The sequence below is a fragment of the Lacerta agilis genome, chromosome 9 (genome assembly GCF_009819535.1).
Source record: "Lacerta agilis isolate rLacAgi1 chromosome 9, rLacAgi1.pri, whole genome shotgun sequence".
Taxonomy (NCBI): Eukaryota; Metazoa; Chordata; class Lepidosauria; order Squamata; family Lacertidae; genus Lacerta; species Lacerta agilis.
In genome coordinates this window covers 70837610-70909698 of record NC_046320.1, presented here as the reverse complement: position 1 = coordinate 70909698, position 72089 = coordinate 70837610, and the positions used below count along the sequence as shown (strand labels likewise).

The 72089-nt window shown below is 45.9% G+C and overlaps 1 protein-coding gene across 1 annotated transcript; it reads left to right on the top strand.

Annotated features, from left to right (window-relative positions):
• The first annotated feature begins 37728 nt into the window (after positions 1-37728).
• On the top strand, positions 37729-43869 carry LOC117053367 (tigger transposable element-derived protein 1-like). Its single transcript, XM_033161049.1, has 2 exons — positions 37729-38067; positions 42401-43869. The coding sequence occupies exons 1-2, from the start codon at positions 37773-37775 to the stop codon at positions 43804-43806; spliced, it is 1701 nt and encodes a 566-aa protein (XP_033016940.1). The 5' UTR covers positions 37729-37772; the 3' UTR covers positions 43807-43869.
• The last annotated feature ends 28220 nt before the right edge of the window (positions 43870-72089 follow it).

Below are 72089 nucleotides of genomic sequence, written 5' to 3'. Positions count from 1 at the left end.
ATTACAGCCGCCATTTCCCCCTGATCAGATTGCAAAAATTCTTCATTTTATAATCCACAGTCACTCAGAAAAAATACTTCAACATTCCCAATTCTACCCCTAACAGGGGTTTCTTAGTAGATCCATAAAGTCAATAAATACCTTGTATCAGCTGAAAGTAGCAACAGCCAGAGCCAATGTTACTGTTGTTTTGTCGCAAGGGAGAGAAGCAGACTTCCTTTTTAGAGCTTCTCCCCTAAAGCCAATCAAACTAATTTGTAGATCCAATTAAGCCCGTGCTTGCAGCCTACGGGTTTCTTCTTATTTTAATCCCAATAAGGAAGAACGGGGCGCTCGAGTACCGCCACCGGCCGCCGCTTGGTTTTCCCGGTTGGGGACAACCTCCACAGCCCCGCGCCGTTACCCATTCACCCGAGCCTCCCTTTTACAAGAGAAGCCCGAGAATGGGGCGACGCAAAGGGGCCCGCCGGAGTGCCCAGACTGCGGGACGCCCCTCCCGCGGCTTACCGGAGCCCGCTGCGCGGTTGCGGGTTTCCTGGCCCCCGGGAAAACCGGAGCTGTCTCGGAACGAAGACAGCTCCCAGCCGCCGGCAATGGCGCCCTCGCCGGAAGTCGAGAAGGACCCCTTTTAACTCTTATAAAAGTGGGTTCCTAAGGGGAGAGGCAATCCTTAAGGTATTGGATCCTGAGCCATGTAAAGCTTTATAGGTCAACACCAGCACTTTGATTTGGGCCCGGAAACTAATCGGCAGCCAATGCAGTTGTGCCATTGCATTTTTCACCAGCTGAAGTTTCCTGCTCCTCAATGAGACCAAGACCTAGGCATTTTTGCTCCTTTGTTTCCCCCTTATCTAGACTTTCTTTCTTTTTCTTTGTTGTAGGCCTTTGCTGTAGCCACAGTGAAGCCCAGACCAACTGATTATCATATTGGAGTTTCCATGGTAGGCTCAGAATGGCACTGCTATCAAAAGGGGTTTAAGTTGAGCAAACTGTAAGTCCAGACTCCTCATCATCTGGGAACTTTCATAACCAATAAGTATTTGAAGAGAGCCAAGATATTTGTGTGTTTATATTGTTCTTTCTTACGATGATGATTTAATTTATAGACCTATTGGTTTCCAGAGAGCTTCAAAGTGGTTTACAAAACATCAAAACAATTGCACATGGTTAAAATAGAAAAGTAAAAAACGCACAGGCAGGAAAGGTGTGATCAAATGAGCCTCTCACACCACCTTTTTTGCAACACAACCACCCTGGAGGGCAACCCGTGGGATTTACTCTCTGGCCGTTGCTGCCACCACCCTTCCACTTCCTCCAGCAGTCCAGAGGGAAGGGACCTGGGGTGCACCAAAGCAATTACTTTTCACATATTCATTATTAACTTATTGACAAAACGTGCCAAAAGTACAAATAAAGTATAAATATTTAATTATCTGTGGTCTTGATTCTTACTACCAACTACTACAGATGTTATTCGAATGCTACAACAGTTTAGACTGCGACAATTGTTTCTCAAATATATTTTAACTACTTCCCACTTAGAAATGAATTCAGGTTCTGGTTCATTTTTCATTTTTTTCCAATAAATTAAGATAAGATAAACAATTCATTCAAAGATTTCTTTAAAGAACTATATAAGAAAGAAATGGAAGATGAGGATAAAATTAATATGTACATTAAAACCAATAAATTAAAAGCCGCCCTTAAAGAAAAATTACAAAAATTGAATCTACCTGTTACCGCAATGGAATTACTATTTAGCTATCAAAAAACTAAAACAAGGCAAATCCCCAGGACCGGACGGCTTTTCCTCACTATATTATAAAAAGCTTGAGGAAATCTTATTTATCCCATTGAAGGATACTATAAATGAGGTACTTTCTAGTGGTGAGCTTCCAAAATCATGGGAAGAGAGTTATATTACACTAATTCCAAAAGGTGATGCTGATTTAACATTAATGTGTAACTATAGACCAATAGCACTGCTCAATACAGATTATAAAATCTTTGCCGACATTTTAGCACAAAGACTTAAAGTTATTCTCCAAGAAATAATTAACAAAGACCAGGTGGGGTTTTTACCCAGAAGACATTTGCACCAAAACGTACGACATATTATTAATATTATTGAGTATCTAGATTTTAGGATTGATAAACCAGTTGTTCTCATGCTCCTTGACGCTGAGAAAGCATTTGATAAGATATCCTGGACCTTTATGAAGGAGCTAATTAAACAAATGGACTTTGGTGGCACATTTTGTAACGCAGTAAATGCCATATACAAAAGACAAAGAGCCCGTTTAATAATTAACGGAACAATTACGGACAGTTTCCCAATCAGTAATGGCACTCGACAGGGATGCCCCCTTTCCCCATTAATTTTTATTTTGATCATGGAAGTGTTAAATGAGCAGCTCAGAGAGGACCCTGAAATCAGAGGAATTAAAATAGGAGAAAGAAGCTACAAGATAAAAGCCTATGCGGACGACCTGATTTTGACTACCGAAAACCCAAATGTCAGTATCCCTAGAGCTATTGAAATAACAAATGAATATGGGAGTCTGGCGGGCTTTAAAATAAATAAAACTAAGACAAAGCTGTTAGGTAAGAATTTAACAGAAAAATATATTGAGGTATTAGAAAGATCTACGGGGCTTAAGATCTGTCAAAAAGCGAAATATCTAGGGATTTGGATCAGCCCCAAAAATATAAACCTATACCAAGACAATTATCTTTCAACTTGGAATAATATTAAAAAAGTATAATGAAACGGGATAATCTTAAATTAACATTCCTAGGTAGAGTAGCAACCATAAAGATGATGGTGATCCCTAAGCTTTTATTTTTGTTTCAAACAGTGCCAATACTGGCAGGGGATGTAAGATTAAAAGAATGGCAGAGATGTATCTCAAAATATCTGTGGCAGGGTAAGCGACCTCAAATTAAACACTTACACATGATTGACATAAGGGCAAGAGGTGGGCTTGCCCTCCCAGACTTAACCTTATATTATGAGGCAGCATGCCTCACATGGCTCAAGGAGTGGTGCTGTTTAGATAATCCAGAATTGCTTGATTTAGAAGGATTTAATTTAAGATTCGGGTGGCACGCCTACATGAATTATGAAAAATACAAAGTACACAAAGAATTTTCAAATCACATCATTAGAGGCTCTTTATTAAAGGTCTGGACAAATCATAAACATATGTTGGAGCAGTGGACTCCGTGGTGGAACTCTCTGTTGGAAGCGCTGGCGGTTAGGCGAGTAAACACAGAGGCAAATTGACCGATATATAGGTCTCTGCTGGAGGAAAAGGAAAATAAATTACAGTTAAAACCTTATGAACAAATAAAGGACCAATTAAAAGGTTGGCTACAATACCACCAGATCTTTGAAAGATTTAAAATGGATAGAAAGAAGGATTTTGAAAAAGATCACTCTAGATTTGAAGTAGAAGTTATACAATCCAATAATAAAACCCTCTCGAAAGCCTACCGTATGTTATTAGACTGGTTAACTATGGAAGAGGTGGTGAAGCCGTCGATGATCCGCTGGGCTCAGGATGTGGGGCATAACATTCTATTAGTAAGCTGGGAGAAGCTGTGGAAAGAATGCTGGAACTTTACCTGTAGTAATGCCATCCGGGAGAACATGATCAAAATGTTTTACAGATGGCACTACACCCCACAAAGAATCTCTAAGATGTATAAGGCTATATCCAATGCTTGTTGGAGATGCCAGGAGGTTGGAGACCATTACCATATTTGGTGGAAATGCAAAAAATAGACCAATTTTGGAGGGAAATACATATTGAGTTAGAAATTATTGTGAGGAGTGAGCTGAAAGGGTTACACTCAGCTCCAAGTTGCGTCCAGCCCACAAGGGGAAATGACGTTGTGTTTTCTGTGTATGTTTTATTACTGGTGTAATTCCCAGTTGTGTCCGTTGCTGTTTCACGGCTGGTCAGAGAATGTCTGCTCTCTCTTCCGGTATATGTGATTTATGATCTGCTGTAATAAAGAATGCTTTGCTGAAAGAAGCAAGAGTCATTCTGAGTTCGTGACAGACTGTTTTCCTTTAGATGCTTTGCAGCAGGTTTTGCTTCCGAAGAAGAGCTGCGTATTCAACTCTGCTGAAATCGAAAGGAATTTAAGCTGCGCAACAGAAGCCTGCTGGACGCCATAACATCCGAGATTTATGGCTTCTGGACGTGGGGGGTTTTCTGCTGCGATCCCCCCGCAACATCAAAATTATGCTATCAATAAAATTCACGAAATCCCCTGAAGCTTACCTTCTGGGTATAATCGGCCCGGATATTCCGATTAAATTCAGAAATTTCTTTTTGTACTCCTCCGCTGCTGCGAGGATTCTGGTGGCGACATATTGGAAACAAGAGGTAGCCCCCAATAAAGAAGAATGGCTCGTGAAAACAATTGAATTTTTAGAACTGGCAGCCTTATCAGAAAAGATAAAAGAAAATCCTAGGAACAAAGTGGTGGATGAATGGGAAGGGTTGTTGAGATATCTAAAAATGAGGTGTGATCCGAATATGGGTTTTGCTCTGTAACAGCTCTTGCGGGTATGAATAATCTAATGGAAAAGGGAATGATGTAAGAGAAGTTGATATAAAGCAAAAGATATATGTTGAAGTTTCAGAGTTTAATGGAATTTATTTTAATGATATAATTTGAAGAAATGGGGTATAGGAAGAGGCAAGTCAAGATAAGAAAAGAAGTTGCACAAGTCTTGGAACAAAACAAAGGAAAGAAGAGGGTGAAGGGATAATGGAATTGAAGGAAGAGAGGGAGGAAGGGGAAAAATAAGAAGAATAGATGTAGGAGAGGAAAATTCTTGGTGTAAATATTCCCTGTTCCTAAGACATTAAGAAATTATAAAGTCTTGTGCGATAGGACAATTATTAGGTTTTTCTTTTAAAAAAATTGTTTTTTGAATGTATGATGAATGTAAAGCTTGCTGATCCGTGTGTAAAATATGCTTGTGGTAATTGTAGTGTTTTTTATCTGTTTTGTTATCTTATGGTTGTGTGTGTAGGTGATTTTTCTTTGGTATAATGGAAAATGAAATTAAAAAAAATTAAAAAATTTTTTTATTCCACACCGCATATTCAACCAGTTTATGGGAATATCCGGATCTATGATTCCCAGTAGGAAGACTTCCGGGGATATATATATATACACACTAGCTGACCTGGCCACGTGTTGCTGTGTTGTTGTTGTTTTTTTGAGATTATGGAATTATTATTTTTTAACTTAATATTTTTGATTTTTCTTACCTTTGTTTGTTGAATTGTATGGTGTATGCTGTTTGTTATGACGTTTCGACGTTGACCTTGTATTTATTTTTTATTTTTTGTTATTTTTTATTTTTAAGTATTCACAGAGTTTGGTTAAGTATAGAAATAAGAAGTAAAAGAATTAAGAATTGTTTTATTTTTACCTCATGAAATGGTAAAATATTATAAGTGGAGTGAGTGGTACTATCGGTTTGTTTATGAGGGTTTGTTGTTAGCTGAGATGTATGTCTGGTTGGATGTTCTGGAGGACAATAGAAAAGTTGCTATGGGTGGTTGTGTTTGTATATATTAAGATTTTTATGATTGAATTTTGTTAATGATTGCCTTTGTCCCTGATATATTGGTAACTTGCTTGAAAAATGAAGCGGAAACTTTTTAAATTTTTCAGCTTCCGTGGCTGGGGAGCCAGGCGAAATGATTGTTAAAATGGCGGGTGTGGCTTTCTATCAACAGACAGTGGTGGGGTCGCCAAAAAATGTTGAAGTAATTTTATTTATTTATTTTGTTCCCAGTACTTTGGCCACCTCATGAGAAGAGAAGACTCCCTAGAAAAGACCCTGATGTTGGGAAAGATGGAGGGCACAAGGAGAAGGGGACGACAGAGGATGAGGTGGTTGGACAGTGTTCTCGAAGCTACTAACATGAGTTTGGCCAAACTGCGGGAGGCAGTGAAGGATAGGCGTGCCTGGCGTGCTCTGGTCCATGGGGTCACGAAGAGTCGGACACGACTGAACGACTGAACAACAACAACAACATTTTGTTCCCATGGCTGTGGAGACGTGCGAGGTGAGTGAGGAATTTTTTTTTAGCCCTGGATCTCTGTAGGCATTAAAAAAAAAATTCTGGGCTTCCGGTTTTGGGCCCCATTCCAGCCGGTCGGGAGCTGAAGAGCTCTGGCTCCCTCGGGAATTTCGGGGTTACCGTACCCGCGCTACGGGCCCCTTAAAGCCGCGGGAAGAGCGGACCGGCATTCTAGCGGGCTCCACAACGTGTCGTCCCCACTCTCGATCAACCCTCGTAAGGGGGAAAATCGAGCGAGCGAGGCTCCGGCACGGAGCTGAAGAAGCCATTGCACCCGAGGAGCGAAGCAGCGATTTCGGCGGATCTGAGCGCCCGGCTCTTTCTTGATTGGATTACAAAAATAGAAGCTCTGTAAGTAACAACTTCAAATTGATTTTAAACTTCTGAGAAATTCGGACTTGCAGAGAGAACGTTAAAAAGGAAGCCCGTTCTCTCGGACTGCTTTACAGATCAAGGTAATAATAAAGAGGCTGAGCCGCAGACTAGCGGTAAAAAGTTGCTGGATCTGCAGAACTTTTTTAAAGTTGTATAAAGTTGCTTGGACTGGTATTTAAGACTTAAAATAAGGAATTTGGCAGAAGAAGACACCGCTCACCCTCTGGATAGGATTCTGGGTCAGTTAGCTGGCTGCGATACTTTGTCGCCATTCCTTTTTGCTGCTGTTTACCAGCGGAGACATTTTAACTTGTTTGCTTGCTACAGTTACTTTATGGGACTTTGTGGTTGCACTGCAAGGAGATAATAGAGAACTGCCTTGGACTGTTTTAAAGATTAACTTTTCTTGACTTTTGATGAACTTTTAAAACTTTCTGGAAACTTTTAAAAGCCTAAAAGTTGAACTGTTGGTTGGGACTGCTTGGGACTCTTGGCTCTGACTTCTCTTTGTTCTCTGGACTGCATGTTTGCCACCTGGTGTTTACTTCAGGGAATGTTTGGATTTTGACTTCCTGTGAATGTCTGAGACAGTAACGGTTAAGGAGGTGACCTTGAAATACCAGCTGCAGTGTACACAAGAGATGCAAGATAGTACAAGGTCCAAAGGGAAAAAAGAAGAAGAAAAACGCAAAACTTCTTTATCAGTAAATTTCCAGGACCAAATGACGGCGGCTATTGACAAACTGAATGCTAGTATTTTGGAACTGACAGAAAGGCTAGGGAAAGTGGGAGAAGATGTAAAAGGAACACAGGCTTCTGTGAATACATCAACAGAAAAATTACAAGCAGAAATAAAGGACTCCACTCAGAGATTGGAAAAATCCATAAGTACAATTGAGGAAGGTGTAAGGCAAAACAGAGAGGAAATTGATAAGATTGGCAAAGAGGTCAAAGTCTTAAAAAAGGAAGCAGAAGAACTTAAAGAAGTTAAATAGAAAATTAAAGTGGTGGAGACCAAATTGGACAATATTGATGCAGAAAAAATTGAACAAATTGGATTACAACAAAGAAGCGTGGAAGAATCTCTCGCCTTTCTGCAGCTCCGGGAGAGAGAGGTGAACCTCCGTCTAAGAGGCCTTCCAGAATTGGAGAAGGACAGTTTGAAGGATTTCATAGTTAATGAATTTTCAACATTCTGGGAGCTGGAGGAAATAGAAGTATCAGCATCCATAGTGAAGGTCTTTAGATTCGGAACTAAAGGAAAGAAAAGCTCCAAAGTGGTCAACGATTGCCTAATAGTGTTTCAGAACAGACACCAGAGAGACCACATTTTGGATTTACACTACAAGAACAACCTGGTGGTACAACGAAAGAAAGTTATCATCTACAAAGACATCCCCAAATATTTCCTCTCCAAGAGAGCAAATTACAACGATTTGGCATCAGAATTAAGAGCAAGAAAAATCCCCTACAGTTGGGAGTTTCCAGAAGGCCTAACTTTTTGGTTTAAAGAGAAAAAGATAAGGATTAAATCTCCGGTGGAAAAGCAAAAATTTTTGGATAAACATTTTGAAGATTTTAAAGGCTCTTCATTAGACCCAACATTTCTATATCGAGTACCAGGGCTCCCAGGACCAGGGGGACGAAGACCAGAAGACTCTGAAGAAGACAAGAAAGGAGAGGCCACAGGTGGAGAAGATGTCAGGTTTTCTGGGCATCTTAGAGTTAATGATGCAAGAGGCGTTCTGATCCTGGGAGTTTAGCCTTGCCCACTGTAATACGGGCACTTTTCCTTTGTCTAGAAAAGGGGAGGTTTGGTTTCACTTTCCCCTTCTCTGCATTCTTCTGCCTTATTGCTTTGTGTTACTGCGGTATGTTAGTTTGCTGCAAGCATGCAGCTCAAGTCTGGAGGACTTGTGTGTGTGTGCTACTAAATAAAGTCTAGTTTAGTTTAGTAGCACTGGCGTCTGTCAAGTTATTTCACGACGCCACGGAGAAGCAGACCTAAAAAGCCATCCCGACGCTGTGCTTAACTCTGCAATTGGAGAACGCTCAGGGCGAAGCAGAAGTGTGCCTGGGCGCCATTGATGTCGGAGACGATCGTAAAGGTGATTGATTGCAGTGCCGGCCAGCAGCACTACTTGGGTCAAAGTTTTTATGACCCAATATCAACACTATTCAAAACAGGTTATGGCTTAATGGCTTAATTGCTTTATTGCCAAGAAGCTACGCTTTGATGGCGAGGCGTCCTGAGGAGATTGATTGCCAGGACGGGAGGTCTGCATGTCTGCGGGGCCGGCAGCCGATAGCCCAGCTGGAGGACTGTTTTGTGCCATGCTTTTGAGGCACAAAGCAGGGAAACCTCGCTGGTGAAGAGAAGCCGTTTTCCGGAGCTGGGAGCTGAGAGGCGAGTGCTGAGTTTGCAGCCACGTGAGTTACCTCAAGCCCCAGGGGGGAGATGGCGCAGTCCCATGAGAGTTTCGTGCCACCCTTTCCAAGGTTGGATGGGAGAAATTGGCAAGATTGGGCCAAGAAAATGGAGATATTTCTGATTGCTAAAGATCTTTGGACTTGTACTCAGAGCCCACCAGTTCAAGCCCCTGCTGCTGAAGCTGCTGCAGCACTTAAGAAAGACCAGAGGGCTACTGCTCACATAGTCATGGGCATAGAGGAAGAGCTGATGGTGCACATAGACGCTGCCACTAATGCCCACCAAATTTGGGAGTGTCTTAAGCGTGTGTTTCAAAGAACGTCAGCTGGTGCCAAACTTCATACAACTAGACAGCTGTTTGAGTTACGTTTGCAAGAAGGAGGCTGTGTGCGTCAACATGTGGCCAAAATGCTGGCACTCTTCAACAAATTGAGACAGCTGAATGTTCCTTTTTCAGAGGAACAAAAGGTCTATATCCTTCTGAGCTCACTAGACCCCAGTTATGAGACTCTTTCCCTAACGCTGGAGTCCATGCCTGCAAGCCAGTTGAATCTGGACTATGTTACTGGGAGGCTGCAGGACGAACAGGACCGGAGGCAGAGAGAGAAAGGGAAAGCTGTTAAGGGGGGTTGCTTTTTGCCTAAGCCCAGGAGTGGAGAAAACGCTGAGAGCTCTGTTAAAGCTTTTGCAGCTAAGCGCTGTTATCTATGCAATTCTGATAACCATCTTCAGGCAGACTGCGATCAGGCTGACTTCAAAGATGGTTTCCATGGCAACCGGGAGATGAAAGGAAGACCACGTCGTGGGAGAAGAGGACCTTCCAGAGCAAGCAGAGGAGGGGCTGGAGCCCACTGCAAAGCAGCTGCATATGCCTTGGTTGGAAAGACAGTTGCTACCCCCAAGCTGCGTTGGTTAATAGACAGTGGTGCGGGGAGACATCTAGCGCCACCTAGCAGCCAGTTGCGGAACTGCAGGCCGATCCAAGATGCAACTGCAGTCACTCTGGCTGATTCAACCACAAGACCTGTTACCAAAACTGGTGTTATGTTCATGCCTTGTCTTAATGATGACATTGATGTGTATGTTTTAGATGGTATGAAATTTGGTTTACTTTCTGTTTCAGCTTTAGACAATGCAGGTTATCTGGTCAGCTTTGGGAACCAGGTATGCACCATCTCCAAAGATGGGAAACAATTGGTCCAGGTGAAAGGCCATGATGGGGTGTATATGCTGGAAACTGACAACAGCGCCACAGAGAGGGCGCAGGGTGCTGAAACAAGTAATGGCATCTCTGAGGAGACTCAAGCTCAGTATGCCAACTTACCCACGCATGATCAGTGTTTGCATTTATGGCATCGCAGATTCTCGCACGTGAATTGGAAATACGTGCGCAAGCAGGTAGAGTGCACTGATGGTTGTAAAATGAAGGAGTGCTCCAAGTTTCTAGACTGTAGAGCTTGTAAAAGAGCCAAAGTGCATTCTTGCAGCTACCCATCATCTGATAGGGTGACCAAACAAGCTTTTGAGCTTGTGCATGCGGATCTCTGTGGTCCGATGGGGGTGCCAAGCATGGGGAATTCTCGTTATGTTCTTTGTCTCACTGATGATTTTAGTCGAGCAGGATGGATTTTCACGCTCAAAGACAAGGGGCAAACAGCGAAGGAGATTATAGAATGGGTGAAAGCAGTAGAGGTGGAGTTTGGAACCCGCGTGAAAGCGTTTCAGACAGACCGAGGCACAGAATTTACTGCATCTAAGCTGCAGGATTTCTTTCGTGCCAAAGGTATCAAGCATAGAAAAACTGCTCCTTATTCTCCTCAAGAGAATGGTGTTTCTGAGAGGCGGAATAGAACAATGCAGGAGGCAGTAGATGCTCTCTTGTTTGATTCAGGCTTGCCAAGATGCTATTGTGCTGAAGCCTGGAGAACTGTCTGCCACACTCTTAACAGGACATATAGTTCCGTGATAGGGACCACGCCCTACTTTCTACTCTATGGAAAGAAGCCCAAGGTCCACTATTTTCGGACCTTCGGGGCAGAAGCTTGGGTTCTTATCCCCAGACATTTACGTAGAAAGGGCAGTCCAAGATCACAAAAGTTGATTTTCTGTGGCTACGAGACAGGTTCGAAAGCCTGGAGATTTGCTTTCCCAGATGGCGATCGTTCACGAGTCATAATCAGCAGGAGCGCTGAGTTTTGTGAGCAGCAAGGCTGGAAAAGGATTCATGGAAATCCTGAGGTGCTCACAGATCCGTTCAGCGATCTTGATTATGAAGATCAACCAGTTACACCTGCCAGTGGTGCAGAAGGTGGTCAACCTGCTGGTGTTTCGGGCCGCATTCCCGAACACGACCAGGGTGCAGTGTCAGAGGGGGCAATCCCAAAGAGACAGGTGAAGACAGAAACAAGGAGTGCACCCACATCTCCAGAAGTAGCTAGGAGAGGCAAGCGAGGTAGGTCTCCAAGGTCCCCAACTGGGAAGCCCAGTCCAGGGGGACATAGCAAGCGCAGTAGGTCGCTTGGTGGTTCACCAGATGCCAGGGACTTCCAGGCTGAGTCCAGCACGTCTGGGTCAGGTGGCGAGTCACCGGTGGTGCCACGGCGTTCCAAGCGCACTACCAAGGGGAAACCTCCTGACAAGTTCCAAGCCACTAATGTTTGGGCTGGTTTTGCTCACTGCGAACCGGAAAGCTTCGCTGAGGTGCAGAGATTACCTCAGGCAGAATCCCGCAAGTGGCAACAAGCAATGGAGAAAGAACTTAGTGCCATGAAATCTCTTGGAGTTTTCACGCTGACCACTTTGCCAGCTGGACAGCAAGCTGTGAGCTGTCGCTGGGTCTATAGATTGAAACCCACTGCAAGTGGAGAGCCACAATATAAGGCTAGATTGGTGGCAAGAGGTTTCAGTCAGAGGCCAGGAGTGCATTACTCACAAGTCTATGCACCCACGTCCCGTAGTGAAACAATGAGGTTGCTTCTTGCTGTAGCAGCGCAGAGAGGCGCAGAAGCTGCTCATTTTGATATTGATGTCGCCTACTTAAATGCACCGCTGCAGGAGGAAATTTATATGCTACCTCCTCCGGGTTTTGAGGGCGACAGGCCAGGTCTGGTATGGAGGCTACACCGCTCCATTTATGGTCTCAAACAGTCCGCGAGAAACTGGAATCAGTGTCTCGACCAAGCGCTGGAGAAGCTAGGCTTTAGGAAAAGCCATGCGGACAACTGTTTGTACATAAAAGGGACAGGTCAGCAACAAGAATTGGCCCTGATCTTTGTCGACGACATTGTTCTAGTGGCCAACACAAACAAACAGGTGCAGGAGTTTGCAAGTAAGCTGAGGCAGCACTTCAAACTCAAGGAGTTGGGTCCTGTGAACATGTATCTAGGGGTTCAGATTCACAGAGACCAAAATGGCAGTTTTGTGTTGAACCAGAGCGCAAAGATTGATCAGTTGCTCAGGAAATTCAATATGGCAGACTGCAAAGGTGCAAGGACACCAATGGAAACGAGTTTTGTAACTGATAACCAGTCTGTTGAAAAAAGAGAGTTTGAGAACCAAGAGGTATATCAATCTGCTCTGGGAAGCCTGCTCTATCTCTCGCAGTGGAGCAGGCCCGATATTGCATTTGCAGTTAATCTGCTGAGCCAAGAGGCAGCAAAGCCCAGTGTGATGGCATGGAATGGGGTCAAAAGAGTCCTTAGATATTTGCAAGAGACCAAAGAGTTTAGCCTCACACTGACAGCCCAAGGTGATGAACAGCTTCAATGTTGGGTAGATGCTGATTGGGCTTGCGGCTCAGACAGAAAGTCAATTTCTGGAATAGTGGTAAAATTTGGAGGTTCTGTAATTGGCTGGAGGTCAAAAAAGCAGAGTTTAATTGCTCTATCGTCAACTGAGGCAGAGTTCAGTGCTCTTTCAGAAATGTGTCGAGAGCTTGAATTCTACAAATGCCTAGTGCAGGAAGTGTGTGAGAAGTGTTACCTACCCATCACCATATGGGAGGATAACCAGCCATGCCTGAAGTTGGCTGAATCCGGTCAATTCAACGCACGAACCAAACACCTGGATATTCGGTTCAAAAATGTGCATGAGAGCGTTAGGACAAATGTGGTCAAGCTGAAATATTGTCCTAGCGAAATGAATCTTGCCGATGGATTCACAAAGCCCTTGAGTTTCCAGAAACACGAAGTTTTCTGTGATGGGTTAAATGTTGGATGAAATGTATATATGCATATTCCCAGGATTGCGAACGAGAGGGGGTGTCAGGTTTTCTGGGCATCTTAGAGTTAATGATGCAAGAGGCGTTCTGATCCTGGGAGTTTAGCCTTGCCCACTGTAATACGGGCACTTTTCCTTTGTCTAGAAAAGGGGAGGTTTGGTTTCACTTTCCCCTTCTCTGCATTCTTCTGCCTTATTGCTTTGTGTTACTGCGGTATGTTAGTTTGCTGCAAGCATGCAGCTCAAGTCTGGAGGACTTGTGTGTGTGTGCTACTAAATAAAGTCTAGTTTAGTTTAGTAGCACTGGCGTCTGTCAAGTTATTTCACGACGCCACGGAGAAGCAGACCTAAAAAGCCATCCCGACGCTGTGCTTAACTCTGCAATTGGAGAACGCTCAGGGCGAAGCAGAAGTGTGCCTGGGCGCCATTGATGTCGGAGACGATCGTAAAGGTGATTGATTGCAGTGCCGGCCAGCAGCACTACTTGGGTCAAAGTTTTTATGACCCAATATCAACACTATTCAAAACAGAAGAATAGAAGATGTCTTTGAAATTGATGACTTGGAATGTTCGGGGATTAAACCAGAGGCCGGAGAGACACAGAGTATTTCATAGTTTGGAAAAGAAGAAATTGGATATAATTTGCTTACAGGAGACCCATGTAGTCCGACAACACAGGAGGATTTTACAAAACAAAAAATTAGGCCAGGAATTTATTTCGTCTGATAAAGTCAAGAAGAGAGGAGTAGTAATTTATGTAAGAGAAAAATACAGTCCAAGACAGCTTTTTAAAGATGAAGAAGGGAGATACATCGCTATTGAAATTAAAGTACAAGGCGAAAAATTTTTAATTCTGGGACTTTATGCACCGAATTATGGAAAGTCAATTTTTTATAAAAAGATTCATGACTTGCTATTGGACTATTTGGATTATAAAATAGTGTGCCTCAGTGATTTTAATGGAGCAGTCTCCACACTAATGGATAGATCCCAAAGGACAAAAATTACAAATGATGGGAAACTGCCCAAAACATTTTTTGAAATGGTGGACAATCTGAATTTGGTGGATGCTTGGAGATTGGGAAATCCAACCGAAACAGAGGCAACTTATTTTTCAGAATCTCAAAAGTCATGGTCGAGAATAGATTACATCTGGATTTCAAATGAATTGACACCAAAAATACAAAAAGCAGAAATTGGTCCTAAGACTTGTTCTGATCACAATCCTGTACAATTGAATTTGAAAGTTATTTCCAAAGATTCTTTTAGATGGAGAATGGATGATGCACTGATGAGAGATGCCAAGTTGATAGAAAGAGCTGCAAAAAAGATGAAGGAATATTTTCAAATTAATCTGAATAATGAAGTGGAAAAAAGAACAGTATGGGACGCAAGCAAAGCAGTGATGAGGAGGTTCCTCATAAGTGAAAAAAGAAAAAAGAAAAAGCAGCAAAATGCAGAAATAGAAAGACTTTTGAGATTAATTAAAGAAAAAGAAAAAGAATTAAGAGGACACCCCAAAAGGCAAAAAATACAGAAAGAAATTAAATTCTTGCAGTCCCAATATGCAAAAAATTTGAATCAAGAAATAGAATGGAAAATAAAATTTATGAAACAGAGAACTTTTGACTCTGCAAATAAATGTGGAAGGTTGTTAGCTTGGCAACTGAAAAAAAGGCAAAAAGCAAATATCATTAATAGTTTGGTAGTTAATGGAAGAAGTGTGGAGAATCCAGAGGAAATCAGATGGTGTTTTCAAAAATTTTATAAACAATTGTACAAGGAAAATAAAATAGAGGACTCGGAGATAGACCAATTTCTGGAAAAAAATGGATTACATAAAGTCCCAGAAGATAAAATAAAGATGCTCAACCACCCAATATCAATTCAAGAGATAGAAGAAGCGATTAATAATATGCAGACGGGAAAGGCCCCAGGACCGGATGGACTAACTGCAAAGTATTATAAATCCTTAAAAGACTGGCTATCGCAGCCTTTGAAAGAAGTTTGCAATGAACTGCTGGAGGGAGGGAGGGCACCGGAGACATGGAAAGAGGCCTACATCACGCTGATTTTGAAACCAGATGCAGACAAGACTTTGATGAAAAATTACCGACCAATCTCGCTTTTAAATGTGGATTATAAAATATTTGCTAATGTCGTGGCCATGAGATTAAGAAGAGTATTGAAGGACTATATCCACAAAGACCAAGCAGGTTTTCTAACTGGAAGACAGATAAGTAATAACACAAGGATTATTGTGGACATTTTAGAGAAGCTGGAAAAAAATATAAATACAGATGCAGTATTCATGTTCATTGACGCAGAAAAGGCCTTTGACAATATTTCTTGGACATTTATGAAGAAAAATTTGGAAAAAATGGGCATCGGTCAAAGATTTCTTAATGGCATTAATGCCATTTATACCGAACAAAAAGCAAAAATTATAATAAACAGTGTGATATCGGAGGAAATTAGAGTTGAGAAAGGAACAAGGCAAGGGTGCCCTATCTCCCCTTTACTATTTATCACGGTCCTGGAGGTCCTCCTAAACATGATAAGGTCGGAGAAACAAATCAAAGGAATAAGGGTGGGAGAGAAGAAATATAAATTGCGTGCCTATGCGGACAATTTGCAAATATGTTTTTATTTTCCATCAACAAACAAAATACAAATACGTTCATCAAATAAAGTTTCACAATATTACACAAACTCCGCCGAGTTTTCCTGACTTCCCTCCTTCTCTTCTCTGGTTTTCTAATATTCCAACTATTCCCTCGCTTTCTCTTCTTTCCCACATGTTTTGTTGTCATATTGTTATCATTTTTTACTATACATTTCTGTCCTGTTACAAGAAATCTGTCAAGCCTGTAAGTGCTTACATATCTTTACAATCTCTTATGTAATCTGAAAATTTACCCCATTCCAATTGAAACCTTTGATCTCTTTGCTCTCTTATTTTCCCTGTCAATTTCGCCAATTCAGAATATTCCATTAATTTCCTTTTCCACTCATTTACCGTTGGTACCTCTTTTAATTTCCAATTTTGCGCTATTAATATCCTTGCTGCTGTGGTGGCATATAAGAAGAATCTTTGATCTTTCTTTTCAATTTCCTCTCCAACTAAACCAATCAGGAAGGCTTCTGGTTTTTTCAGGAATGTATATTTAAAGATTTTCTTTAATTCATTATAAATTGCTTCCCAATAGGGTTTAATTTTGTCACATATCCACCACATATGGTAAAACTCACCATCTTTCACTTCACACCTCCAACATTTCTTATCATATTTCTTATATATTTTTGCTAGTTTTACTGGGGTTAGGTACCATCGGTACATCATTTTCATGATGTTTTCCTTTAAGATTGTACAAGCAGTAAATTTCATATGTTCCTTCCATAGTTTTCCCCACATTTCGATTTGGATATTGTGCCCGACATCTATCGCCCATTTTACCATAACATCTTTAATCTCTTCATCCTTTGTGTGCCATTCTAATAAGTAATTATACATCTTAGATAATATTTTCTCTTTGCCTTCTAGAATTTCCACTTGAAATTTCGATTTCTTATTGTCAAAGTTACATTTTCTTTTGTCCTCATTAAATAAACCACACACCTGGTGATACTGGATCCACCCTGTCAGTTTTCCCGCCACCTGATCATAAGCTTTGATTTTCCAACCTTTTTCTGATTCAATCAACAAATCCTCGTATGTTACCCAATTTTCTTCTTCTGTATTGATTTTTTTTATTGTTAATATCTCCGTGGGTGATAGCCATCTAGGTGTCCTTCTCTCTACCAATTCTTTGTGTCTTTGCCACACCTCATACAAGGGCTTCCTAAATACATGTGTCAAAAATTCCCTGTGTACTTTCACCTTGTCCTGCCAGAGATATGCATGCCATCCGTACCTGTTGTTAAAGCCTTCCAAGTCCAGTATCTCCCTATCCTTTAAAACCATCCACTCTTTCAACCAAGTCATGCAAGATGCTTCATAATAAATTTTTAGATATGGCAATCCAAAACCTCCTCTCTCTTTTTTATCTATTAACAATTTGTGTTTAATTCTTGGACGTTTGCCTTGCCAGATGAATTTTGACAGATTTCTCTGCCATTCTTTTAGCTGACTTGTTCCTTTTATCACAGGTAACATTTGAAAGAGGAATAAAATTTTTGGCAGGACATTCATTTTCACACTTGCAATCCTTCCCCACAGAGATAAATTTAGTTTATTCCAGATTTCTAAATCTCTTTTAATTTCTTTCCATGTGGGATCATAGTTATCACTAAACAAATTTATATTTTTAGGTGACAGCCAAATTCCTAGGTATTTAACCTTTTTTACCACCATAATACCGTACTTTTTTTGTAATTCCTCAATTTCATTCTTATTTAGATTTTTAACCAACATTTTTGTTTTTTCTTTATTTAGCTTAAAACCTGCTAGTTTCCCAAACTCCTCTGTTACTTTCAGCATTTCTCCCAAACTGTGCAATGGTTCCTCTAATGTCATAACCAAATCATCCGCGAAAGCCTTTATTTTGAATTCTCTTTTGCCAATCCAAACTCCTTTAATGTCTTTTGTATCTCTTAACTTATTTGCCAAAACTTCTAGCACAACGATGAAAAGGAGCGGCGATATCGGGCATCCCTGTCTTGTTCCTTTTGTAATTGTGAATTCGTCTGTTAATGTACTTTTGACCACTAATTTTGCTAATTGTTCCTTGTAAATAGCCATAATCCCATTTATAAATTTTGTTCCCACCTCCATCTTTTTTAAAACCTTCGTCATAAATTGCCACGATACGTTGTCGAATGCCTTTTCGGCATCTATGAAAATTAGGGCTGCTTTTTTCTCTATTTTCAAATCCAAATACTCAATCAGATCCACAATTGTTCTTATATTATTTTTCATCTGCCGTCCTGGGAGGAACCCTGCTTGATCTTTATGAATTATTTTATTTAAAACTTTTTTCAGTCTGTCCGCCAATATGTTTGTAAACAATTTATAATCTAAATTCAATAATGAAATCGGCCGATAATTTCTTACGTTTAATAAATCTGTGCCTTGTTTGGGGATTAATGAAATAAAGGCCTCCTTCCATGAGTCTGGAACTTTCCCATTGGTCAAAATCCCATTCATCACCTCCAGCATCCTTGGTATTAACTGAGGTGCCAATTCCTTATAATATCTTGTCGATAAGCCATCGGGGCCTGGGGCTTTCCCTCCTTTTAATTTTTGTATTGCACATTTAAGTTCTTCCTCTGTTATCAATGCATTTAATTGTTCTTGATCCTCTTTTGGAATTTTTTTTTGTTTATTTTCCTCTAAGTAATGATCCATCTCTTCTTCCTTCTCTTGTTCTTTCTGGTATAGATTCTTATAAAATTCCTGAAATATGTTTTTAATTTCCTTTGGGTTCTCAATTATTTCTTCATTCCTTTTAATTTTGTTTATTATACTCTGTTCTTGTCTTTTTTTCAATTGCCATGCCAGTACTTTCCCCGTCTTATTGGCATGCTCAAAATTCTTTTGTCTTAACCATTTTAATTTCCACTCAATTTCCTGATTAATTAATATTTCAAATTGGTTTTTTAGCCCCTTAATACTTTGCTTCAGATCTTGATTTCCTGGTTTTAAAATTAATTGCCTTTCTTTATCTTCCAATTCTTTTGAGATTTCTTCTTTCTTCTTCTCTCTTTCTTTCCTTTTACCAATATCTTGAGAGATCATAAAGCCTCTTATCACAGCCTTGCTGGCATCCCAAACCGTGTTCAAGTCTGTTCCTTTATTTATATTCAATTCAAAATAATCATTTAATACCTTCTTTGCTTTTTCTACTACTTTACCATCATTAAATAAACTCTCGTTCATTCTCCACCTGGTTTTGGCACCTTCTCCTTTTAATTCCATGTATACAGCATTATGGTCTGATAAAGTTCTCGGCTGAATCTCTATTTTGTTCACCTTAGATAGCACTCCCTTAGTAACCCAGATGTAATCTATTCTCCCTGAACTTTTGTTAGGCTCCGAGAAATGAGTATATTGTTTTGTTATAGGGTGTTTAGCTCTCCATGCGTCTGTCAGGTTTAGGTCCTCTGTTAATGTAAAAAAAGTCTTTGGCAATTTACCTTCTGAACCCGAGCTTCTTGAAGATCTATCCAATGCCGGGTTTACAACCCCATTCAAGTCACCCATTAAAATTTGTTTTTGATCCGCAAATTCGAGCAATATTTCCTCCAACTTTTTATAAAATTTGGCTTTTTTATTATTCGGGGCATATATTCCCACCAATTGTATTTTCTCACCTTGCCATGTTATTTGTACAATTACCACTCTCCCTTCTTCATCTTTATACATCAGCTTAGGTTCTAACTTCTGTTTTATATAAAAAACCACCCCTCGCTTTTTCTTTTTATCCGCCGACACAAAATCCAAACCCAATCTTTTATTTATTAATATTCTTCTATGTTTTTTGGCAATGTGGGTTTCTTGCAAACATATGACATCTAGTTTTTGTTTGTTCAAAACATGCTCAACTTTATTTCTCTTACATTTATTGTTTAAACCATTTATATTGCAGGATTGAAGTTTTAAAATCATATTTCGTTTCCGATTCTGATGTCTTGTAAGATCTTTCTATTAAATCTTTCTACAAATTAGTGCTCTCGCTGTCTTCTTTTTCCTGTTCCTCTTCCTCTTCTCCCTCTTCACTTTCCTGTTCACTTCTTTCTCTTCCTTCTTCTTCTTCCTCTTCCTCTTCTTCCTCCTCTACACCTCCTACTGCTCCTTCCTCCTTCTTTCTTTCTGCTATTTCTCTTACTTTCTTTCCCTTCTTCTCCTCTTCCAATCCCAGCTCCTTCGGGTATCTCCTGGTGAACTTCTTTAATTCTCGTACATTCTTGATCTTATATCTTTTACTTTTAAAATAGAACATTAATCCCTCGGGGAATTCCCATCGAAAACTTATCCCTTTCTTCCTTAGGGTTCCTGCCAACGCATGATAAGGCCCTCTCTTCTGTAAAAATCTTACTGGGATTTCTTTGTATATGGTAATTTCTCTGCCTCCTATTATCAATTTTTGGGAGTGGCTTAATTTCAGGATCTCATTTCTAATATCTAATGAGTTAAACATTACCAAGCAATCTCCTGGTAACTTTTTCACTCTGGCCTTTGTAGACTTTACCCCTATTCTGAAAGCATTCAGAATAGAGTATTCCACCATTTCTTGTTTTGTATCCAGCCATTTAGCTAATTCAGCCACTAATTTTTGTCTTATATTCTCGTTGGCTTCCACCGGAATCCCGCGGAATTTGAGATTTAATTGTTTTTGCCTAAGTTCTAACATGGCTAAATTGTCCAGCATCTCTTCTTGGACCCTGTTTAGATCCCCAATTTCTTCTTTTACTTTTTCTGTGTCCTTCTTCGTTTGTTTGACTTCCTTCTGTACTTTCTTTACTGAGTTTTCTATTGTTTTAGATTTAGTGGTCAAATCTTTTAATTGTTCTGTCAGCTCTCCTACTACTTTCTCAAATTTCTCATCCATTGATTCCTTCAGATCTGTAATTTTTTTCCTCAATGTTCTGTTCACTTTGTCTTATTTCTTTCTTTATTTCTGATAATAGACCTTCCCATTCTTTTCCTTCCTCTTGCTTTGATGCCCTTCTGTCCCCTGGTGTTGCACTCCCTTTATTCCCCTTCATCTCTAATTCGAAATTTAATTTCTATTATATTTTTCCAACCACTAGGGGGCCCAGATCTCTAGGTTATGATCTTTTACCCTGCAATCCAATTCCTGCCTATATGTGGCGCCTAATAGTCTGTGGAGAGCGTCTATCTTTTACTCAGTTCAATAGTCCTGTCTTCTTACTTTCGCTTTCTTTGTTCACCAGAGTCCCGGAGTTACTTTCATTTTCTTTGTAACAGCTCCATTTCTTCTCGTGTTACTTTGTAGACTAAATGTAAGCAGCAGTTCACTTAATTACTCTGTCAGTCAGCAGTATCGGAAAGAGTCTAAAAAAGAACGACTAAAAGTCCAACCTGAAAAGCAAGCCCCTTCCCTCCCTTCCAGTACACCCCCGAAAGCCAAAAGCTCAGTCCGGCGGCTGTAACAATTGTCTGATTTTCCCGCGACGAAAGTTTTGACCCTCAGTCTCTGTTCAATCGATGTTTGTATTCCGAGGGGTCGTTACCCCTTAACTTTAAGCCAGGAAACCAAAGGAAAATTTGTAATCCACGGGGTCGATACCCCTTGCTTCGTTCTGCTGCTTCGTTCCGCTGCCTGCCGATCTGATCTTCTTGCGCTCGGAGGGGGGGCTTCAAAGGTTTCAATGTAACAGCTTTATGAAACTCTCCAAACTCCAAAACCTTCCGAGCTCTCAAAAGCAACCTTTTCCCCACCGTGTCATGCAATACCCCTTTCTCCTTTCTCCTCACCTTTCGCTTTCTCTGTCCTGAGTTTGCCGACACGATAGTGAGTTGATCTTAAAGTCTCTTAAAGGATTCTCAAAAGTCACTTTTTCCTTTTATTCTGCCCCCGCAAGATCCCTTTGGTTTCAGATATACTCTAGTCCTTCTTCTTATATTAATAAGATCCTTTAAACCACCCGTAGATTATTTTCCCGGGTAGTCAGTCAAAACGAATTTTACTCACTTTACAGGAACGCTGATTTTTTGTTCGTCTTGCACAGTCATGCCCAGCGCCATATTTTCGCCAGAGTAGAGACGGACTCCCTTTTTGCGTCTCTTACTCCCGTCCAGATCTGTACCGTTGCCAATTCTTAAATTATGGGCAGCTTGGTCTTTCTCGCTGTCCCCGTCTTTTTTGTCTTCTTTTCCCTTTTGTCTTGGAAGCGGGCTGCTTTTATCCGGATCTCGAGGCTTTGCGCCGCTGGGGGGGTACGATGTCCCCGACTTGCGTCCGCTTTTTACCCCTTTTTCCCGAAGCTCATGCTCAAACCTCAGGTCAGGGGTACAGCAAATGACGCTGCTGGGTACACTGGACTTCAAGGTAACCCCCCTTGAAGCGACGGGTCCGCTTAGCCTTTGCGCGACCCCTTTTTCCCCCAGGTACGCCTGGAACTCCCAAGAGGGATATTCCACGATCCTGCGATGGCCGCAGCTCCACCGGAAGTTGCCTATGCGGACGATTTGATGTTATCCCTACAAGAACCTGAAAGCAGTGTCCCCAAAGCTTTAGAGACAATTGAACTTTTTGGCCGTGTAGCAGGCTTTAAATTAAATAAAGTGAAAACCAAAGTATTGACTAAAAATTTGAACCCTTCGCAGATACAGAAATTGCAGGATTGTACAGGCCTGAATTTTGTTTAAAAAGTGAAATATCTGGGAGTCAATTTAACTCCAAAGAATATAAACCTGTTTAGGGACAATTATGAAAAAGTGTGGGCAGAGATAAAAAGAGACATGGAGACATGGTCAAGGCTGAAACTTTCTTTGTTGGGCAGAATAGCTGCTGTAAAGATGAACGTGCTACCAAGGATGTTGTTTCTCTTCCAAGTGATTCCAATTATTGATAAACTAGAGTGTTTCAAGATATGGCAAAAGGATTTGACAAAATTTATCTGGCAAGGGAGGAAACCTAGAATTAAATTTAAGATTTTAACGGACTCTAAGGAGAGAGGAGGCTTCGGCTTGCCAGATTTAAGAATTTATTTTGAAGCAGCGGCCTTTTGCTGGTTGAAGGACTGGTTTAAGCTAGAGAACACTGATGTGCTAGATTTGGAAGGTTTTGACAATATATTTGGATGGCATGCATATCTTTGGTACGACAAGGTAAAGGCCCACAAATCTTTTAAGAACCATATAGTTAGAAAAGCCCTATATCAGGTTTGGATGCGAAATAAAGATTTATTGGAGACAAAGACCCCTAGATGGGTATCACCGGTAGAGGCCAAAGCGTATAAAAGACCTAATATGCCTGCGAGATGGCCAAGATATGTGGATATACTGCAGCAAGAAGGTGAGATTTTTAAGCTGAAAAGCTATGAACAAATGAAAGAAGAGGTCACTGACTGGCTGCAGTATCATCAAATCTACGAAACTTTTAGATTGGACAAAAAAATTGGTTTTCAAATAGAAAAATCAAAGCTGGAAACAGAATTGATCGAACCGAACTCAAAAAACCTTTCCAGGATGTATAATTTGTTGCTAGAGTGGCATACAAAAGATGAAATGGTTAAATCTGCAATGATAGACTGGGCAAAAGATGTTGGACATAACATTATGATGGTTGACTGGGAGAGGCTGTGGAAGGAAGGTATAAAATTTACAGCATGTAATGTATTGAGAGAAAACATTATGAAAATGATATATAGATGGTACTTGACACCAGTGAAGTTAGCTAAGATATATCATGTTACAAGTAATATGTGTTGGAAATGCAAAAAAGTGGAGGGTACCTTCTATCATATGTGGTGGACATGCCCAAAGGTTAAGGTTTTCTGGGAGAAGATTTATAATGAACTTAAGAAAGTAATGAAAATTACATTTTGTAAGAAACCGGAGGCCTTCCTTTTGAGCATGATCAACCATGAGATACCCAGTCAGGATAGAGTGTTTTTTATGTATGCCACAACAGCTGCTAGAATCTTACTGGCAAGAAACTGGAAAGGTGAAGAGCTCCCGACAGTGGAAGAATGGCAGATGAAGTTGATGGACTTTATGGAACTCGCTGAACTGACCGCAAGACTCCGAGACCAGAGGGAGGAGAAGGTGCAACGGGATTGGAAGAAATTTAAGGATTATTTGAAAAATCGTGAAAAGTTAGATATTTGAAGCAGAACCGGTTTGTTTAATTGGCTTTAGCTAGTTGATTTTAGATGAAAATAGTACACAAGAAGTAAGGTTATGAAAGGTTTTGAATATTTAGAAATGCTTAAGGGTATGCTGTTTAAGTAAAGAGTTATACAGTGGTACCCCGCAAGACGAATGCCTCGCAAGACGAAAAACTCGCAAGACGAAAGAGTTTTTCGTTTTTCGAGCTGCTTCGCAAGACGAATTTCCCTATGGGCTTGCTTCGCAAGACGAAATCGTCTTGCAAGTTTGTTTCTTTGTTGTAAAACCGTTAATACCCAGGGTGCATTGCTTGAAGAGGTGCAGTTGCGACTTGACTTCAAGGAGCAACTCATAGCACGAGGTCTGGGAGCCTTTTTGGAGGTTTTTGAGGACTTTGGCGATTTTTCAAGCTTTTTGAGAACTTCTTTTGCAGCCATTTGGTAAGTTAAACTTTTAAAACTTTTTTTGTGGTTTTTGGATTTTGGATTGGGGTGTTTGGGATTCTAGGACTTGGTGTTGGGGAGGGGTTTGCAAGGATCTGGAAGCTTGGGTGTTTTTTTTTGAATTTTTCTGCTTTTTTGCAACCTTTTTTTAAGTTAAACTTTTAAAACTTTTTTTGTGGTTTTTGGATTTTGGATTGGGGTGTTTGGGATTCTAGGAATTGGTGTTGGGGAGGGGTTTGCAAGGATCTGGAAGCTTGGGTGTTTTTTTTGAATTTTTCTGCTTTTTTGCAACCATTTTTTAAGTTAAACTTTTAAAACTTTTTTGTGGTTTTTGGATTTTGGATTGGGGTGTTTGGGATTCTAGGACTTGGTGTTGCGGAGGGGTTTGCAAGGATCTGGAAGCTTGGTTTTGTTTTTCTGCATTTTTTTGGTTTTTCTTGTGACCATTGGGGCACTCTGCTGTTGTTAAAAAAAATGGTTTTTGGCTTTGGATTTCTGTGTGGTGGGTGGCTGGGGGGTCAGGGAAATGTGGGGAAGGGGTGTGCAAGGATCTGGAAGCTTGGTTTTGTTTTTCTGCATTTTTTTGGTTTTTCCTGTGACCATTGGGGCACTCTGCTGTTGTTAAAAAAATGGTTTTTGGCTTTGGATTTCTGTGTGGTGGGTGGCTGGGGGGTCAGGGAAATGTGGGGAAGGGGTGTGCAAGGATCTGGAAGCTTGGTTTTGTTTTTCTGCATTTTTTTGGTTTTTCTTGTGACCATTGGGGCACTCTGCTGTTGTTAAAAAAATGGTTTTTGGCTTTGGATTTCTGTGTGGTGGGTGGCTGGGGGGTCAGGGAAATGTGGGGAAGGGGTGTGCAAGGATCTGGAAGCTTGGTTTTGTTTTTCTGCATTTTTTTGGTTTTTCCTGTGTTGCAGAATTTTCCCCCTCACGAGTCGCACAAGCACCTACACAAGCCCTCGCGATAAAGGGTTTCCCCAAAAGTCCCGATCCGCGCCCCGAAATTAGCCCCGAGAAGCGCTGCTGTCAAATCGCTTCCCCTACACGCCATTTTCTTCAATGAACGTCCAATCCACCAATCAGGAGCGTGCATTCAGCTCAGCCTGCAAAATGGAACGTTCAGCTCAGCTACTATGATTCAATCATCACCTTCACGCTTGAGTGCACGCTAAGTGGGTATTGACAGGCTCCCTGCTGCGGGAACAATGGAATCGAAACCAAAATGTATCCAGTTTGGGAAACTATTAATTATAACTTGCAACAATGTAACAAATAGACAATTCAGAGTCTGGGTGGCCCGTTCTGACAGCTAAAAAAATGTTTTATTATTGTAAAATCCATAACTCCTGAACGCAGTGTCCAATCTGCTCAGTTCGAGTGTCTATCTTCTCCTCAGGAGATGGACTCTCCATCCCCTCGGTTCCCGCCATCCTCCGACCATCAGAAGTATACTTTCTTGAACATACATAATTTTTGGACTTTGTGTCGGTGACCTTCATATTCCTTTCAGCAGGCAGTCACGTCCTCATCCAGGTGTAAGAGGAAATGCACCCCTCCCAATAATCCTTTCAAGCACCCTTCGATCAGTTACCATGGTAGCAGACATCCTCCCGGGAGTCTGCTATTGTCCTCTCCTCAAGGAAAACTTCCAATGTATATTGCACCCACCCTAATTCTTTTCATCGATTCCTGCCACCCTTCCGGGCATGCAAACCTGTTTACCTGTATGCAGAATCTTGCCATGTGCCCCCTCTCAACCCCTCCCGTCTTGTGAATATTAAAATTACGTTTCTAGGGGCGTACCTTGGTGATGGGGTAGGTAATATAAGGAAAGTGCCCCCCCTGCTCGGGGCCTTTCCATCTTGCTTCTCTTGGGTGGGTGGAGGACCGGTCGCGACCGTATTTTCTTTCAATAAAGGCCAAGCCTACTGGCTGCTGTTTTGCTCCATCTCCTAGCCTGTGCCTCGTTGTTTGTCCAAGTGGACCCCATATTGGACCTTTTTCCTTTATCAGATGGCGACCACGAAGGGACACTTGGTTCTCCTGTGAAGAGGTGAGGGGGTGCTGAGGGAGATCGGGCGCCACTGGGCAAATTGCCCGGGATCTTCCCTTTTCCTCCCTTCCCTTTTTCCGGGCGGTAATCAACTGTTACCTGAGGCCCAGGACAGGGGAGCAAAGGCAAGGTCTAGCCGGCTGACAAGGATCCCGGGATCGACAGGGGACGTTCTTCGGACGTGAGTATGGTGAAAGACCAGACACAGAGGGTGGTGGGTTGACTGGGATAAGCCACGACAGTTGCTTTTTCCTCCTTTCCTGCTCCCAGGACGTTCCGTCGGAGGATGCCCAGGACGGTCCTGGGGGGCTCTTTATCTATGTCTTTCTCTATATTCTATTCCAAATGAAGCCGCCCCTCCTACACGGCGACTTTTTGTTAAAGGATGACCCGTGTATGTGAGAACGCAAGGTCGTTTGTTCTGTTTCCCGCGTTTTTCTTCCTGGGTTTTTGATCTGGCATCGCACTGCGCGAGCGTCCAGTAGGAAACCCTTAGCTGTGACACGCTAGGTAGGACTGTCGTGGCTGTAGAATGGGAGGTAAATATGCATGAAAAGGGCCCCACACTAGGAAAAGAGCTCATGGCAAGAAAAAGGGGTTGACTAAGTGTTTGTGGGTGGTAGACCCAGGTCTTGTTGATTGTGCGGACGGTGGTTGCTGTACATAAGAAATTGGAAATCCAGAGTTAGAGGTTCCCCTTCGCAGTGTTTTCCTCAGTACGTTCCGTCGGAGGATGCCCAGTTCGGACTGAGGAAACGCTGCGACTCAGATAGAACCGTTGTACTGAAAGGTTTTTTTCTTTCTTTTCTCCCCTTCCCCCTCTTTTGTCTCCCTTCACTTCCTTCAGTGTGAGGATTAGTCAGTAGCTTTCTTCTCAAAAGAAAGATGGGATCCCAATCGTCCAAAGAGACAGGGTGGATTCCCCCTGACAACCAGGCTTCCCTGAAGCTTGCTTGTGCTAAGGTGGACTCAGACACCCCACTTAAGTTTGTTTTGTCCCAATGGAAGAGACTGAAAGGCAAGGAGGGCTTGTCCAAGTCCAAATTGCGTGATCTATGCAACCTTTCCTGGGTTGCCTACACCCAACATTTGGAACCAGGATCCCGATGGCCACCCCAGGGCTCCTTTAATGAAGCGAAGATACAAGCACTCAAGCTCTTCTTAGCTGATGAAAAACCCAGGCAATTGTACTACCTGAACGCATTCTTAGAGGCCCGAGAGATTTTTAAGGCACAACAATTGCATGTGGCCCGACAGATGGCTGTATTAAGCCCCACCAGGCCACCCCTATATGATGAGATCCGGACTGAAGAAGAACAATTGGACCGGTCACTTATTTCGTTTTATTACCCTGAACCTACTCGACCCCCTAGACCGGAGAACCTTAACGCTCTTGCAGGGGAGGTAAATAGGCAACCTGCCACAGCCAGTCCAGTCGTTAACCCTCCGAGTCCTATACCACTGCCTCGTGAGGCTGCAACCGGAGCGGAAGGGGGTCTAGCAAGCGCCCCTGATGAAGAGGAGGATACATCCCCCGCATCGCCCCCCGTTTCCAGCAGGCTGCGCAGTAAAACCGAAGGTGAAGTGGATACTGTGCTCCCTTTGCGCGCCTTGCCTATTCCCCCAGCTAGAGCAGGAGATCCACCCCGCATGGTGTTTACACATCAGCCATTCCTTACCTCCGATTTAATGAATTGGTCGGATAAAATGCCTTCCTTAAGGGACGACCCTGATAAATGCTACCGACAGGTCGCCACTATATTCTCAACCCATAACCCAACCTGGGCCGACGTGCACATGCTGCTTGGTGCCCTTTTTAACGATGCAGAAAAGAAGGAGATCATAACCAAGGCGGGAGAAATCTTAATTAAGGACAATTACCAGACTGATAGACCCGAAGGTACTAGCCCTTTGACTCCCCAAAACCTTACTGTCGACCCCACCTGGGATTATAACACCGCTGCAGGGATATGGTACCTGAAGACGTTTAAAAGGGCCATTTTGGACGGCCTCCAAGCAGCAGGACAAAGAACTGTTAACTGGACGAAAGTCCAATCCGTCCTTCAAGGGCCAGAGGAACACCCCTCTGATTATTACACCCGTCTGGTTTCAGCCATAAAAACCTGGGGTGGCATAGACCCGGAAAGCCCGCAAAACGAAGTAATCGTTAAAGGCTTCTTCAAGGATCAGGCCACCCATGATATACGAAAGGCTTTAAATGCCCATCTAGGCTACGATGGGAAATCCGTAAATGAGATCCTGTCGATAGCGAAATCTGTTTTTAACTCCCGAGACGATAGGAAGCGTAAGGATCCAAAAATGGATAACCCCAGAGTGCTAGCATACTCGGCTGCGGTCCCTGCCCAACGGGAACCACGGAGGGGGCCATGGTACGATCAGTCGGACCCCCGCCAGATGGACACGCGTACCTGCTTCAACTGCTTACAAAAGGGCCATCTACGCAGAAATTGCCCGCTTCTAATGCAACGGACTTCAGGAATGGATGTCACAGAACACCGACCTACCCAGCCTAGCCTCCCTCCACACATTAGGCAGGACTACAAGGATTACAGGCACAGGGGATCTGGACCCGTTCATGAGCATAATCCAGCCAGAGTCCAGAACCTCGGACACTCCTCAATACCCCCTTCGCCCCTCCCTAGAAACTCCGGTGGAAACGCTACCCATAACTCCAACCCATTCAGCCAACCACCAGCTCGCGGTCCTAACATTCAACGCGAAATGGTAATGGAAGAATATCCAGAATATTGACAATCAGCCGCAGATCCCTATCCCGGTGCACTATTATGTCCGGTTCTACCGTTGTCAGCTACGGACCCAATCTGCACTATAGAAATTGACGGCCATTTGTACGACTGCCTTCTAGACACTGGAGCGACTTACTCCACTTTAACAAATAGCCATCTAACTGCAGGAGACGAGTCCAAAACTGTTATGGGGCTGGACGGTATCCCCAGAGTTTGTCCCCTTTCTAAACTAGCTACAGTGACAGTCGGACATTTGACGGTCCACCATGCCTTTCTGTTAACATCTAGCCCGGTAAACCTTTTGGGACGGGATCTGCTGTGCAAACTAAACACCACTATTCAATGCGGCCAAGATAAGATCTATTTGCACATGCCTGAGGAATCCGTGCTCAACTTTCAAGGAGTACTCCTGCATGATGACGGAATAAACACTCTAAATATTGACCTACCCAAAGAGCTACTGGATGCGGTTCCCCCTTGGTTATGGGGCATGGAGTCTACCTCAGTGGGTTTATTAAAATCTGCTACCCCAGTACAAATTAATTACCGGAAAGATCGCCCTTTTCCTTGCACCAAGCAGTATACATTACCCAAAGAGGCCATAGATGGACTAACCCCCATGATTGACGAATTTCTGCGGATGGGAGTTCTAGTGCCCTGTGCTTCACCGTGCAATACCCCTTTGCTCCCTATCCGCAAACCAAACACCAACCCAGTAAAGTGGCGCTTAGTCCAAGACCTCCGATTAATTAACTCCTTTGTGATACCTAGACATGCGGTAGTGGCAAACCCCCACCACCTGCTCAGCTCTATACCTGGGGGAACTATAGTTTACACGGTCGTGGACCTATGCTCTGCTTTTTTTAGCATCCCTATACATGTCAACAGCCAGTTTCTTTTCGCGTTTACCTGGCAAACTGGTCAACTCACGTGGACTAGACTGCCTCAGGGATACGTGGAATCTCCTGCTATCTTCTCCACTATCCTCTACCAAGACCTACTGGACATCACTTTGCCGGGGGGGTCCACGCTCTTGCTTTATGTAGATGATCTTTTGTTATGCGCTAAGGACCACGGGTCATGCAAATTAGACACCATAACACTGCTCACGAATCTGGCTTATAAGGGGCACAAGGTATCACCAAAGAAGATCCAATATTGTCAAAGGGAAGTAAAATACCTTGGCCACATCCTAGGAGAGGGAACCCGAGCCCTAACCACGGACAGGATCGACGCCATCATTAAGCTACCCTTGCCCAAGACAAAGAAGCAATTGCGATCTTTTATAGGCATGAGCGGATTTTGCCGTGCGTGGGTCCCCCGATATGGCGAACTCACCCGCCCACTCACTGCCATGACCCATGAGAAAGCTCCAGACCACCTTGACTGGTCAGCAGAGGCTTTGGAATCCTTTGAATGTATAAAGAGGGAACTGAGGTCCTCCCCAGCCCTGGGTCTCCCAGACTACCGTCTGCCGTTCTCCCTGTTTGTCCACGAGCACAAGGGAGTCGCTTCTGGTGTCCTTACCCAACCCTTCCAGGGGAGGAACCGGCCAGTCGCGTATTATAGTCTCCAACTGGACACTACCGCTTTGGGAAATGTCGGATGTCTCAGGGCAGTAGCAGCAGCAGCATTACTCCTGGAGAAGGCTCAGGAAACAGTGTTAGGACATGACCTGACCATAAATGTCCCGCACGCCATGGCTACCCTACTTAATCTGAAAGGGTGCCAACGCTTTACCATTCAGAGGCTTAATAGGTATGAAGCAATACTCCTTAGCCCCTCAAACGTCACCATTAAGAGGGTAAACACTTTGAACCCTGCCACCTTGCTACCTCTCCCTGAGGATGGGACCCCTCACCACGACTGTTCCAAAGTCGTCCGCCACGCCGATAAACCGCGGGAAGACCTCGACTACCTCCCGCTACCGGAGTCTGACTTAATCCTTTATACAGACGGTAGCTCCAAGATGATAGGGGGGGAGCGGAAGAGTGGGTACGCAGTGGTGACACAGGACGACGTCTTAGAGGCTAACCCAATTAGTCCTAAATACAGTGCCCAAGCCGCGGAATTAATTGCATTAATACGGGCTTGCGAACTAGCCGCTGGGAAGAAAGTCACCATTCATACGGACTCAAAATACTGTTTCGGCCTGGTGCATGCAACGGGACAGATATGGCTGCAAAGGGGCTTCCTAACTTCATCAGGCACCCAAATCGCCCATGCACCTCTGGTGGAACGTCTTATGACTGCCATCCACCTCCCTGAAGCCATTGCCGTGGTCCACTGCAAGGCCCACACTAAAGGGAGGGATCCCATATCTGTGGGAAATCGGCGCGCTGACCATACGGCACAGGAAGCTGCATTACTCAGTCTACTACCCACCCATGACTTCCTAGGACCCCACATCCCTGCAGACGTAGACTTTGGACAAATGTACCGAACCGCTACACCTGAAGAAATAGAGGGATGGAAAGAGCATGGGGCTGTCTACAAGAACGGGGTTTGGCACCTCCCTGACAACAGGCTCATTATGCCAAAGCTCTGGGTACCTAAACACCTACGGGTCCTCCACCACTGCACTCACTGGGGACGTGACAAGTTGGTAGAATGCATGCAACGTCACTGGTATGCACCGGGGTTGGCACTAGCGGCAAAAGCAGCAGTAAAGAACTGTCACACCTGCCAGAGCTTTAATCCAAAGCATACAGCTAGATGCCCACCGGGAGCACGACCATGGGCTTTTGTGCCATTTGAGAGCTTACAAATAGACTTCATTGATCTACCCCCGTGCCAGGGCTATAAGCATGCTGTTGTGATAATTGACAAACTAACCGGTTGGGTAGAATGCTTTCCATCTCGACGTGTGACTGCCCAGGTGGTAGCTAAAATCCTGCTACACGAAATCATCCCTCGCTTTGGGGTACCTCGACAAATAGACTCTGATAGGGGCACACATTTTACCTCCGACATTGTACAACAGACAGCGAAAGCCCTGGGTATAAAGTGGAAACTACATACCCCTTACCATCCACCTTCCTCTGGCCAGGTAGAAAGGGCTAACCAACAACTAAAACTGCAATTGGGTAAGCTCTGTAAAACCGCAGGCATCAAGTGGATCAACGCATTACCCCTGGTACTACATAACATCCGTGGTTGCCCTGCCGGGAGACTAAATCTTTCCCCTTATGAACTACTCTTCGGGAGACCTTCCCCTGTCTACACCACCCAATTTCCCCCTTCTGAGCTTGAAGTAGGGGAGTCCGAACTAACGCAATATGTCATTCAACTTCAACAGCAACTAACCTCTCTCCATAAATATGCAGCTGCCAGCCAGAACCTTCCTCTGGATGAGACCGTTCATTCCTTCCACCCGGGAGACTGGATCCTCACCAAAACCTACCTCAAGACACCTCTGGAACCGACTTGGGAAGGTCCGTACCAGGTACTTCTAACGACTCTCACCTCTCTTAAGGTTGCAGAGAAATCCTCTTGGCTACACCATACGCGCTGCAAGGCCATGCCCCCCCTGCGGAACCTGCAGAACCCGAGGACTCGACCGACCCGACCTTCTCCCGGCCGCCCATCCCCTGCACTGACAGCGACGACGAGGAATCGGCACCCTCCGGACCAGGATCGGGGCCAAAGGATCGGGCCCAACAGGCAGGACCAGCCTCTGACCAGTCACCGGCCGACACAGCACAGACCGGACCAGAATCGGGGCCGAGGGATCGGGCCCAACAGACCGGACCAGAATCGGGGCCGAGGGATCGGGCCCAACAGACCGGACCAGAATCGGGGCCGAGGGATCGGGCCCAACAGACCGGACCAGCTTCCGCCTCGCTACCAGACGCCCCGACGTCCCGTTGGACTTCCGAGCTGCTACCGCATTCAGGCAACACTGCGAGACCACCCATCCGCATGCGCATCCGTAAAAACTGACAGCTCAACTGACAGCTCTCAACTGACAGCTCAACTGACAGCTCATCTGACAGCTCTCTTCTGACAGCTCAACTGACAGCTCATCTGACAGCCCATCTGACAGCTCAACTGACAGCTCTCAACTGACAGCTCAACTGACAGCTCATCTGACAGCCCATCTGACAGCTCAACTGACAGCTCTCAACTGACAGCTCAACTGACAGCTCATCTGACAGCTCTCTTCTGACAGCTCAACTGACAGCTCATCTGACAGCCCGTCTGACAGGTCAACTGACGGCTCAGCTAGAGAATGGGACCGCTCCTATTGTCACTTCTTTTTGCCTCTTTGACCTCCGCTACCTTTGCCCCCACCTCACCAGCCGTCAATTGGTGCCCTGGACTAAATGTTACCCAACAATACCTGGATTATGGGACTGTCGATATGGTCCGGAAAGGCACATTGGACCGCTTGGGAGATTTTGATTTTTGCCTTCCCGAAACCCGTGTCCTCCTTCGACACTCTGTTTTTCCCAACCTCACACCACTGCAAAGCTGGGAACTCTTTATACGCTCCTCTTCTTTTGTTCCCCTGGGTAAATTTACACTTACCCTGGACGACTCCTGGTTCCGAGCACGTTGCCAAAATGGATCTTACAACCGCTTCCAGGATGGGGAAACCCTGCAATCCCTGAACTGGACTTTGTTGGACATTGGGGGTGGGAAGGTCACATACACCGACAAACATCACCCTTCGTCTCGGCTATTGTATGGCTTCTACTGTCAGAGAGTCGATACCGCGCCCCGAAAGACCACTCTACAAGGGGTATGCCTCCGCCGCTTTTGTTGTGTCTGGGACATTGGTGTCGCTCAATATTGGGACGGAAAGGCATACCTAGAAGGGTGGCACCATTCCACCTCACCTGACTTGCAGGTCTGGGACAACACCGGACCCCAACGTTGTGGCGGACTGGCTTCCTCCCTGCCCTTACTCCACCGTCAAGACCCCCTTCACCCCATGGGAACTGCCCCTCGCCAAAGGGGGGAACTGTTGTCAAATATCAATAGAGACCTCCTGTCCACTTGGCATTCAAATTCTTATGTCAAGTTACTTGCCAAGGTAGCCGAACAAGCCAAAATGGATAATTGCTGGGTTTGCGCTAACACACCTGCCCACATCCAGAGCGGAATTCCCTTCCTCGGGATTCCCCTGACGTTACAACAATACCTCACCGCCAACGTGACAGCATGGAACCTGACAGCAGTAAACTTGACCAACCAGTACATATACCTAACTGGACCTACCTATGGAGACTTATGCCGCAAATTCACTGGCGACGATCGTATGATAGGGGACAGCTCCTGTGAGTACACTATTGATATTTCTCTATCGGGGAGGGTAACCCTTTGGCACAATAATGCTCCCAAGCCCCAGACAGACCTCACCTCTGCCTGGAGGACGGTAATGAATCTCCCTGACTCCTGGGTCCCTAACCCCACGGCCAGATGTTTCCTCCGCACATTCACCACTGGCCATATTGGTACATGCCTGCAAGGACTGTTCTGGCTATGTGGGCACAGGGGTTATGTCTGGGCCAGCCCCCATTCTCGCGGCACCTGCTACTTAGGACTTATACTACCTGGCATACGTGTTACCCCTGAACTACCTACCGGGAGACGGCGAAACAAAAGAGATAAATCTCTGTCTGACCACTCCCAAGTGGAGGCCAATGGGGAAACCTACGGTAGAGCCCTTTTTCCTCCATATGGGGCAGGTGCCAACCATGTAGATATTCTCAAGCTGACAGACATCCTACTGACTTTTATGGAAGAATCGAATGCTGCCACCCAATCTATGCTCACTGAACTATCGGAAGTCCGCCAGGTGGCGCTACAGAATAAATTGGCTCTCGACTATGTTCTGGCATCGACGGGCGGGGTTTGTGCACTGGTGGGGGCAGAATGTTGTACGTTTGTCTCTGATCAAACCCTAAATATCACTGGCCACCTAAACAACATCCATGAACTGACCAAGGACTTGAAGGGTATTCAGCATGAGGGTCTATCTGATGTCTCTCTGTGGGACTGGTTGCCAGGGACGGGGTGGTTGAAGCAACTGGTGGGCAATATCCTCCTTGTCTTGTGTGCCGTTACTCTATGTATCACTCTATTTTGCTGCGCCATGCATTGTTTCCCTATGTGCTGCCGTACGGGTAGAGCATGTTTCCCCTCACCTTTGTCCCCTTCCACAACTATCAGGGAATGCGACCTGCGGTATGACCAATCCGAATACGTTGAGATGAGACCCGTAATTGCCCTGCGCAATAAGGAATTCGCCCTTTAAAGAAGCCCTCAACTTGTGCGGAGAAAAGGATCGCAAAGACCCCGTTTGCGATCTTATCTCCGAGGGGGGGAACTGTTGCAGAATTTTCCCCCTCACGAGTCGCACAAGCACCTACACAAGCCCTCGCGATAAAGGGTTTCCCCAAAAGTCCCGATCCGCGCCCCGAAATTAGCCCCGAGAAGCGCTGCTGTCAAATCGCTTCCCCTACACGCCATTTTCTTCAATGAACGTCCAATCCACCAATCAGGAGCGTGCATTCAGCTCAGCCTGCAAAATGGAACGTTCAGCTCAGCTACTATGATTCAATCATCACCTTCACGCTTGAGTGCACGCTAAGTGGGTATTGACAGGCTCCCTGCTGCGGGAACAATGGAATCGAAACCAAAATGTATCCAGTTTGGGAAACTATTAATTATAACTTGCAACAATGTAACAAATAGACAATTCAGAGTCTGGGTGGCCCGTTCTGACAGCTAAAAAAATGTTTTATTATTGTAAAATCCATAACTCCTGAACGCAGTGTCCAATCTGCTCAGTTCGAGTGTCTATCTTCTCCTCAGGAGATGGACTCTCCATCCCCTCAGTTCCCGCCATCCTCCGACCATCAGAAGTATACTTTCTTGAACATACATAATTTTTGGACTTTGTGTCGGTGACCTTCATAATCCTTTCAGCAGGCAGTCACGTCCTCATCCAGGTGTAAGTGGAAATGCACCCCTCCCAATAATCCTTTCAAGCACCCTTCGATCAGTTACCATGGTAGCAGACATCCTCCCGGGAGTCTGCTATTGTCCTCTCCTCAAGGAAAACTTCCAATGTATATTGCACCCACCCTAATTCTTTTCATCGATTCCTGCCACCCTTCCGGGCATGCAAACCTGTTTACCTGTATGCAGAATCTTGCCATGTGCCCCCTCTCAACCCCTCCCGTCTTGTGAATATTAAAATTACGTTTCTAGGGGCGTACCTTGGTGATGGGGTAGGTAATATAAGGAAAGTGCCCCCCCTGCTCGGGGCCTTTCCATCTTGCTTCTCTTGGGTGGGTGGAGGACCGGTCGCGACCGTATTTTCTTTCAATAAAGGCCAAGCCTACTGGCTGCTGTTTTGCTCCATCTCCTAGCCTGTGCCTCGTTGTTTGTCCAAGTGGACCCCATATTGGACCTTTTTCCTTTATCACCTGTGACCATTGGGGCACTCTGCTGTTGTTAAAAAATGGTTTTTGGCTTTGGATTTCTGTGTGGTGGGTGGCTGGGGGGTCAGGGAAATGTGGGGAAGGGGTGTGCAAGGATCTGGAAGCTTGGTTTTGTTTTTCTGCATTTTTTTGGTTTTTCCTGTGACCATTGGGGCACTCTGCTGTTGTTAAAAAAATGTTTTTGGCTTTGGATTTCTGTGTGGTGGGTGGCTGGGGAGTCATGGAAATGTTTTTGAAGGTTTGGTGTGTTTTCTTGGATTTCTTTGCAGTTGGTCTGCAGACATTGGGGGACGGTGCTGTTTATAAAAACTGCAGCCTTTTGGTAAGTTAGACTTTAAAGCATTTTTTGGGTTTTCTTTTGGGGTGGGTGGTTGGGTTTGGAGTGTAGCAGTAGGGGGTGGAAGGTTCTGGGAGGTGAGGTTTGGTGCTTTCTTTTGAATTTTTTGGCAGTTGGTGTTGCTCTGCAACCATTGGTTGACTCTGCAACATTTTTTGGGTTTTCTTGTGGGGGGGTTGGGATTGTAGCAGTAGGGGGTGGAAGGTTCTGGGAGGTGAGGTTTGGTGCTTTCTTTTGAATTTTTTGGCAGTTGGTGTTGCTCTGCAACCATTGGTTGACTCTGCAACATTTTTTGGGTTTTCTTTTGGGGGGGTGGGGGGGTTGGGATTGTAGCAGTAGGGGGTAGTAAGGGGTTTGCAAAGTTTTGGAAGGTTTGGTGTGTTCTTTTGAATGTTTTGGCAGTTGGGGTCAGCATTCATTGGGGGACTGAGCTGTTTTTTAAAGCTGCAACCATTGGGTAAGTTAAACTTTTAGAACTTTTTTTTTGTTTTTTTTTGGGGGGGTGGGTGGGTTGGGATTGTAGCAGTAGGGGGTGGAAGGTTCTGGGAGGTTTTGTGCTTTCTTTTGAATTTTTTGGCAGTTGGAATTGCTCTGCAACCATTGGGTGACACTGCTGTTTTTACCAAAAAAAAATTGTTTTTCTTTTGGGGAGGGGGGTGGTGGATTGTGAGTCTAGGAGTAGGGGGTGGGAAGGTTCTGGGAGGTTTGGTGCTTTCTTTTGAATCTGAAGCACTGATTTTTTTTTGGGGGGGGGGGTTTGCGAAGGTAGGAGCTGTGCTGCCATGGGGCCCAAGAAGACTGCTGCTGCAGAGTCCGGCGAGAGGAAGAAGGAGAAGGTGACGCTGGAAATGAAGAAGGAGATCATCCGGAAGCACGACGGTGGAATGCGTGTGACAGACCTCGCCAGGGAGTACGGGAGGAATCCATCGACCATTGGGACCATCCTGAAGATGAGGGAGAAGATCCTTGCGACTGATGTAGCCAAGGGAGTCACCAGGATTGTGAAGAACCGCCCAGCTGTTCTGGAGGAGGTCGAGAAGTTGCTGCTCATCTGGTTAGAAGAGAAGCAGCGTGCAGGGGATGTAGGGAAACTGGCCGCGTTTGGGCGTATATGACACAGACCACTAACTGCCCTTATCAGAAAGACCATGCACCAACGTATACCACACCTAACTGGGTGCAGTGAGAATCACAAACACACAGGCCCATTTACTTACGTAGACATGGCATGTTGTAAGAATGTAGTCCCACGCTACCCATATATGGGACTTCCATATCTTATGGCTGATGAAATGTAGTCCAAATATGATGAAATGTTCCTGTATGCTTTTGTATAAATAAGGCTCTTGCAGCCCAAATAATCATCAGACTCTTTCAAACCACACTGCTGTGAGACTGATCATTTTCGCCCATTGACGAGCTGGCTCCCGTCAGATGGTGCCCCGTGTGTGTGACTTCGGACAGTCACGACGCCTTCGCTTAGGCTCCAGCGCTCACCTCGCCCGGCAAAAGGGTTTCAAGGCGCCTTATCATCCTTCGTGGATCTCCGGTGAGTTGCTCCCCCCCCATACCTTTAAAAATGGGGCTATCTCTCTCTGCACCACAGAAGAAATTTTTTGATGCATTGAAATTTCTCCTGGCTACTGACAGCCTTGTGGTGTTGGACGAAGACTTAAAACTTCTTATTAAAGCTTTGTCTACCCATTGCCCCTGGTATTGCCAAGACGGCTCCTGGGATTTAAAAGAATGGGACAAAATTGGACATTTCTTCTACACTCATTCCCAAGTAGATCTTTGCGTCCTCAACGCTTGGTGCAAAGTTTACAAGGCTATGTCTACCCTCAGCCCGGCCAATATTCTTTTGGCTGCTGCCCCCCCGACAATTTCTCCTTTACCAACTGCTCAAGTGTCCATATCTCCAGCCCTGCCCTCACCTCCTCTGCAGGCTGATGTGCTTCCCAAGGCCCCGGAGGTGTCCAATTCATCTGCTGCAGCACCCCTCCTGCCTTTTGATGTCTCTATGCCCGCAGCAATCCTCAATAATGCAGCCCAGGCTGCCCATCAGGCTGCTGTTGGCACGCTTGCTGCAGGTGCTGCACCCCCCCCTGCTCCCGTCCTTTTGACACAACAGGACGTAGTCAATGGACTTACTGGGGAGGGCAATTTTCTAACCATTCAGCAACAATTGGGGCTTGATCCTTCCTATTGGGAAACTACCACTGCCACAGCCCAGATAGCTCTGACTGTTGTTCCTGATGCAAAAACAGAAAAGGGAGGGCGCTGGGGCAGTGCGCTCCAAGGACTCTCAAAACCTTATGGGACATTTGTGGATCGTTTGTATACCACCCCTAAACGCCAAGTGCAGGATGAGGCAGCACAAGAAGTCATTGTCCGCCAGTTAGCGTTTGACAATGCCAATGAGGACTGCAAGCAAGTGTTGCGCCCTCTGTTGACTACCCCCAACGTTGCAAAAGAAAAAATTCAGGAGGACTTAAATGTTACCATGATGCAAGAAGAGCTGACTGTTGCAAAGGAAAAAATTCAGCGTACCTTGCCAATCACCTATTTGGGAATGGACTTAGTGGCAAAAGGCAGACGCCGTGCTTTGGCTCTTACTGGCATGGACTTACAAACAGTGTATTTGCCATTTTCCCAGGAAGAGGTTAACCATCTGATGATGACTGCTACCCATGCCCAAATTGCCTTTGCTGACTTTGTGGGTCACATTTCTCATAATCCACCTAAAGACCCTAGATTGTCCTTTCTGACTGGCCTTCGCTATGTATTGGATTCTTCCTTTTCCCCTCTCCCCTTACCATCTGCCCTAACTGTTTTCACAGGATGGTACCAAGATTCGGGGGGTGGTGGTGTGGGAGGAGGGGGGTGTCTGGCATAGCTTTCACACCATGGATTAGACCTCAGCGCAACGCTCTGAGCTCACAGCGATCATTCTGGCTTTCCAAACCTTTGATTCTAAACCTTTCAACCTTGTGGTAGATTTTCAATATGTGTACAATTTGTTGACAATTTTGCCCTATATCACGCCTGCTATAAGATGATAATTTGTTTGCATTGTTTTCTGTTCTACAGAATTTGATTAAGCAGCACAGTCATAAGTTTTATATAGCTCACCTTCGGTCGCATACACCATCCAGGGTATTTGGCTGAAGGTAATGCTCATGCTGATAAGGCCTTGAGGCCTGATGTTTTCTCTCTGTTCACTGACCCTTTGTCTAGCCATTGGATTTTTCACCAGAATGCAAAGGTTTTAGCGAAATCTTTTGCTATACCCATTTCTCAAGCTTGAGACATTGTGTCACAATGCACTGTGTGTTCTAAATCACCCACGGTTATACCTTTTGATGCAGTCAACCCTAGGGGCTCACACCCCCTAGCGGTTTGGCAAATGGATGTTACCCACACCCCTGATTTGGCTCCCTTTTCAAAGGTGCATCTCACTGTTGACACTGCCTATGGCTTTATTTGAGCGACCCCTCTGAAAGGGAAAAACATTCGCCACGCTATACAGCATCTTCTGCATTGCTTTTCTGTTATGGGCAAAACCCCAGTCCCTGAAAACAGATAATGGTTGTGTTTATATCTCTTGTTCCTTTTCTAATTTTTTGCTCTCTTAAGACCCTCCTTCACAAACAGTTGGGAGGCCGCTTCTGTGATCTCAGAAATACCTAATATTGTTCACTAAGTGCTGTTTACCTTAAATCATCTGTTGTACCCTCATAATAGGAATCATACACCTGCGGAAGTTCATTTTCAGAAGGAAAAGGTGTTGCAGTGCTCTTTAGTGTCTTACAGGTCGCTCCCTGATCCTCAGTGGAAAGGCCCAAACTTCCTGGTGTCCTGGGGACGTGATTTGCTAGCAGCAGCAGATACCACCATTTCTATAAAATTAATGCTGATGGCCGCCCCTGCCTTGCCCTGGACTGCGCTTTCTCTCTGCTGGACCACAGGCACCCCTGTGTGGGTGGATCAGTGGCCCTTGCCTAAGGAGAAGCTTGCAGTGGCAGAACAACTCATTGCAGAACAACTCATTGCAGAACAACTTGCCCTGGGGCACATTGAACCTACTATCATTCTCACCCTTATTGCCCTCTGCGAACATTGTGAAACATCGCCCTCGCCATACTGCCCTCTTGAAGAAAAACCGACGGCCGAAACCCTATCATAATATTTGGAGTAATAATATATTTGTTAAAGACATCACTCATTTTGCTGATATGTTAAATTCCTCTGATTATTGGCTATGTATGCATATTTCTCCTCAGTCGAGATGATCTGGCATTTTATTGCATGATATTCCCATTAATGAGTCTAATTTTGAGTCCTATTGTTTTTGGTTTAATCACAATGCCAGTAGATTCTTGGGACACTATCCTTATTGTAATCCTTATTGTTAATGGCTCCTTTTGCTTTCTTAATGTCACCACCATGAGCGGTAGGCCTAAGGTAGCAATGAATTTACAGGGATCTCCACCGCCTCGCCAACTGGACAGAGGCTTTGTTTAATTCCCCCATTTTAGTTTTGAAATTGATTAATAATGAAATGTTAGAAATTAGGGAGATCGCTTTATATATTCGTTATGCTTTAAATATTATATTAGCTTCTAAGGAAGGAGTTTGCGTTTTAATACATTCTCATTATATGTATGTATGTATGTATGTATGTATGTATATTTCCAATCAAAACACCTAATATTTCAGCCACCATTAATCACATGGAAGAAATGATTGCCCATAATCCACTGAATCCTCCCGATGGTTTTGATCCTTGGGAGTGGCTAACATCTTGGCTCCCCAATGGTGTCTGGTTTTGGAAATTGCTTATGATTATTGTATTGATTATTGTTTTATTGATTGTGATTTGCTGTTGTATTCAATGCCTCCCCTCCCTGCTTAACCAATGCATGCTTTGATGGAACAGACCTCGTCCCTCCTCCAGGCTCACTAGAGGGGTCTACGTAGCATGGTATAAACGCCTAGGAAGTACTGTGTATAACTCTGATTGAAGCACTCTCATATAAAACCAAGTAAGAGGGAATGTAGGGAAACTGGCCGCGTTTGGGCGTATATGACACAGACCACTAACTGCCCTTATCAGAAAGACCATGCACCAACGTATACCACACCTAACTGGGTGCAGTGAGAATCACAAACACACAGGCCCATTTACTTACGTAGACATGGCATGTTGTAAGAATGTAGTCCCACCCTACCCATATATGGGACATCCATATCTTATGGCTGATGAAATGTAGTCCAAATATGATGAAATGTTCCTGTATGCTTTTGTATAAATAAGGCTCTTGCAGCCCAAATAATCATCAGACTCTTTCAAACCACACTGCTGTGAGACTGATCATTTTCGCCCATTGACGAGCTGGCTCCCGTCAAGGGGACACAGTGACTGAGGCCGTCATTTGTGAGAAGGCCAAGGCCTTGCACGCAGACCTCGTCCGGCAACAGCCAGGAACCTCAGGCGAGCCAGAAGTCTTCAAGGCAAGCAGAGGCTGGTTTGACCGGTTCAAGACAAGATCTGGAATCCACAGCGTGGTCAGACATGGAGAGGCTGCCAGTTCCGATGTTCCTGCGGCTGAAGACTTTGCAGCGGAGTTCCTGGAGGTTGTGACGACGGAGGGCTACCTTCCACAGCAGGTCTTCAACTGCGACGAGACCGGGCTGTTTTGGAAGAGGATGCCCAAAAGGACTTTCATCACTCAGGAGGAGGCCAAGTTGCCTGGCCACAAGCCCATGAAGGACCGTCTGACCCTGCTCTTCTGTGCCAACGCAAGCGGTGACCTGAAGATCAAGCCCCTGCTGGTGTACCACTCGGAGAACCCACGGGCCTTCAAGAAACACAAAGTCGACAAGGAGCAGCTGAGTGTCATGTGGCGATCCAACAGTAAGGCTTGGGTCACACGTGTGCTGTTTGTGGAGTGGGTCAATTTTGCTTTTGGCCCTGCTGTCAAACAGTACCTGCTGGACAACGACCTGCCACTGAAGGCTTTGCTTCTGATGGACAATGCTCCTGCTCATCCTAAAGGCCTTGAGGAGGACTTGTTGGAGGAGTTCAGCTTCATAAACATCATGTTCCTGCCGCCTAACACCACGCCACTGCTCCAGCCGATGGATCAGCAGCTCATCGCCAATTTCAAAAAACTCTACACCAAGGAGCTTTTCAGGCGATGCTTCGAAGTGACTGATTGCACCAACATCACCCTGCGGGAATTCTGGAAGGACCACTTTGACATCGTCACCTGCTTGAAGATGATCACCACGGCCTGGGACGGGATCACCCAGAGAAATTTGAATTGCGCTTGGCGCAGCCTGTGGCCAGACTGTGTGGCACCAAGTGACTCTGATGCACCAGAGTCAACAGTGGTGCAGGACATTGTTTCCTTGGGGAGGACCATGGGCCTGGAGGTCACCGAGGAGGACGTCAGCGAGCTGGTGGAGGAGCACGACCACGAGCTGACCACCCAGGAGCTGGTTGAACTGCAGGCACAGGCTGCGCAGGAGCAGGCCTCGCTGGAAGAGGAGGAAGCAACTGAGGAACGGCTGTCCTCCAAAGAACTGAGGGACATCTGCCAGAAGTGGAAAGATGTGCAGGCTTTTGCACAGCGGCACCACCCTGACAAGGACCTGACACGTGACCTTGCGAACACTTTTGACACAAGGGTCATGTCGTCTTTCAGGGAAGTGCTGAAAAGGCGGATGAAGCAGCAGACCATGGACAAGTTCTTCAGCAAGAAGCAAAGAGTAGAAGAGGAACCTTCTTCGAGTTGTCCCCCAGAGTCTTAGAAAATGTATGTACTGTACAGTGTATACTTTGGTGATTTTTAAATGCTTTTCTGTCATGTTTAGAAACTTAATTTATTGTTCCTTCAATTTTTGAAATGCTCCTTAAAGTATGTGTGACTTTAAAGAGCACTTAATAAACTCTTTTTGTACCAAATTTGGCGTTGTTTGGACTTTTTTTGACCATAGGAACGCATTAATTGATTTTCAATGCATTCCTATGGGAAACCGTGCTTCGCAAGACGAAAAATTCGCAAGACGAAAAAACTCGCAGAACGAATTAATTTCGTCTTGCGGGGCACCACTGTATATGATTAGTTAGCGTTTTAAATTGTATTAAGAATAGTGGTGAATGTAAGGAAACAAGTTACAAAATTACCAAAGTATATTAATATTGAATGCAGCTGAGAGTTCGGGGGAAGCCCCCCACCTAAAGAAGATTTGATACTAGAATTAAACAATATTCTTTTTTTCAATGTTCCTGTTTTAGGTATGTATAAGTTTTATTTTGTCATTTCTTATGTTGTTTTTATTGTGTTTGATGTGTTTCGCTATTTATGTTTTGTCAATTGTTCTTTGCCTATTTGTTTGATGTTTTATTGTTTATTGTAGAAAATAAAAATTCTTTAAAATAAATAAATAAATAAATAAAATAATTCTGTTCTCCCTGGCTGTTGAGCCGGGCGAGGTGAGGCAGAAAATGGCAGGCGTGGTTCCCAGGCAATATCAACGTTTGTGGTTGATCTGCCTTTTCACTGGATGGTGGCAGTGACGTCCAAAGAAGAGCTGCAGTACCAGTATAGCCGACACTGGAGGGCGATGTTTCGTTACCTTTCCTGTTGGTTCTTTTCCCAGCATGCCCGGCAGGGTCTGCTGGCTGAGTTTTGAGGTCCAAAAACGGGGTTTTTACCTTGCACAGGTGTGACATTTGTATACCCCATGTAGCTAAGAACACTCCCATATAGGAATGTGGCATTGTGTCCAAATTTGATATGAATCGGGCAAGCAGTTACAGAGCAAGGCTCTCGCCAACAAACACCCAGCTTGAACATTTATATATATATAGATAAAGCTATATTTAGCATTCTTTTAAGCTCTGAATAAACGTCCTCCCAGAACACCTCTATTTTCCTGCACTACCACACATGAAACATTGTGCTATTTCCTCTTTACATCTCCAGCAGGTGCTGGAGACATTTTTGTACATTTTAGAGAGCTTCCAGGGTGTCAGATACCACCCATGAAACATTTTCCAGGGTGTCAGATACCACCCATGAAACTTCTCTCTTAGGGTTCTTCCTCTTTACCACTCTGGCCTCAATTGAGGAAATCCACCAGGGTACTTTTGGTTCTAACAAGTCTTTGTATTTCTCCCAGACCACCAATAAACAATTCTTGACAATGTGATTTACAAATTCTTATGTACTTTGGCTTTCCCACATACCAAGTTTGCATGCCACCTGAACCTGTTGTCATACCCCTCCAAATCCAACAGGTCCGGGTCTTGCAGTGTACACCATGGGCGTACCCAAGAGGGGGCAGCAGGGGGCAGCTGCCCCCCTAGAAGCCAGCTGCCCCCCCGAAGCAAAAATGATCAGCGTCATGCTGAGGAAGAAGCGGGGCGGGAGGAGAGGAGCGGAGAAGAAGGGGAGGCAGTGGAGGAGGAGGCTGCTGTCCCCGCCGCCCGAGTTCCTCCCTTTGCCCCCCCCTTGCCCAAGGCAGCTCCTGTCCCGGAGGCGAAGGAGGAGCGCCTGTCGCACGCTCACAGCGGCGGGCTGCGGTGGGGGCTGCAGAGCCGCTCACAGTGCTGCCGGTGCTGCGTCAGGCTTCGCTCTTCCCTCTCGCGCCTCCCTCCCTCCCGGCCGTGTCTCTCTCCCCCCCCCTCTCTCTGTTGCCCCTCTATCGGGTGCCTGCGTGCCTTCGCCCCTTCCCCTTCTCGCCCTTTTTCTCTCCCCTCGCTCCTCATATTCCCTTCCTTTTGCGCTGCCGGTCTCCTTCAGCCTCATCCTGATTCTCGTTCGCTTTCTGTCCCTTTCCCTTCCTCCTTTCCTGCTCCTCTTTGTGTCCTTTCCATTTCTTCCACCCCAGCCCCAGATATATTTCCTTCAGCCTTCTCCACTCCACCCTTCATATGTTATCTCCTTTCTTGTGCCATTGCCATTTTCCTCACTCAACTTTACTTTTCTTTTCTTTTCTTTTCTTTTCTTTTCTTTTCTTTTCTTTTCTTTTCTCCCCTCCCCTCATTCCTTCGTTGCTTTCTCGCCTTTTATTGTCTTCAGCCTGTCGTCTGCTGCCCCTTCATTCCCTTTTCCCTTCCCCTTGGCCCCCAGGCAGAGACCCAGAGAGGGGACACAGTCAATGACACTTCCCTTGGCTACTGCTTTCTGAAAGCAGTAAGGAAGCTTTCTTTGGCGAAAACTGGGGTGGTGGTGACAATCAATGGGGCTTGTGCATTTCATGGAATTGTAGAGTTGGTCCAAGTACCCCCCTGCAACGAAGAAATCTTTTATCCAGCATGGGGCTCAAACCCACAAGCCTGAGATTGAAAGTCTCCTACTCTACCAGCTGAGCAGTTCCTCTGAGGGCTAGTGAAGGACATTTTGCTGCCTGAGGCCAAGGATGAGAGTTCACCCTTCCCATCCTATGCATTTAGTAATTTGTTAGGTTTCTATCTCATCTTTCCCTCCCCATACATTTCTCTTTCCCCCATTATTTGTGCAACAGGCCTATAGAAGAGGTTTGGCCATGGGTAGGCAAACTAAGGCCCAGGGGCTGGATCTGGCCCAATCGCCTTCTAAATCTGGCCCACGGACGGTCCGGGAATCAGCGTGTTTTTACATGAGTAGAATGTGTCCTTAAAATGCATCTCTATGTTATTTGGGGGGCCGCCTGGTGTTTTTACATGAGTAGAATGTGTGCTTTTATTTAAAATGCATCTCTGGGTTATTTGTGGGGCATAGGAATTAGTTGATTTTTTTTTATTTTCAAAATATAGTCTGGCCCCCCACAAGGTCTGAGGGACAGTTTGCTGCTGAAAAGGTTTGCTGACCCCTGGGTTAGGCTAAGAGACTGGGTCTATGAGTGGCTTTGAACACTGCTCATCTTGATCCTCTAACCACTAGACCACACTACAGAGGCCCACCAGACTGGCAGATGAAACTTCACTGCTAACAAAACAGAGTCCATCGCCTAGTGGGCACAGGGCAGGCTGCATGGCACTCACAGCTCTGTGGAGCAGGCAGGGAAGGAGCATCACTGCTTATTTCACAGTTGAGTATGGCAATGCTCTCTGTGCCAAATAAATAAGCTTTTACTCATTCATCCTTTTCCTTCTAAAGACCTATTTATCTCCCCAGGCTTTATTAACCTCTGCCTAACCCCCTGCACATACATCGTTTTCAGTACTGCCTATTACTGTTTTTAAAGTAATTTGTATTAGTTCTTATAAACGGTCTTGGGAATTTTGAATGTAAGGGCAGGTGCATAAATATTTTAAATACAGTGGTACCTCTACTTACGGACGCAATCCATTCCGGGGTGCTGTTTGCACCCCGAAAAGTCTGTAAGTAGAGTGCTGCTTCTGTGCGCCACGGGAGGTGACAGAAACCGAGGCTCCGGCGCCTCTGAACCAAGTGCAGAGCGCTTCTTCCTCCCAACCGCCAGCAACCCCCACAGCAAAACCATCTGGGATCGGCGGCGGGGGGGTATTCTTAGACGTCGGCTGGGTCCCCGTCTGTTGGCTGCTTCTCCATTGGGAGTCAAGAAGAGAAACCGGGGCGCCTCTGAGCATGTGCAGAGTGCATTTCTGTTCCCGCTGGGCAGTAAGTTCACAGCAAGACCCAAATGATGATGGTGGTGGTGGTGGTGGTGGTGCGAGTGTAAACCTCACGGGCAGGGCCTCAGAATGACGAGAAGATGTCCACTCTACCGTCCGAGCAGAAACGCGGCCCATTTTTTTCCCGGGGGGGGGGGGGTTCAGCATCTCTCCTGCACATGTCAAGGTTCACGGGGTAGCTAAAGGCAGTTTGGATATGTATGAAGCCTCTTTGGAAAGGGGCAGTTTCAGGTACTGCTGGGGACAGAGGGAAAGTGGGGCATCTGGCCAGCTCTGTTGGAAACGGGGGATGGGGTGCCATCAGGGCAGGACTTTGGGGGCAGAAGTCCATGACCCCATTCATAGGAACAAGCAGGACCCACACTATACAAAGCAGGGCTATCCAAGCATTCCCCCCCCCATTTTTTTTCCAGAAGCATTTTTTTTCCAGCTCAGCACCATTTCCCCCCCTCTCCCTCACTGCATACTCCCTCCCCCCGGTGCAGCCATTGGCTAATATCGCTGAGGCACAGGCCAATGGGCGGGCAGCTCTGCATGGCTGAGAGCAGGAAGAGGGCTAGGCTGAGCTGGCTCAGCGCCATTTGCAGCAGCCAACCATGCCCAAGCCTGCTGCCAGCTGTTTCAGGTAATCTGTGTGTTTTTCCTTTATTTTTTTAATAATGGATGTGGATGGGGCCTGGATTGAAACTAAAGTTTTGAGCAAGTTTTCTTCAAACCCAAGAAAAATGATATTAGTATAAGACATGTAACTAGAATAAAAATTAAATTTTTTTCAAGCAAATCATTGTAATAACTACCGTAATAAAGCACTGTTATAATTATATATAATTTTCTTAAAATTTTGGTTTCATTCACCTTTTCCGTGCTGAAATGTCACAACCTGAATGACCATGGCTTGCCCCCCCCCCCAGTTTTGATCTTGGGTACGCCCCTGGTGTACACCACTCTTTCATCCAGGTGCAGGACCTGGACCTGTTGTATTTGGAGTACATTTCAATAGACTGTATGTATCTACCTACGAATGTTACGGACCCAGGTGGCGCTGTGTGTTAAACCACAGAGTCTAGGGCTTGCTGATCAGAAGGTCGGTGGTTCGAATCCCTGCGACGGGGTGAGCTCCCGTTGCTCGGTCCCAGCTCCTGCCAACCTAGCAGTTCGAAAGCACGTCAAAGTGCAAGTAGGTAAATAGGGACCACTCCGGCGGGAAGGTAAACGGCGTTTCCGTGTGCTGCTCTGGTTCGCCAGAAGTAGTTTTGTCATGCTGGCCACATGACCCCGGAGCTGTCTGCAGACAAACGCCGGCTCCCTTGGCCTATAGAGCGAGATGAGCGCCGCAACCCCAGAGTCGGACACGACTGGACCTGATGGTGAGGTGTCCCTTTACCCTTCACCTTTACCTACCAATGTTAGAACAGATATCTGGTTTTAGTTTGTCCTTTTGATTATTGATATGTTACAAGGTCTGGAAAGGACTCCTGTGATATTAGATCAAGGTTTATCTAATAGGATCACAGCCATCTCTTTCCTGAAGCTTTTTGGGTAGAAATGCTTTTCTATCATCCAGGGGGCAGAAGTTGAACTATTTGTCATGTATTTATTTATTTAAAAATGAATGCACATATTTTCATTTATAAATTTATGGATTTTATGAAGTCATTAGAATGAATTGTGGGAATGTTGAGAGTGGCAGGAGAGAATATCTTGTTTATTAACGTCCTTCCTAACTTGCGCTAGCAAGTTCCTTATGCAGCAGAGTTACATTCCCCCTTTTTATATGCACAGCAGAAAGCTGGTTGCAGGCTTGTTAGAACCTCTTACTATTATGCAGTTCAATCTGCCTCAGACTGAATTGTACGTTCCTGGTAAATTCCCTTGAATCCCTCTTAAAAGAATAAAGACACAACAATCCTGTTCATAGTCAGCAAAAAGTAAATTTACTCACTTTCAGGCAGTACACAGTATCAATCCTGAAGGCAGGTTTAAAGTCTTAAGGTTACAAATAGCAACATGTGGATTTACCCCATATGGGAGACAATACCTGTGCTGCTGTTGGCTGAAAGCCAATGAAGCAGGCCTAGCTGGAAGCAGGCAAAACGAAAGGAGAAAGATAAAAAGGGGAGGGAGTACTGCGTGACTCATCCTTTTGTTACCTGGACAGGTAAGGTCACGCCCACCTCTGGTCACATGCAAATGGAAGGATGCTCCAGGCCAGGAGGAACAGGAAGTTTCAACTGGCTGGACCAAGCATTCCCTTGCATGTCCACTCTAGCATTACAAGGAATATTGTACTTGACTGCTACCCGTGGATCACATCCCACACAGGCAATACAACATTTTACAAATATACACTTTTATTAAACCACTTAGAGTCCCAGCTTGACACATACTGTAGGCTCTGGAATCTCTCTTTTGGTAGGGGCTTTGTCAACAGTCATCCCACAGGGTTGTGTGTTGAGTCCCCTGCTCTATACCCTCTAAACGTATGATTGTACAGCTACCCATGTTAGCAACAAAATCATCAAGTTTGCTGATGACACCACTGTGGTGGGGCTCGTTTCCGGGGGGATGAGTCTGCCTATCGGGACAAGGTGGAGCAGCTCTGTGTTTGGTGCAGAGAAAATAATCTGGTCCTTAATACCGCTAAGACCATTTAATATTTCCTGTTTTTGATTTCTCGCTACTTCCTATTTACACACATTTCCTATATCTACGATGGCTTCCATTCTTCCTTACCTGTCTTGCTTCATTCATATTTTACAGCGCTTTGTTTTATTTAAGATGTAAAAAGTTACACTTAACACACAGAGGTTTATGTAACATGTATATACGTGATTCCTTTGCTTGTTTCCCCTTTGTTGATCCAATAAAATTTGAGTATTTAAGAAGTTCAAATGCTAAATGTGATTTATTTCAACTCTACTGCTATGTAATCCATAAATTTCTTCCATTCCCTGTCAAAAATTGCCTCATCTTGTTGTCTATTTTTTCCTGTTAATTTAGCAATTTCCGCATACTCCATTATTTTTTGTCTCCAATCTTTTATTGAAGGTATTTGCTGCTGTTTCCATATCTGTGTTAGTAGCAATCTTGCCCCTGTAGTTGCACACAGAATTTTTTTCTTTGGATCACTTTCCTTAATGTCATCCATTCCCAACAAGTAGGCCTCTGGTCTTTTCTTAAAGGTATGTTTAAAAAAAAATGTTAGTTCGTTGTAAATTCTTTCCCAATATTTTTTAACACTCTCACATTGCCACCACATGTGAAAGAACTCTCCTTCCTCCTTGTCGAACTTCCAACAGTTCCTATTACCTGATTTATACATTTTAAATAATTTAGATGGTGTAAGGTACCATCAGTACATCATCTTGTACAAATTTTCCTTCAACAACAATATTAAACGTGTATGGGAGAAAATGAATGTAAAATACCTGTTTGTGCTATACGTGTTATGCTGAAAAAAAACGAAAAATCAATACCGCTAAGACCAAGGAACTGGTGGTGGACTACAGGGGGACGGAAGGCAGACATTCAGCCCTTGTATATTGGCAGGAACCGGGTGGAGAGGGTGGCTGTATTCAAGTTTCTGGCTGTTACCACCGAGCAGGGTTTGACCTGGAGCGTTAATACCATTGCTCTGGTAAAGAAGGCCCAGCAGAGAATTTATTTCCTCAGACTTTTAAAGAAGAACAATCTGAGTGAGAGACTGCTGGTGTCCTTCTATCGAGGCTCCATAGAGAGCATTCTTACATACTGTATCTGTGCTTGATTTGCCAGTTGCACAATCACTGATAGGAAAATGCTCCAGAAGGTCATAACCACAGCCCAAAAGATTATCGGTCATCCTCTCCCACCTTTGGACGAACTATATAGCTCCCATTGTCTCAAAAAAGCAAACAACATTTTTTAAAAAAGAGATTGATAATTTTGGCATCCCTAAAGTCTGCTGGGATCTCTTCTCTCTTCCAGATTTTTTCGATGAGCTTGTGAAATTGTTGTGTAAGTTCAATTCCACCCACTTTGAAGACTTCGGCAGGTATCCCATCAGGTCCGCTGACGTTGTTTTTCATTTGGTTAATAGCTGTACACAAGTCTCCAAGATTTGGAGATACTGCAAGCTTATCTCTAACTCGTTTTTGCAGAATTTGCGAGGGGACCTCAACAGCTACGGGGGAGTTGCGGTTAAGGAAATGCTGGTAATGTTCTTTCCAGTACGATCCAATAGCTTCTTTCTCTTTTAGAAGTGTGGTGCCGTCTGCTGAGCGTAGGCGGCAAATGCCATGATTTATTGGCCCATAGATGTCTTTGTGGCTTCAAATAAACTCTTTGCATCATGAGTGTCGGCTAGGTGCTGGATCTCTTGAGCTTTTTTTATCCACCAGGTGGTTGTTGTTTTTTTAGTTCTCTGGTTCTCCTTTGAACCTCAGCCTTAGCGTTGGCATAGGTTTTTTCTTAGTGGCACAGTTTCTATCTCTTTGTCAGATCTGAAAGGTCTTCCTTTTCTTGTCAATCATGTGCTCAATCTCACTGTCATTCTCATCAAACCAGTCTTGGTGTTTCTTGGTCTGGTATCCAATAGTCTGTTCACAGGCTGCAATAATGGATGTTTATAGCTTGGTCCAGTGTTTCTCGATGTTATCAGGGAATTCTGAGAGTAGCTGGTCCTTCAGAGTCATTTGGAAGCAATTCTGCTTAATGGGATCTTGAAGGGCTTGAGTGCTCATTTTGCGCCTTGGTTTCCTTCTTTGAAGCCTGTGTTGAGGTATAATCCTGATAGCCACCGTGAAGCGTATTAGTCGGTGATCTGTCCAGCAGTCGGCACCACTCGTCATAGCTATGGTAAGGAGCACATCATGGCGATCTTTAGCACGGACAATAACTTAGTCTAAGAGGTGCCAGTGGTTTGACCAAGGATGCCTCCATGATGTTTTGAATTTATTTTCTGTCAAAAGTGTGTGTTGGTAATAACAAGGTTATGTGCTGCACATATCATCAAAAGTAAGATTCAGTTCTGCTTGCTGTTGCCAATTCATTCTTTCCCAATAGTCCCAGGCCACAGATCAAAATCTCACCCAACTCTTGCATTAAAATCACCCAGGAGGATAATTTTATATTCCTTAGGCATCTCTGGACGGTATCCAGCTGAGAGTAAAAAATTTCTTTAATGTCTTCATTGGCATCCAGTGTTCGTTCATAAGCACTTATAATACTAGCCTGTTAGGTTTGGGTGAGTTTTATTCGAAGGGTTGAGAGTCGCTCATTAATGCCGGTAGGGACTTCTGACAGGAGCTTCACAAGATTGTTTTTGATAGTGAAGCCTACCCCATGTATTCAATGTTCCTGTTCAGACAGAAGAAGAAGAAGAAGAGTTTGGATTTGATATCCCGCTTTTCACTACCCGAAGGAGTCTCAAAGCGGCTAACATTCTCCTTTCCCTTCCTCCCCCACAACAAACACTCTGTGAGGTGAGTGGGGCTGAGAGACTTGAGAGAAGTGTGACTAGCCCAAGGTCACCCAGCAGCTGCATGTGGAGGAGTGGAGATGCGAACCCGGTTCCCCAGATAACGAGTCTACCGCTCTTAACCACTACACCATACTACACCATACTGGCCATACAGACTTTTCCAGAAGAATGTGTAGCCTCCTTTTTCTACCTTCAGTTGTCCTTCACCTGCTCGAGTCTCTTGAAGCGCTGCAATATCGATATTAAAACGTTGCAGCTCTCTTGCAAGGATGGCAGTTCTGTGTTCAGGATGCTCGACATCTGTCCTATCTGACAAAGTCCGTATATTGCATGTTCCAAAGTTCAATTGTCTTTTACAACCATTGGGTGGTGACCCCACTGGGTGCAGTAATCCAGTCAGGGAAAAAGGGAAAACCAAATAATAATAATCAAAAAATCCTTCCAGTAGCACCTTAGAGACCAACTAAGTTTGTTCCTGGTATGAGCTTCCGTGTGCATGCACACACTTCTTCAGATAAGGGGAAGAGGGAGGCAGACTATATTCAGGGCACCTTTTCTAGCCCCTCCCCTTTTTGGGGTGAGCAGAGTGGATCCTAAAAAGGGCTGCTCAGACATGGATACAGCTGCCAAGCTGCTCAACTGCCTCATTCCTTGAGTCAGAATGATGGAATCTGTATCCACCACCCATGTGCTGGTTCATGACTAGGGGCTTCCAGATTTCATGATCCTGCCCCCGTTACCATTTGCCGATTGCCATGGGACTTTGGGTTTGGGATGGATTTTTGGAAGATGCCTGTGAGTGAATTTGTTTTATGTCTGTAGATCAGTGCACGCTGACCAATGCACAGTCTTCGCCATAAGGCCCTGTTCCAATGGCATGAGTGGTCACAATGACCGGTAGATTCTTATCTGCTACAGGCTTCATCCGCCTTCACAGCCGTTGGAACATACCGCTTGTTATCATCCGCCTGTTCTGCTGTAGATGACTTCTTGGATCATTCTTTGTCTAGTTCCTCCCTCTTGATCTTACCACCTTGGGTGACCCTGCTGGGAGTACGAGATTCCCGACGGCTTCACTCACAAGGTTCATAGGAAAGTGCAAGCCCTCTCACCATGACAAGGTGAATGAGGAGGACTTCAGGACCCTGTCAGAGTCTTCATACCTCCTTCCCAGAGCAGGGCAAGCACTTACTGGGATTTGAGAAGGTGCCCTACTGGGCTCCATGTCAGCTGCTATCCCACCCCTTGTATAGCCCTAAATCCAACTCTCCTGAAAGGTGACAGTGCATTGCAAGCATCAAGTAGCTTTATACAGTAAACGGTGTTGTTGTTGTTTTCTAGTTGCGACTGTGCAATAATCCTGTAAGCCATTAGATGGCAGTATTTCCAAATTTATATATAGGAGAAAATACACTTTACTGTCTGATCCTAAGAAGAAGAAGAAGAGTTTGGATTTGATATCCCGCTTTATCACTACCCGAAGGAGTCTCAAAGTGGCTAACAGTCTCCTTTCCCTTCCTCCCCCACAACAAACACTCTGTGAGGTGAGTGGGGCTGAGAGACTTCAGAGAAGTGTGACTAGCCCAAGGTCACCCAGCAGCTGCATGTGGAGGAGCGGAGACGCGAACCCGGTTCCGCAGATTACGAGTCTACCGCTCTTAACCACTACACCACACTGGCTCTAAGATTTTTCTACTGTAAGCTGGACAGGGGCTGCATTCCAAAGCACACTTACTGTAGTGAAATGAGCTTAGAATCCTAGAATTGTAGAATGGGAAGGGACCACAAGGATCATCAACTTAAGAATGGAAAGTGAAATGCTGGTAGACAACAAAAGAGGTTTGAAGAATCTCTCAAGGCAAATCTAAAAAAAATGCAGTATAAGGACAGCTAATTGGGAAACACTGGCCTGCCAGCGCTCCAACCAGAGAACAGCCTTTACCAATGGTGTCATGGACTTTGAAGACACACAAACTCAGGACGAAAGAGAGAAACGTGCTAAGAGGAAGGCATGCTTGGCAAATCCTCACTGTGATCAACTCCCTCCTGGAAACCTATGTCCCCACTCTGGAAGGATGTGTGGATCCAGAATTGGATTCCACGGTCTCCTAGAGACACACCGTTAAGACCGTATTCATGTTAAGACCATCTTACTTGGCTACGAGTGATCGCCAAAGAGAGGGCGTTATGCAAGATCTTGGATGGCCCCATCTGACTATTTCCCCGTCTCTCCATTTATTGATTTACCATATTTTTCCATGTATAAGACAATACTATTTGCAAAAATTGGGTATCATCTTATACACGGATAGTGAATGCAGAGGGGGATGTGCGATTAATGGCAGCAGCAAGCAGGAGATTGGCAGTGGCGATTGGGCGGGTGATTGGTGGCTGCAGCAAGGCCTGCTGGTGATTGGCTGTGGCTGCAGCAATTGGGCAGGTGATTGGTGGGTGGGTGTGTTGGCATATTTAAGCTGAGCAACTGCGCAACAAAAGGCTGAGGAGACTGTAAAGCATAACTAGGAGTTGATTTAATTAAAGGAAAAATAACAGAAATTACATTAGCTATAAGAACATTACAAAAACATGACCCATCCAGTGACCCACCACCTAGGGTACTGAGAGGTACGCAGACCTCCTTATATACAGCAGCTTTGTTCAGGCAGGCTGAAAATGGTAATCCGTTGTTGTTGTTTAGTCGTTTAGTCGTGTCCAACTCTTCGTGACCCCATGGACCAGAGCACGCCAGGCACTCCTGTCTTCCACTGCCTCCCGCAGTTTGGCCAGACTCAAGTTGGTAGCCCCGAGAACACTGTCCAACCATCTCGTCCTCTGTCGTCCCCTTCTCCTTGTGCCCTCCATCTTTCCCAACATCAGGGTCTTTTCCAGGCAGTCTTCTCTTCTCATGAGGTGGCCAAAGTATTGGAGCCTCAGCTTCAGGATCTGTCCTTCCAGTGAGCACTCAGGGCTGATTTCCTTACGAATGGATAGGTTTGATCTTCTTGCAGTCCATGGGACTCTCAAGAGTCTCCTCCAGCACCGTAATTCAAAAGCATCAATTCTTTGGCGATCAGCCTTCTTTATGGTCCAGCTCTCACTTCCATACATCCATTAAGCCATGCTTAATTCTAGCATAAGATGTAGTCTGAGCATGTAGTTCAGACTTAGCAGATGTTCTCACATTTCCAGCTTGGTGATGAAGAACCGAGGAAAAAAGAGAGGATGCACCCAGGCAGGGAAGATAATATACAGTATACAGCTATGCCCTCTGCCTGTCAGGGCCCAGTGGGAGTGCCTTTCACAGTGTTCTCTCTAGCAAACTTACAAGAAAACTCTGCAAGCTTCAGCTCCTATCATGTGCCTATCTCCAAAACATGAATTTTTGGTTTGACGGCATTTTAAATATCCCACAGTCAAGGTGGCAGATGCTTTGTGGACACAACCGTTCCAAACTCCAAGCTTGCATGGCAGAGCCTCAGAATCCACACATGACCTCGCACATAGGAGCAGGCTAACAGGCCAGCATCAAGCAGGGCAGCTCCCCCAGCAGTTTCCCCATGTCTTCTATGGGCTTTCCCAAGTCCCTTCTCCTGAGGGTCACGGCAGTTTTCATCTCCTGCAAATGTTCAGCCAGGAAAAAGGGGCCGTGAGCTCCCCTATTTAATATGACTGATGGATTTTTCATCCTAGATCAAGAGCTGGTTAAGCTCTCAGGTTCTTTTGGAGAAAGCGGCAACGTCATTCTGATTTGCAATTATTTGATGGGAGAGAGAGAGAGAGAGAGAGAGAGAGAGAGAGAGAGAGTTGCCTTTACCAGCTCTAGAGTGGCAGCAGAATCCAGTGTTTTGCCTACCCATCATTGGGGGATGGAAGCAAAAAAATCTGAGAGAAAGGAAAAGAAAAGAGCCACATTGGGAAATGTGGCTCATGTTGGATAATTCCAGCAAAAATTGGGGGGGGGGGGGGAGCAGAAATTGCTGCAGTTTGTATGCTCGTCTGTGGTCAGGATTTGGGAACGGAAATTGGTCAAATGAACACAATATGCATTCTTTCATATAATTATTGTTTCCCCCCTCAAATGACACATAGCAAATTACCCTTCTCCACTGTTTAGATACTGAAATGAACACAAGTTATGTAAATAGTTTTCCAAGTTGAATAAGTTAAGAAACTTAAACTAAATTGCAGACAGTGAGTTTAATAACATAGCATTTGGTAGAAATTGAACTGCAGCAGAACAGAAACAGTACTGATTGTGAAGGACACAGGCTATGGTGGAAATTGCTGCCTTCTTTCAGCCCTGCTCATGGGCTAGGCCTGGAGGACTTATGGAAGTAACAACAACAGTAAGGTGCTCACCTCTCCCCATCACCCCTCTTCCTTGCCCAACAGTCACAAGCCCACCTTGCTCACTGGATGCTCTGTTCCCTTGCCCTGCTTCCTGTCTGTATCTGGCGCTTCCCTCATCCTGGAGCATGTGAACTCACCAGTGTGGCGGCAAATGAGTACAAATACAGTACAGAATTAAATATGAATATATAAATAAATCAGCTTATTTATTGAGTACACTTCATGCCACATCGGCCTAGAGGGGGAACTCTTGCCAGTCGCATCCTCTGAGTTGGAACGTGCCAAGGAAGGCCATCATAAGTTGTCACTGGCTTAGATAACTTTGAAGAGGGCTTAGAATTGAGTTTATCAATAGCTACTTGTTTTGCTTTATGGAACCTCCATGATCAGAGTGGTGGGGGTGGAAGAAAACAACAGGGGGAGGCTATTGCCTTTACACTCCTCTAATAGGGTTCCCAGAGGCATCCAACGGGCTACCATGGGAATCAAAATACTAGACTGAGGGCTGAGCCCTTAGCAAGATCCAGTCAGTCTCTTTTTATTTTCTTATGTCTCACTAAATACCTGAATGTAAATTAATTGAACAGCTCAGTCTTAATCTCAGGGCCATGGGTTCAAGCCCCACCAGATTCCTGCATTGCAGGGGGTTGGACTTGATCTGATTGGTTGATCTGACTGACAAACTATGCCCTTTTAAAATGTGGTTCTTTGGGGGGGGGGAGGATGTTATTGGGTTGCTGTTTTTATTTTGATTATATATATTGTGGTTTTATATTTTGATTTTGTTCTGTGAACCGCCCTGAGACCTCTGGGTATATAGCAGTATCTAAATTCAAGAAATAAATAAAAGCACATAGAACTTCCCTCGCAGAAAAAAATAGCACCTCATTCATTCACACTTTATTATTGCTCCTGATACCATCTAGTCCAGGGGTCGGCAAACTTTTTCAGCAGGGGGCCGGTCCACTGTCCCTCAGACCTTGTGGGCCGGAGTACCAGCTGCTGGTACTAAAATCCCTTCATGGTGAGGGCGGTGGCAGCGATGGTGTTGGCTGGCCTCTCACCGAGTGGCAACGGCGGCCTGTGGAACAACCAGGACCACCCGGCAGGCAGGAAGGGAGAGCAGCCGGGGTGCCCAGCAGGATCTGCCGCTGGTTGTCAGCGGCGATGTTATGTACTGAGTTGAATAGGATCCAAAATGCAGCAGTCTGATTGGTCCCAGAACAATAGGATTGAGATTGCAGCAGTCTGACTGGTCCCAGAACAATAGGATTGAAATTGCAGCAGTCTGATTGGTCCGCAGGAGCCAGCCAATCCAGCTCCAGGTGGAAGTGAATCCGCACTCTGATTGGCATACAGGAGTATCCCGGAATTAGCCAATCACGTGGGGCCCATTGTGTAAATAGTGTATATAAAGCAAACGTTTTGGGGGAACTGCATTCCTCACAACTATGAGCTGAATAAAGAGCATGAAATTCACACTTGACTCCGAGTATATTTCACTGGCGACGAGGATGGGATCCCGCTGAGCTGACTGCCACACACAGCACCGCAGCAACGCCACCTGCTGCACTGCTGCCTCGCACCGTGTATCCAGGCTTCAGCTCTGGGTCCCAAGGAGATCAAGATGGCAACTGACAGCAGCTTCTCGCCATTCAACCCAGCATCAGGAGACTGGGAAGGGTATGCCACCCATTTCACCTTCCTTCTAGAAGCTAAAGGGGTAACCAACGATGCCAAGAAGAGGGCAATATTCTTCAGCGTCTGCGGAGAGGAGACATTCAAAATCGCCCGGGCTCTCCTTGCGCCTGATGATGTCGCTACCGTTCTTACAAAACAATAGTGGAACGGCTGAAGGGGCACTTCTCGCCACAGCCCTTGGTGGTGGCTCGTCGAAATGCCTTCTATGCAAAGCGGCAAGCCCCGGGGGGAACCATAACGGGGTTTGTGACCTCCCTCCGCCAAGCCGCTCGGTTCTGCAACTTCTCAGAGTTGGAGAACATGCTGCGTGACCGTCTCGTCGGTGGCCTGAGGGACAAGAAGCTGCAACGACGCCTCTATGCCAAGAAGGACCTAACGTTCCAGGTTGCTCTGGAGGAGGCCCTAGCAACAGAAGCCGCCGAGAGGTCGATGCAAGAGGCACGGCCGAGCGTGCCGTCCCAACCAAGGGTCCACCACGAGGACCTCATCGACGATTCAGGATCAGACAGGGAGGAGGTGCACAGAGTACAGCGGCGCACTCAAGCCATGCACACACCACAGCTGCCTCGACCAGAAGGAGGGAACTGCGCAAGCTGCGGGGAGAATCACGAGAGGAGGACCTGCCGTTTCCGCAATGCCGAGTGCAGGCAGTGCAGAAAATCAGGCCACATCGCCCGGGTGTGTCGGGCTCGGCCCATCCGACGCCAGGCATCAGATGACCGCCCCAAGTGCCCCAGGTCCCGGGGCCCAACGCATCAAGGCAACTCGACGGAGACCACGGACTACCAGGTATACCAGTTGCCCCACCCCAACATAGAGAAAATTTATGTAGAGGTACAGATAGAGGGGGCCCTGTGCCGCATGGAGCTGGACACGGGTTCAACCCTATCCATAATCTCGGCACGGACTTTAAGGAAACTGTGCCCTAGTGGGGGTCCCAAACTCAGGCCGGCCCCATTCACCCTCCGGGACTTCCAGAAACGTAAGGTCCCCACAATGGGGGTGGGGACCTTCAGGGTGCAATATCGAGGGCGGACGCGGCAACTGGACTTGCTCGTGGTCAAGGGCTCCTACGTTAGCTTACTGGGATTGGCATGGTTTGGACCACTGGGGCTAGCCGTCACCGGGGTGAACCGCACTAGCTTACAAGTGGATGTGGACGCCATATGCAAGGAGTTTCCGGCAGTTTTCGATGGGAAATTGGGACAGTATACGGGCCCCCCCATTGCCCTACAGCTGTACCCCGCAGTACGACCTGTCAGGCTCAAGGCCCGCCGGGTCCCGTTCGCCCTGAAACCCCGTATAGACGAGGAATTGGACCGGCTTGTGGAGCAAGGAGTGCTGGAGCCTGTGCCTAATGCCACCTGGGAAACCCCAATCGTCACACCCGTCAAGCCTAATGGTTCGGTCCGCATCTGCGCAGACTACAAATGTACCATAAACAAGGCCCTCATGGCCCACGCATACCCAGTGCCAGTGGTCAGCCATGTCCTCGCCACCCTGGCTGGGTCAAATATTTTTGGCAAGCTGGACTTGGCCCAAGCCTATCAACAGCTGCCAGTAGATGAAGCCACAGCAGAGGCACAGACGATTGTGATGCACAGGGGAGCATTCAAGGTAAAGCGGCTGCAATTCGGTGTCAGCGTGGCACCAGGCATATTCCAGAATCTAATGGACTCGCTGCTTAAAGGGATTCCTGGCGTCACCCCCTTCTTCGATGATGTGTTGATTGCCGGGCCCACGGCAGAGGAGTTTGAGGACCGCCTTCGCACCGTTCTGCACCGTTTCTAGACGGCGGGTCTCAAGGTGAAGCGGGAAAAGTGTCTACTAGGAGTGCCTCAGGTGGACTTTCTGGGATTTATGGTGGATGCAGAAGGGGTCCACCCGACTGGGGACAAGGTACGGGCCATTTGTGATGCCCCAGCGCCCAAGGGCAAGACTGAACTTCAGGCCTTCTTGGGGCTATTGAACTTTTACCATGCCTTCCTTCCCCATAAGGCAGCAGTAGCAGAGCCCCTACACAGACTCCTGGACAAGCGGGCTCCTTGGGTGTGGGGCCAGCGCCAGGAGGCCGCATTCCAGGCAGTCAAGGACTTGCTCGTCTCAAACTCGGTCTTGGCACACTTCGACGAGAGGCTGCCGGTGGTGCTAGCATGCGACGCCTAACCCTACGGCATCGGCGCTGTCCTTGGACACCAACTCCCAGATGGAAGAGAGGTGCCAGTGGCATACTTTTCCCAGACACTCACCGCAGCCGAGCGGAACTACTCGCAAATCGACAAGGAAGGTCTGGCAATCGTGAAGGGAGTAAAAAAATTCCATGATTTCTTGTACGGGCGGCCCTTTACCATGGTGACTGATCACAAGCCGTTGCTTGGTTTGTTTGCCCCCGAAAAGCAGACCCCCCAAGTGCTGTCTCCTCGCGTCCTCAGGTGGTCAATTTTCCTTGCCGGCTACCAGTATGCACTGATTCATCGCCCGGGGAAAGCGATGGGCCACGCAGACGCCCTCAGCAGGCTACCACTACCAGAAACAGGCCCCGACCCAGCACCCGCACAAGAGGTTATGAGCCTGGAGCTGCTTCCCGACCGCCCTATTCAGGCACAAGAAGTTGCACACCATTCCAAGAAAGATAGGGTCATCTCCCGGGTCCTGGACTGGGTGTGGAGGGGATGGCCCAGCAGCAGCCCCGGGCCAGAATTCGCTGGCTACACAACCCGTAAACATGAACTGTCGGCCCACAAGGGGTGCCTGTTATGGGGAAGCAGGGTCGTCGTTCCTGAGCCCCTTCGCAAAAGGGTCCTTGCAGCCCTACACGAGACACACCCAGGGGTAGTGAGAATGAAGGCCCTCAGCAGGAGTTATGTATGGTGGCCAGGGATTGACGGAGAGATAGAGACCTGGGTCAAACACTGCCAGGCCTGCCAAGAATCCCGCCCAGATCCCCCAAGGTCCCCAGTGCAGTCCTGGGAGTCCGCCCGAGCACCATGGTCACGCCTGCACATGGACTTCGTGGGCCCCTTCCAGGGGAAAACATTCTTCATAGTGGTGGACTCCTACACCAAATGGCTGGAAGTCACACTGGTACCATCCACTTCTACGTCCGCAGCCATCCGGGTACTACGCAGGCTGTTTGCAACCCATGGACTCCCTGACACTCTCGTCTCAGACAACGTAACCACATTTACGTCAGAAGAATTCCAGACCTTCACAGCGCAGAATGCCATCCGCCACATCCGCTCAGCACCATTCCACCCTGCCACCAATGGCCAAGCAGAGCGCATGGTGCGGACCACCAAGGACACCCTACGCCGCATGACGCAAGGGGACTGGGAGTACCGCCTTGCCACATTCCTTCTAGCACAGCACAGCACCCCCCAGCTCAACGACTGGCCGGAGCCCCGCTGAACTACTAATGGGCCGGCGCCTCGCAATCAGACTGGACCGCCTCTACCCCGACAGAGCTCAGGATGAGGTAGTGGTGGGTGAAGGCAGGAACCCCCGGACCTTTGTGGCCCAGGATCCAGTGTACGCAAAGAATTTTGGGGCAGGCCCAGCCTGGGTACCCGCCACAGTCACCAGGGTGACGGGCCCCGTGTCATACGAGGTGCTAACAGGGGGGGGCATTGCTGGCGCCGCCACTGCGACCAGCTACGGCGACGATTCCCAGGAGAAAACCAGGAGGAGGACAGGTCAGAGGAGTCCCAAGGGAACAGTGGGGCATTGAGACCTGTAGAGCAGGAGGGGCCGGCAGGGGAGGCAGAATCAGTAAATACTGAGAGGACCCGTGAGGCCGAAAGGGCACCGGAACCAGAGCCACGACAGAGCGAGCTGGTTGCGCCAGACCAAACAGCCCCATCACAACCAGCAGCCTCGGAACACGAGCCAGAACCAGAACCCCTGACCAGGGAACAGCCCAGGCTGCAATGCACACGTAGGCGGCCAGCGTACCTTGAGGACTATGGATGCAACCTCCCAGGCAGGACTGGAACTTAGAGGGGAGGGGTGTTATGTACTGAGCTGAATAGGATCCAAACTGCAGCAGTCTGATTGGTCCTAGAACAATAGGATTGAGATTGCAGCAGTCTGACTGGTCCCAGAACAATAGGATTGAGATTGCAGCAGTCTGATTGGTCCCAGAACAATAGGATTGAGATTGCAGCAGTTTGATTGGTCTGCAGGAGCCACCCAATCCAGCTCCAGGTGGAACTGAATCCGCACTCTGATTGGCATACAGGAGTATCCCGGAATTAGCCAATCACGTGGGGCCCATTGTGTAAATAGTGTATATAAAGCAAACGTTTTGGGGAAACTGCATTCCTCACTACTATGAGCTGAATAAAGAGCATGAAAGTCACACTGGACTCCGAGTATCTTTCAGAAAGACACCCGATCTCAGTGATCATGGGCAGGAGGAGGAGTCACGCTAAGACCAGACCATGTCATTACCGAGGAGGCAGGTTTAGTCGTTGTCTGAGGACTATCCCTGCCTCCAGGTCTGGTCCTGACTGGATGGAAACTGGAATCAGCAAGGGATACCCACATGACCTGAAAGTGTTGCTGTGTAATGCCAGGTCAATGATGAACAAAACCACTGCCATGCATGACCTGATTGTGGATGGAGGATTTGACCTGGCATTTGTAACAGAGACTTGGTTGGATGAAGCGGATGGGCCTGTCCTTGCCGCTGCTTGTCCACCAGGTTTCTCTTACGCACAGCAACCCAGGCCTTGTGGGCGGGGAGGGGGGGTTGCAGTGATTTTTAGGAAGTCATTAGTTTGCACCAGGCGTCCTATCGGGAAGACCCTGTTCTCTGAGTGCATGTTCTGGAAGTTGGGCAATAGGGGCAGTACAGGATTCCTTTTGGTGTACCGACCTCCCCGCTGCACCAAGGATTCCCTGCCCGAGCTGCTTCAGGTCGTGGCGGATATGCTCCTGGAGACACCTAGTTTGGTTGTCTTAGGGGATTTTAACATCCATGCCGACACGACCTTACAAGGGGCCGCTCGGGACTTCGTGGAAAGCATGGCCTCCATGGGGCTGTCCCTGAATAAGTCTGGTCCAACTCATAGCCGCGGACATGCCTTAGACCTGGTGTTTACCTCTATGGATGGTGGTGATCTGACACTAAGTAAAAGTGAAACAAAAGAAGTGCCATGGTCAGATCACTTCCTGGTGCAACTGGACTTCTCTGCGACCCTTCCCCTCTGCAGGGAGGTGGGACCGATTCAAATGGTCCGCCCCCGCTACTTAATGGATCCAATTGGCTTCCAGAGAGTGGTAGGGGATGTATTATCCCATGTTGATGGCCTTTCAGTTAATTCCCTGGTGGCCCGCTGGAATGCGGAGTTAACCAGGGCTATTGACTGTCTGGCTCCGAAGCATCCTCTCCGATTGCATGGAGCCCAGACAGCCTCGTTGTTCTCCCCGGAGCTGAGGGTGATGAAACAGTCGCTGAGACGGCTAGAGCGCCGGTGGCAGAAAACCCATTCTGAATCAGACCGGACACAGGCTAGAGCTCAACTTCGAGCCTACCAAGTGGCAATGGCGATAGCGAAGAGGACCTTCTTCGCTGTTTCTATTGCATCTGCAGAAAACAGCAGCAGGAGACTCTTCCAGGTGGTTCGCAACCTAGCAGAACCACCTTTGTCACCGGGGTCTGGTAGGGACCCCAAGATCTCCTGCAATGCTTTTGGGCCGTGGTCAGAAAGTGGTGGTGGGGGATGAGTGTTCAGACCCCTGGGCTCTCACTTGTGGGGTGCCTCAGGGTTCTGTCCTCTCCCCCATGCTTTTTAATATCTATATGAAGCCGCTGGGAGAGATCATTAGGGGGTTTGGGTTGGGTGTTCATCAATATGCAGATGACACCCAGCTCTACCTCTCTTTTAAATCAGAACCAGTGAAGGCGGTGAAGGTCCTGTGTGAGTGCCTGGAGGCTGTTGGAGGATGGATGGCGGCTAACAGATTGAGGTTGAATCCTGACAAGACAGAAGTACTGTTTTGGGGGGACAGGAGGCGGGCAGGTGTGGGGGACTCCCTGGTCCTGAATGGGGTAACTGTGCCCCTGAAGGACCAGGTGCGCAGCCTGGGAGTCATTTTGGACTCACAGCTGTCCATGGAAGCGCAGGTTAATTCTGTGTCCAGGGCGGCTGTCTACCAGCTCCATCTGGTACGCAGGCTGAGACCCTACCTGCCCGCAGACTGTCTTGCCAGAGTGGTGCATGCTCTGGTTATCTCCCACTTGGACTACTGCAATGCGCTCTACGTGGGGCTACCTTTGAAGGTGACCCGGAAACTGCAATTAATCCAGAATCCGGCAGCTAGACTGGTGACTGGGAGTGGCCGCCGGGACCACATAACACCGGTCCTGAGAGATCTGCATTGGCTCCCAGTACGTATCCGAGCACAATTCAAAGTGTTGGTGTTGACCTTTAAAGCCCTAAACGGCCTCGGTCCTGTATACCTGAAGGAGCGTCTCCACCCCCATCATTCAGCCCGGACACTGAGATCCAGCGCCGAGGGCCTTCTGTCGGTTCCCTCACTGCGAGAAGCAAAACTACAGGGAACCAGGCAGAGGGCCTTCTCGGTAGTGGCGCCCGCCCTGTGGAACCCCCTCCCATCAGAAGTCAAGGGAATAAACAACTACCTGACATTCAGAAAATACCTAAAGGCAGCCTGTTTAGGGAAGTTTTTAAACTGTGATTTTGTATTGTATTTTGGTATTTGTTGGAGGCCGCCCAGAGTGGCTGGGGAGACCCGGCCAGATGGGCGGGGTATAAATAATAAATTATTATTATTATTATTATTATTATTATTATTATTATTATTATTATTATTATCATCATTATTTATTGTGCAAGCTACGTACAGTGGAACAACAAAGCAAAACGTCCTTCTCAGTCCTCCGCAGATCCCTCTAATGCAGCCATTTAAAAGAGCCATTGTCTCGAGACAGTCGGATGCCAACAACAATGAAAGCCGCTCTGGTGAGTAACAAATTCTCAAAAAAAAAAAAATTAAAAAAAAAAATCTCCTTCAAATTTGTGATAACCACTGTTTTACCGGCTAATTAAACAAAAGGACCCTCTGGAAAATTCAGAATCCATGTTCATCAGAATAGATGGAGAATTTGTGAAGTTCTCACTTCACAAAAGTTCAGAGTAATATTTGTGTAATTGTATTGTTCTTAGTTCCACTCAATATTGTAAACATGAGATAGCCATCAGCCCTACAGGAAAAGAAGTGGCCTCAGCCCAGCACAACTTTGTCACCATACAGATCATTTGCAGTCATGAGGATGTGAGCATTTTATCTTGGCATTTTTTAACCTTGTCCAGCTGAGGTTTCAACTTGTGAATTAGCGTTTTGGAGAAAGCAGGAGGGACGTAACCATGGGAGAAATTGCTGCCTTTGAAACAGCACCTGCATAATTATATGGCTCGACTGCTCTCTTTTCTTCCTAGTGATGAACTGTGAAGTTCAGAAATAAATCCCTCCACCCCCTGGATCATTTTGTTGGCTTTCCACCTGGCCTAGGGGGCTTGGCCCACACTCCCCAGCCCCACTGAAGAGGCTCCTCATGACGCTGGAGGAACATCGCCCAGCTGTGGGGCGTGAAGGCCACTCCCTGCAAGGCACTTTCCCCCTGGCCTAGGGGGCAGGGCCCACATTCCCCAGCCCCACTGAAGAGCCTCCTCATGAGGCCGGAGGAACATCGTCTGGCTGTGGGGCATGAAGGCCGTTCCCTGCAAGGCCCTTTCCTTCTGGCCTAGGGGGCAGGGCCCACACTCCCCAGCCCCACTTCAGGATTTAAGAAGAATCAACAAAAGAATTGTTCCAATGGGCCCTCTTCAATGCGGAACGCCTAATCCAAACCTCATCCCTAGGAATCATCAACTTGCTATCATCGATTTGAAAGATTGCTTCTTCACAATTCCTTTGGCACCTGCAGACTGCGAAAAGTTCGCCTTCACCCTGCCTGTCTTCAACAACGCAAAGCCTACTTCCAGGTTCTCATGGAAAGTTTTACCTCAGGGAATGGTTAATTCTCCAACCCTTTGTCAAGACTTTGTGAACAAAGCTCTTCAGCCATTCAGATTACAGTATCCAGCCCTGCAGATATGCCACTATATGGATGACATCTTGAGCCATGGAAAAAAAGGTTTCAGAACATCATATAGAGCATCTTACAAGCATCCTCAACTCCTTTTGACTTTGTATTGCCCCAGAAAAGGTACAGCGTATTGCTCCATTTCACTATCTAGGTCACAGACTGCTACAGACTGCAGCCCTACCTGAAATGCCAAGCATCGTTATCCCAGAGTCTTTCACCTTAGTACAGTTACAGCAGCTCTTGGGACATTTGAATTGGGCTCGCACCTCCTTGGCAGTCTCTACCTCTGAACTGTCACCGTTGTTCTCTGCTCTCAAGGGACACACATCTCCTGCAGATGTTATTCCCTGCACATCTGAAATGTGTCTTGCCTTACAGGGAGTCAACACAAAGTTGCATCAAGTAGCTGTGAATCGTGTGCCAACTGCAAATTGCACTCTTTCCTGTGCCATCTTCTCGACGCCACGATTGCCAACAGCGGTCTTGTACGTTCCAGAAACATCCTCAAAAGTAGCAATTGTTGAATGGCTCCACCTTTCTCACACACCTCACAGGAACGTTTATTCCAGCATAGATGCAGTTTCTGATCTTCTGATCAAGTGCAGAAGTCGTGCAGTTCACCTAAGTGGTAATGATCTACTTTCCATCTACATTCTTTTCTGTCACGACCAAGTATCATCGTTAATCCAGCATTCAGAAAGTTTCCAGATTGCCATCGCCGATTTTACAGGCTCATTTTTGTTTAACCCACCTAAAGATATCAGATTTACTTTGCTACGGCATATCCCTTATCACATTTCGTCCATGATGTTGCTTCAGCCCATCTCTACAGCAAGAACTCTGTTTACTGATGGTGCTCCCACCTGCGGTGTTCTTACCTGGCAGGAAGAAGGAGAATGGAAATCTCTCTTCACAGAACCAAATCAAATTTTATTAAACGGTCACAGACCAAATCGTCCTCTTCAACTGAACAACGAAGCACACACAAGACAAACACACGAAAAAAACAGCATTTCGAAATTAAGATCTTAGATAAAATTAAACGTTTGCCTTTGCCTGCGCATTGTCAATGGATAGTTCATATTTCCTGCATCTAATAGCAGAAACGCAGAATTTGGCAACATTAATCGTAATCTCAGAGACTTTGTCTTCTACTAGGGCTCTCAAGCGTTGGGATTCTGATTCATTTTTAAACTTGTGAAGAACTGGGGTAATAAAAGTCTGTCGTAGATCCTCGTAGAAACTGCAATGCAGCAGTATATGCAGGTTTGTTTCCACCTCCAAGGAGCCACATGGGCAAACACGTGACTCATACGGTTTGCCTTCATACCTGCCTAGTAACAGGGCAGAGGGCAACACGTTGAATCTGACCAAAGTGAAGGAATGTCTATACTTAGGTATTTGTAGTTTGGTCAGATAGTCTGCGGGTGAAAACCCTCTCCCGAAGTCTCTTATTGAGGCATGTTTTTCCATTTTGCTCATGTGACACTGTAACTCTGTGTCCCTAATGCATTGGAGCACTTGACTTTTGGCTCTCTCGTAACCTGCTGCTATCAGAATCTGTGGGGAACTCTTCACAGAACGCCAGCTTTCAGCTCAGCGATCAGAATTGGCAGCAGTGATTCTAGCTTTCAGAACTTTTGATACAGAAGCATTTAATCTCGTCGTGGATTCTCAATATGTCTACCGATTGCTGTCATCACTCCCCATCGCTTATTTATCCCCATCTATGGATGAAAACCTCTTTGATCTATTTACACAACTTCAAGCGTTGTTACAGAAGCGTTTCCTTCCCTTCTTCGGTGCACACTTACGTTCACACTCCAACCTTCCAGGATTCTTGGTGGAGGGCAACGCAGCAGCTGATGCTGCCCTCAGAACACTTGCTTTTTCTTTATTTGATAATCCCATCACCAGTCACGAGACGTTTCATCAGTCAGCAAAAGTGCTACACAAGACCTTTTCCATCCCCATGTCTCAAGCGAGAGACATTATTTCTTGCTGCCCTTCGTGCTCAAAGTCCCGACTCTTTTTGCCTTTTGACGCTGTCAACCCTCGGGGCACGGAGGCGAATCAGCTTTGGCAGATGGACGTGACTCATGTCCCTGCCCTGGCACCCATGTCAAAGCTTCATGTCTCGGTGGATACATTCTCAGGTTTTATTTGGGCTACGCCACTAAAAGGAGAAACCTCCAAGCACGTTATTCAGCACTGAGTGAGAACCTTCTCCGTCATGGGAAAACCTCAAGCCGTTAAGACAGATAATGGCCCGGCTTATACTTCCCAAGCTTTCAGTGATTTCTGTTTACAATGGAACATCTCTCTTTCCCACGGGATTCCTTTTAATTCTACGGGTCAAGCTCTCATCGAGAGGACGCATCTCACCTTCAAGACCCTACTGCAGAAGCAAACTGCAGGACGTCACCTTCCGGTGTCTGAGATCCCCCTTGCGGTAGCAAAAGTTCTTTTCACCCTGAATTTCCTTCTCTTCCCTCACAACAAGCCGCATTCTCCGGTGGATCTCCACTTCAAGAAGGAAGAACAGCTCCCTCGGCCCTTGGTCTCTTATCGCCTACTGCCAGACATCGAATGGCGAGGTCCAGCTCCACTCATCACCTGGGGTCGTGGATATGCTGCGGTTGCGCTAGACGACAAGGCCATCTGGGTACCTGCCAGGTGCGTCCGTCCGTGGAGCGCCAAGGACCCAGGTTGAGAATATCCAACTTATTCTCTGAACACACCTGTTTGCTACACACCTGAGAAGTCAAGTCAGACAGACTTTGCATGAAATTCGATGCTCCTTTTTCATCTACTGCCATGTTGGCTAGTTTTAATTGGTGACTGCTCATCACAACATTATCCCAGCGTTTAGTTTGCTGAAACTACATTTCCCGGCAGATTTCTTGCCGCTCCCTTCTCAACGCCTTGTTGTATGCTGAGTATATCCAGCTTGTTATCTGAAAGCACCTGTTTAACTCTAGGCAGACCTTGCCTGCTCTTCAGGCTGCCTAGGCTTGTTTGCAGCTTCTCTTCAGCAGAAGGACGGAAGATTCTGTCCTGGCTGGGCGCCCTTTGCTTCTTTGTTTTCCCACTGCTCTACAGAAAGATTATTTTGCATTTCCATCCAACTAGGAAGAACCACGTTTCTTGTCTGGACACCTTCGTTTATTCTCCTTGATTCTCCACTTTGTGGGGGGTAATTGTCATCTTCGCCCACCTGGGAGGACAGGGTCCTCGGTGGGGCGTTTCTGCCTGCTTATTTGCCGGCTACTCTTCGGAGGTTTTTATCGTTTTGCCCAGCTAGGAAGGACTTCGGTCTTCGGCTGGGCCCTATGATTTGTTTGCTTTGCATTTCTTCCACAGGTGTCCGCTCGCCACTGAATTTCACGGCGTTGCTCGTTGAACTTTCCTGCTTCACAGAACTTTCTTCTCTAGGTGTCCCTGTGCAGCCAGGGGAAAGGCACCTAGCACCTCATCTTTATCTTCATGTCTTCTTCAGCAGAGACTTTTGCTTTTTGCAGTTCTGAAATTGTCTTACCCCCCATTGTTATGTTTGCAAACGTTGCAGATTATCCTTTGTATTATCGCTGGATGTTTTATTTTCTTATGTGAGCCTTCCTGTATTATTGTTGTGTATTTACTCTCAATTATGAGTCTTTCAGTACAGGGGATTTATGGTACTACTGCTTCATTCATGTGGCAAGTTCCATTGTTACATGTGTGTTCCATTTCAGCTTGCGCATCTCTTTTTCCAGCCTGTGAATTTCTGGATGAAGACAGTGTGCTTTGGCGTTGTCTTTTTTCGCCAAGCACGCTTCTGATTTCCTCAATTAGACCCCCTCCATTTGTGCTTTGCCGTTTTTGCAATTCTCCTGCTGACCGTCACCTGTTTGAAGACAGCCATGGGTCAAGGAACTGCTCCTGTCCTCTGGCTGCTGCTTTCTTGTTGACGACCATGTGTTGCGCTTATCTTCTAAATCTGGGTATCTATTTTATCTGGTTTTCAGTCATCTTGGAAGTTCTCTCGCTTCTGTCGATGAGACTGCTCTCAAAAAAAAATTTAATTAAAAATGGGGGAGGGGTTCGGGGAAGGCTATGGATTGTCTTCTCCAGAGTAAAAGGGTTCGGGGAAGGCTATGGGTCGCCTTCTTTGAGGTTAAAGGGGTTAGGGGAAGGCTATGTCTACTTATCTGCCTTCTCCAAGGTTATGATCCTTTTCAAAGGTCATTTTATTTTTGCCTAGTGATTTGTTATTTTCTCTAAGCCAAAGTTGTGGCATAAATTACCTGAAATATAAAAGGTTTATTGTTGGTAGTTCAATGCTTAATCATTCATGGGATAAAGGAATATTATTCCAATGCTTTCATCAAATATTTAGAATTCAATCCTTAAAAAATATTCCCTCGTGTCTAAAGAATTCCAATAGTTAATGGAGTAATGTCTATATGGTCATTCAGGTTACTATTCTCTTTAAACTTCTGAGGTACCTTCTGGTATACATTATGTTTATACTGGTGTGAAATGCAGTTATATGCAGATTTATCTAATGCACAAATGTGTATGAATATTTTTTATGAAATTCTTTATGTTATTTATGTAAAGGTATTTATTTTGATAGTCCTGACCTTCTTTTTTGTAACAATTTAAAACAAATATAAAAATATAAAAAAGAAAGTGGATATATGGGAATACACTTCGTGGGTGCACCTACGATCGTTTGTACCTGTTTAAATGTCAATTATGTGCACTATTTGATGTATACTTCCAAGTGAAAGTGAAAGTGAAAGTAGGACCCAGTGAGCGACTTGCCGCTGAGATCCCTCCGC

Bases quoted from the DNA above. Each gene is read 5' to 3' on its own strand.
- LOC117053367 (XM_033161049.1), top strand. From the start codon at position 37,773: ATGGGGCCCAAGAAGACTGCTGCTGCAGAGTCCGGCGAGAGGAAGAAG. The intron at 38,068-42,400 runs GGGATGTAGGGA...GCTCCCGTCAAG, and splicing joins AGAAGAGAAGCAGCGTGCAG to GGGACACAGTGACTGAGGCC.